Here is a 72,089-nt window from a genome sequence, read left to right on the forward strand (position 1 = left end):
TATAAACCTGTGACTATTTAATTCAGGTTTTCATTGTAGGTGAGTTAGGTATTATCTTTCTAGGAATTTGTTCTCTTCATTTTTTTTTTGATGGATTTATTGGCAAATGTCCTTTTCATATCTCTACAAACTATGGTGATATCATCTTTTCTTTCTTGATATTACTTATATGTATATTTTCTCTTTTTTTCCCGCAGTAGTCCAACTGGAGGTTTCCACTTTTTTTCTGTCTTCTCAAAGAACCTGTTTTTTTTAATGTTTTTGTTTTTGTTTTTGTGCTTGGGATCAAGCCAGGGCCTTACACATGGTAAGCACACACTGTACTACTGAGTTATACCCCAGTCCAAGAACCAAAATTTAATTAGTTTATTTTTCTCTATTTTCTCTGTTGTTTATTTATTGATCTTTCTGCTCTTTCTTCATTACTTCTTTTTCTCATTTACTCTCTGCATGTGATTAAATTATTTATTTTGCCTTATTTTAAAATTTTTGTACATAAAATTTGCTTCTTTGAAGATTGTGATTTAAATTGTTTCCTCCCTGAGATATAACGTTATTGAGGCACAGAAAAGTGTACTGTAGCTGAGTGGTAGATTGATTTTCTCACACAAATGAGGCACTAGGTTCGATCCTTAGCACCACATAAAAATAAATAAATAACCATTAAAAAAAAGAGGAACTAGGGGAAACTAATGTCTGGGGTACATTACTTTGTTGAAATCTGTGGAAAAATTCCTGAGAGCAAATCCTAAGTGTTACTTTTTTTGTCACTTTCTTTTGCTTTTTTCCAGTGGCAGGGATTGAGCTCAGGGATGCTTTGCCACTGAACTACATCCCCTGCCCTTTTTATTTTGGGGCAGTGTCTCAGTTGCTGAAGTTGGCCTTGAACTTATCATTCTACTGCCTCTGTCTCATGGGCAGCTGGGATTATAGGCTTGGACCTGTGTGCCCAGTTTTCCAGTGTTAGTTTTTTTTAGATGGACACAATACCTTTAATGTATTTATTGATTTTTATCTGATGCTGAGGATCTACATGAGAAGAACATGATCCTCTGAGGACTGGAAGGTAAATAAAATTTTTTATTTCAAAGGAGTTTCCTGCAATTAGTGAAAGTAGTAAATAAACCACATCTAATAAAAAGGTGGCATAGCACATTTGAAAGGAACCTCTTCTATGATTTTTAGTTCCAGAATGTGATGGCAATTAGATACTGCCTTTGCCTATTTGAGAGATTTGCATCCCCATGCAACCTTATTTCTGGCAAGGGTGACACTGATGTAGCTCAGTGGTAGACTAGCTTTGTTTTCAACATGTAGTAATATAAATAAATAGGCCAAACATGTTGATCCCATGCTTTATTTTACAAGAAAATTCTGGCTTAACTGCACAGGATATGTTACATTCCTTAACAAACTGTTATCTACAGAAGAAATGCAGTTTTAAAATAATGTTTATTAGAGCAACTTAGGTTACCCTGAAGTGAAGACTTTTGTGACCCTGCTATAGACCAGATTCTGGAACTCAGAGAAATAAACATAATTCTTACTAACCATGAAATCTTCGAGAGTTTATGCTTAAGAATTCAATTAGAAATTGTGAACATGAGCCTAATTAACCTAAAGTTGTCATGGCAGAGGATACTTGAGAGTTTGATGTTATCCTGCTGTCAGTCCAAAGTCAAGAAGTGTACCTGGGCAGGACTCTTTGGGATCTTTTTTTAGATCTTCAAAAAAATGCATTTCAAGAGAGCCATACTATTATCTTTTCAGAGAGAACTCACTTTCTTTTGTCAGAATATCACCCTGTTTCTTCTTCACATCACTTCTAATAAACTCATTGCCTCTCACTCTTATTGATAAGTTTGGAAACTTATGTCTTGATTGAAAAAAAGTCTGCATTTGAAGGGGGTGGTCTTCATTCTATTTCAGTTTTTCAGAGTGTCCCAGCCCTGTATCACTAAAATATCCTAGCCAGCTGAAGGGCTATCAGAGACTCCCTGGAGTGCCTTCACTTCATAGTTTATACTGCTCTCTAGAGGGAAAAGACTCAGGGAATGATATTCACTAGACACTCCAAAAGAATTCAGACATGGTGGCTGTTCAAACATTTTGTTAAGCAATTATGAAACCCACAAGAAGGACAATATAGGAGGTTAGAATGAGGATACATCACACCAGAAATTCTTAAAGAAGAAATTTTAAATCAGATATTGTGATAAGGTGTCTGTACCTGGGAAGACAGAGAGCAGAGACAAATTGTTCTTATTTTTCAAACTGTCAAGTTACACTTGTCTGCTTTTCTCCCATGTGAAATGCTCACAAAGAGAAACCAAAATCTTTATTCAGACATCCAGTTCTTGGAGAAAAATTAGAAATACTGCATTCATTTGAAATGTACAATAGATAAAAGAAAACATTTGACAAGGCAAAGAGGGAATGCTGGCACTAAATAAGTGAACAGAGCCCAGTGCAATGGTGCACTTCTGTAATCCCAGTACCTTGGAAGGCTGAAACAGGAGGATCATGAGTTGAATTTTAGCTTCAGCAAAGATTAGGTGCTAAGCAACTCAGTAAGAATCTTTCTCAAAATAAAATACAAAATGGGACTTGGGATTTGGCTCAGGAGTCCAGTGAGTGAATACATTTTAGAATGACTTGTTATCCAATGACAGATAAATAATCCACTCACTATTTACTGGATGCCATGATTCAATCACAAGGTACCAGCTAGTTTGTATGTGGAAAATAGCTGGTATCTTATTGATAGTGTGGTAAGGTGTTCCTGCACCTGCTGTCTGACAGGGTCACAGTGTGGGGGATGCTGTGGCATGGCTGCACCACCTGGAAACCAGAAACATGGGGAATGTTAAGTGTTTTGTTTGTGATATTCATGAGATAGATAATAGGGCATACAACAATCAATAATAAAAGTACATGTTGGCTGAGATTTTAGGAAAATTTCCAGAATGAGATTAAGCATACAAATGAGATATATCCTGAGATGTATTTTAGTATCTCTGACAATACAAACAATAGTGTTATTTCTTAAGAAACTCACAGGAAAAAGATTGCAAATCAAGTTTCCTGATAAAAGCTTAACAATTTACACTTAGCTCCTCATTCTAAAGCCACAACTTGTTCAACATATACTCCCTTCACTGACAGAGCCTTCTTTGCCCTACACAGGAATTCATGATGAAAATAGGAAACACATAGTTAATACTAATTGCAAATGAGTTGAAGTGCAGAGCCTGCCCTTTAAGTAAAGATTCTGAAGACATGAGAATTTATAATTTGATGAAGGATCAAAGAAACTTTTTTAAAAAAGCAGTTAAATAGGTCATATAGAAAAAGAAAATTACTTTGGAAAAACAGAATACTGTAAAATTTTATATAGATATATTTTAGAGTCAGTTTAGAGTAGTAGTCTTTTAAGTAATAGGCTTTCACTGTTATAAGTGTGTATTGTTAGAACTTAAGTTTAGAAGCAAAAAAGCTTACCAATGATCATAGGTATGCTTTAAAGATAAAAGTTAATAATAGTTCATGATACAGGCAGTCAAGTTGCCTAGTTTAGTACTTAGTGATTGAAGTGAAAATGTAAAAGCTTACTCATGTTTGGCAAATGTTACAGGAACATATTTTAAACAATGTGTTCAACATCTTATGAAGTTAATATTTGTCAGAAAAGATTGCAACTCTTGAAAATTATGTAAATGAAAGAAGTTTTGGGCTTTGTTGCTATTTTAACTACATGAATATATACCTGTAAAAAAGTATAAAAATAATGTCCCCTCTATGGGTATCAGATCCTTGAAGATTGCTTGTAACTTGCAACCTGTCATCCTGTCTCTTCTTCTTTTGCTGAAGCCACTTATCCTTCAGTACCCAGTGCCACTCATACTTAGGACCCCTGGATTCCTGCTAGGGCTGGACCCTGGCAGTAATAATTAAATTTTTCTTCATTTACATTTAAAGTTGACTCTGTTGATTGGCTGTATTGAATTATAGAAAAAGTATACATAGAAATGAATGCCTGTGATTTATGCTAATTTTCTCATAGTACCCCAAACCAAAGAAAAAACAAACATTATAATTCTATTATTGTGCTCAAGGCAAAAATGCAAATAATTTATTTTTTAATTCCTTATACTCTAGGTTCTGGAATACTGAGATATCTAGAGACCTGGCACCATTCACCTCTTGTTTATTTTATTAAATTAGAAACATTAAAATTTTATTTTTGCCCCATTTTTTTTGTAGGGGATTAGGAACAATGATGCCTCAGGGAATTACTTATGAGCTAAAGTTTCAAACTCTTTTCTCATAAGGCCAGAGAACTGAAATATTAAATAAAATTTTAAAGTAATTTTGATACTTAATTTTTATATAAATGCACTTCTGTCTGGGCTAGATCTAAATATTGGGAGGAAACTCTGCCATGAAAAAACTTTATCCTGAGGAACTTAATGCAATTCACAGCAATAATAATAATAATAAAAATAATAATAATAAAGATTCCTAGGCTGTGGAGCATTCTTGTAATATTGTAATATCAGTTATTTGAAAAGGCATCACAGGAGAATTTGAGACCCTTCCCAAGGACACTATCTGTGTTTCTATCCATCCATCAATCCATTCATTTGTGGTCCTTGGGCTATTTAGTAAATAATACCCATGGAGCTGATCTCCAGTATTTTTTTTTTCTACTTACAATTGAACTCAGGGGCACATGACCACTCAGACCACATTCATAGCCCTATTTTTATTTTATTTAAACACCTCATCTCAGTGAGGATCCTAGTGCCTTGCCATTGCTGAGGCTGGCTTTGAACTCACTGTCTTCTTGCCTCAGCCTCTCCAGTTGCTGGGATTACAGGCATGCACCCCTGTATGTGGTAGATCCCCAGGGTTTGAACAACAAAAACAGAGCAGACAAAAATCTATCTTTGTGTCCTTATTTGATTCTGATCTGGATGCAATTTACTGTCACTCAAAGAGTAGGCCTAGTGAATTAGACAGGCAGTCTGTGTAGATAGGTGAATGAAGTCAGGTTGAATTTAGGAAGTCAATTTTGAATGAATCTGGGAAGTTGGAGAATGTCCCTTGAGTGATATTAAGAGGAATCTGTCCCTGTTGCAACCTGTTGCCAAGGTAACCTGTCCCAGGAATTTCCCCTCCCTACAGGGAGCTATAAGATTGTAAATGTGTCCTTGTCTACTCCATTCTGCCATTCCCTCTTCAGCCCACCTGTTTCCCAACTTTAGGCCATCCCACCAAGACTTTCTGGCCTAGGCAGTCCTCAGGAAGAAGAAAGATAAGGGGGGAAAGGCAGGAGAACAAAGGAAGCCTAGGACATATAAAAAGGTCAGAACACCTTGCTTCTTAGGATACCCTGACACCAGTATGGCCCCCTTCTCCCTTGTGGGAGAAGTCTATGTTAACCTTTTCCAAATAAACCCTGCTTCATATGCTTGCCTCAACATGCTTTTCTAATGTTCAAACTTCAACATGTGGAAAAGTAAGACTTGTCACCAGTAACCAGTGGTATCTCTACCAGGCTCATTTTGGAGGAAGTTCCTGAAGCCCTTTCCAATCTGTCTTTTGGGTGAGAACTATCCAATCAAGACCCAGCCAGCGATGAGGGGGCAGAACTTCCACAGTCTTCTATTCCTTTTGTTTTTGGAGCCTGCCATTCTTTGAATCCATTTCTATGCTTCCAGGTTTCTGTGCTACACTGGAGCTGAAAAATATATATACATGGGGATCACTAAGCATCCTGAAAGCCAGAAAATGCTGTGCTTTCTTATTTTGAGACTGGGTAGGGAGGCTGTTTGAAACCAGTGGGATTGGCAATGGTTGTTGGAAACTCCTCATAATTGTCACCAGAGTCTGGTGGCTAGAGGGTCTCTCCTTGGCAGTTCAGCCTTCAGTTTTCTCTGACTAGTTTAGTGGAGCTTGGATCAGTATTTGAGACCTCAAGTCTTTTGTTCCATAATTGTATGGTGTTTTCAGGGCCTTCCTGAATTCCTATGTGGGCATCTTTGTGCCATTAGCTCCACATGTCCCTAGATTTTGTGGTGAAGTCTGGGATAATCATCAGAAGAGGACCCCAGCTTTATTAGTTGTGTTCCTGTGTGAGAGAAGCTGTGGCGTTTTTAGGGACCCCTGTTCTTCTTCTTCCTAAGTGTTTATTGTTGTTGTTTATATGTTTGTTTATTTTAGACCAGGAATTATTCTCAGGGGTTTTTATGTACTGATCTAAATTCTCAACCTCTTTATATTTTTATGTAGTGATAGGGTCTCACTGAGTTTCTTAGAATCTCACTATCTCAAGTTGGTGTTGAACTTGCCATCCTCATGCCTCCTGAGCTTTCTAAATGTAGACTAAGAAGTATCTCAAATCCAGAATGGCTATCTGATAGTTTAGCTACTTATAGGTCTGAGATTAAATCCCAAATTTCCAGCTCTCTTCACATTCTCAAAGGCAGGGTTCCTTGCTCAAGTTGATTGAGAAAAAATAAAATAAAATAGATAGTAAAATAACCAGGCAACAGTATAATGGACATCTTATTTAACCACACCTGGAGGCTAATAGATAGATATGTTAATGAGCACCATTATGGCCTATTCAAATTAAAAATCACTTGAGACTCACTTGTGGGAATACCCCAACCAAATTTTTTGTCCTTGGGGTGAACCCAGTTGGAAGTCACTGGAAGAATGGGATACAGAAAGGACAATCAAGAACCCAGTTGGTAGTAAGAATGCCTTTTTCAATACTCATTTAAAATAGATTTTGCCCCATGCTCTGCCAAAAACCAGATACAAACTTTGAAGCTGACACCAAAAAAAGAAAAAAAAGGGTTCTTCTGCTTTCAGAAGGACATTGTGGGAGTTGTGGAAGTGTCAGGTCCTCAGAGTTTTGCTTAGTGCCTTATTGCTGAGGATAGCTTTGAAGTTGAAATCCTCCATCCTCAGTCTCCAGAGCTACTGGGATTATAGGCTTAAGCCACCTTACCCAGCTAGATCTTGCACATTTTAATTCGATGTCATTTTAATCTTGCAAATACAACTATATTGCACTTACAGAAATATATTTTCATTCATTATATAACTATTATTGTGGTGGCAATTTTGGGATGGAGTAATATTTCTCTATATTTTTTCTGTTGTACCTACTAAATTAAGTATATGATATATCATGTTAGTGTCATGTTATTGACAGTGTTTTACAACATTTAATATTTTTGTAGCTGTGTTGTAACTAAAAATGAATATGCTCCTATTTCTTCAATTTTATATGACCCCAATGTAGCTAGTTTCAGACAGACATTTTTGTGTTTGTACTCAAATTTGTCATTTTATGATGAGCAGGCCAATGAAAAAATGTGGATTCAATCAAAAAAGAAACATTTAATTGTATTTACTCAGGTTATCATCACATCTGATAAGGGTATAAAAAATATAGTAGTGTTACTACTTCATAGGTGATTATGAGTTTTTTCAGTAATCAATGTATTACCACAATGTGTCTGTTAGAAACAGCTCATAATTTACTCAGTGTACATTCATTAAAATATGTTTAAATATTACTTCTTTGTTAGTATTTTCCCTCTACTCTCTACCTATAAAAATTTCCTTTCTCAAAATATTGAGACCTATATATAGCTAATAAATTCTTAGTTTTATTTTTAATTCATAACTTAATAGTGTAATTACTTTTTAACCATAACTTAGACATATTTTTCAAAATGTGTCTAATTTACAAAAACATTAACAAATTAACAAATTTTTAAAAAAATTATAATTTTTTTTTGTCCTGGGAATAGAACCCAGAAACTTATGCATGTGAGGCAAGCAGTCTACCACATTTGAACTCAATTATCAATTAATTCATTCACTACCCCAAGTATTTTCTAATGCCCTTTTATTATTCTCTTCCCCACCACCTTTTGTGAAAATAATTTGATCTTATTTAATGATGAAAGTACTTGATCCGCACCAAAACTTTACAGATCAATGAATTATTAAAAGTGGAACATACTATGTAACTACTATTTCTATTAAGAAATAGAACATTAATGATGCTACAGAGAAGAGCTTCATGTCCTATTGCTTTCAATATACCCTCCAGTCATCCTAGTGGTAACTTCAACTTTTTCGTTTCAACTTGTTTTTTTAATATATTATTCTTTAAAATAAATAAATATACAGGAATGGGACCATTTATTTATTTAATTATATAAAAGATGAGTAAAATATGTAGTGCTTTGTGTAGAAAACAAAAATCTTACACCAAATATGCTTAAAGCTTTGTTGGTGGAACTAATTGGAGGGTGATTCAGGAGTCAGAAAAAAAGAGGGGTAGCTCAAAATTTCAGGGATGGAGCATTACGAGTTCAGGTATGAGACTTTACAAGAGTATAAGGATTTGGTGCGATGGGTTAAAGAGAAAAAAATTAGGTAAGAGTTACTGGAGACAGTAATCTGAGGGAGCTTAAATGGAATAGGTCCAGAAGTAGAGCAACAACAGATTTAAGTTGGATTAGCAGTGCCTGGAGAGGAAGAAATTAGTAGTCTTAAAAGAAAAAGAGTGTGACATCTCTGGTAGGGGCAGGAAGCCAGATGTGTTGCATACTTGTTTGATTACACCATTACACCAGTTCTTTTTTAGGAATTTTTAAATATTAGGCCACTGGGGTAAATATTATGCTGCCACAATATTTCTTGTTTTCTCCCACTTGGGATGAACATTTTTCTCATCTAATACACAGTTCATAGTTTCTTCTTCCTCCTCAGATCCATTCTTTTACTCCCTCACCACTTTTTCTTCTACTCTCTAATTTGCATTTTCTTCTATCATGTCTAGGTTCAGATCCTTGATTCTCAACTATACCACATTCCTTATGCTTTACTCTGACATTGTTGTGGTACTGGGCATAGGCTTATGGAATCTTGGTAACCAGGGCCTTGACTTAGGGAATCTGGAATGTAGAAGGTCATGGTAGATACAGTCTATTTTCATGATAAAAACTGCAGTGGCAATTACCTGTTTAAACATTCAGAATATTTTGTTGCCCAAGAATAGAACTGATGACTCATTAATGTATACCTATTTAGTCAGTATCAAATCAATTTTTCCACAAGGCTCTAAATTTTTGCATGGCAAAGAAAAGGATTTGACAATTCTAATAAATTAGAATGTTTGTAATTTCAATCCTTTTTTTCCCCTTCTTTTTCATGTTTTCCTTCCTGATTGGTATGCAATAATGAATTTGCTTTAGTGTTAACTTGTCTCAGTTGTAGTGATTTATACTCTTTTTTTGTAAATTTATATGATGGTTGAATATTTCTTCTTTCATTAAGTGGATTTAGAAATGTTTTTTTCTGTAACATACTCTTTTGGTATTTCTTTTTTTCACAAATATAACACCACTTTCATTCTGTCATATCATCTTTTTGCTACATATGTACTTTGCAAGTATTTTCTCCCAATTTATATTTTAGCTTTAATCACGGAGTGTTCCTCATTCTAAAATATTAAAAAAATGCCCTTTAAGTACATAAATCCATGGAAATACACAGGGAAAGTTTAAAATTAAGAAAAGAGCTCACTGATGTTGTTTCTCCTTTACCAGTTTTCAAATAAGTATCATGCATGTTTATTGTAAGAGGATGATCAAGGACAGGCAGAAAGTATGAATAGAGTATTTGTTGGAATATTCCAATGCCCCATAGGATTGAGAGAGTTTCCAGGGTTCCAAGAAAAAACAAATAAGACTGGCACAATGGACATGGCTCTGTCCTCTGCTCTGCATGTGGAGACAGTGTATTATGTCACATTTTCATCTGTTAAACTCACTTTTGTGCATACTTAACCTGTCTTTGCTACATTCTCCTGGCTCTGTGTTCCCTCTCTTTTTTTCATGCACTGTGCATAAAATGTCTTTTTGTGTGATTCTTTCAATTTTTCTCTGCAAAAATAAAAATAAGCTCAATGGAGCATTTGTATTTCTACAGTTCTCAGATTCTATGAAGTTTGAATGTCATAAGTTACTGTGACAGCACCATGTGTTCTCTCTCACACTCTATTCTCTATATTTACACACTCCATTCCCTATATCTATATCTATCCATATGTATATCTGTATCTTAAATCATTTTAGCTTCTAATCGCTACTGGTATCTTCTTGGTGGTTACAAATGTTTCTTTCACTTCTTTCTCTGAGTGGATGTATTTGTGTCTCTTTAGTGGTCTTTTTTGTTGTTGTTGTTGTTTGTTTCTGAATTGTAGGTTTGTGAGATGCTCACCAAAGTTTTTAATATGGTGAAAGTAAGACCTTTTTATCTCTTGCTATATTAATTTTGTTCTTTCCTCAAATGAGTAATGACAGAACTTAAAAAGTAAATATTTTCAAGGTCCTCATAAATGAAGTGTGTTAGATAAAATGGAAAAGTCAACAAAGCATATGCACTTGGGCTTCTGATTAATGTGTATAATGTGGTGAATTTCTGGCTGAATGTAATCTAAAGTGTGTTGTCATTGTGTAGATAAAATTGTGAGAGTGAAGACTTAAATTCACAATGGTCACATAGAACTGTTTTTAATCTCTAATGTGTTTTAGAGTTTTCACCAGGGGTATTAAAGAATCTCTATACTCCTTATTGTGTAGTGTTTAGTGACTTTGGAATTCTTGAATTCACTTTCCTAAAAACTTTAGAAAGCTGAGAGCAAAGTATCTCATAGAACATACAACAATCAGTACAAAGAATAATATCCTGTTAGTTTTACCACACAGCCTAAGTTTTATAATATATTAGAAATCATTATTTTGGTACCACTGATTGAACCTAGGTAAACTTAAGCACCAAGCAGCATCTTGAGCTCCCACACCTTTTTAATATTTTTATTAGAGACAGTGTTTTGCTGAATGACTTAGAAGCTTGCTAAGTAACAGAGGCAAAACTTGTCCTTGTGATCTTCCTGCCTCATCCTCTCAAGTCACTGAAATTATAGGTGTGTACCACCATGGATAGCATACATTATCAGTCTTATGATTGATACTTGTTTCTCTTTGTTTTATAATAATCTATGATTATTTTGTACAAAAATTATACAGTGTATTTTGGGATGTATAATGTATACATAAACACTTATAGTAATTGCACAAAGGGTTCAAGAAAATAAACAGTCTGTGGTAAGGTTTTTAGTTTGTATTGAGTAAACAGATATAATATTGACTCTAATTAAGTTGAAATGAAAAAATGGAAATTATGATTTTCATACCAACCAGTAAAAATAAAATACAGTGTCATTGAAATACTAGGAAATAATAAGCTGAGTGGAATAATTATTTATTTAAAATTATTGATGGCCCCACTAGTCCTAATGGTCTAATATAAGAGATAACTCAAATGTTCTTGAATGTTTAAATGAAAAATTTGAAGTACATCCATAAATAACACCTTGCTATGTTACCAAGCTTGTCATTGAACTTGCAATCCAGCAGTACCAGACACCTTCACTGTAGGATTATTGGCATGCAACACAACCCATTGCTTAAGAAATTTTCTTTAAAAATTGTCTCCTATTAAATTCTTTGATAAAATGATGTGTTTCATGATCAAGACACTTATAACTGTGTCCTGTGACTGGTGTATTACCAGTAATTTTTAACTGAGTTGAATTTGCAAAAAAATATTATCAAAGATCAGTGTATGCAAAGGACATCAATAATACAATACAGGTTTTGTGGTTTAAATAATTGCCTCATAATGGTCCATGTATTAGTGGTCTGTTCCTAAGGTTGTTTTTTTTTTTTTTTTTAGTGAAAACATTACAAGGATAACACCTATTGGGAATTGTTTAGTTCTTTGTAGAGTGTGTATTTGAAACAAATTGTTGACACCTGGTGCAATTTTATGCCATGTGTTCCTGCCATAATGTGCTTACTCACTTCAAACATAAAGGTGCAATACCAATTGCCGCAGTCTGGCTGGCACAAAATCATGAGCCACTCACAGCTTTGTAGATTCAAACAGCAATTCTTTATTCCCGAACTCACAGCGGCCTTCTCCAAACACGTTCTGGAGAAATCCACGTTCTTCGCAAATCCACCTCCTCTGCTTCCCAAATACTCTCTGAATCCCAGGAGAGACTCAAGGGGAACTCAGGCAGCAGGATACGCCCTATTCCCAGCAGGAATAACCTTAAACCTGGAACTGCCCTAAACCCGGATGGTCCTAAACCAGGAATGCCCTAAATCCAAGGAGTGCCTAAAACCCTGATCTGCCCAAAACCCGGATTTGCCCTGGTCCTTGAGCAAGGTCACCTTACATACAATGTCACTGCAAAATGTCTAAGGCAAGTCCTATTTCCACGAGTCCTTCCACTAAGCAACATGGGGTACGCTGGTAAGAAAATTGTCATACCTACTTGGCTAATGGCTCTCAGCATCTCTCCCCTTCTGATTAATAAAACAGCAAGCAATGTGGCTTAATGACCGTGCCTGGTAGGTTGTCCAATTCAACATATTATTCTTACCCGTCATCGGAAAACTGACCTTTAGGTGTCAGCCTCCTGTCTTAGGTTGATACCACTGCAATTGGATCATACCCGTCACTGACTACCGGTCCATCATACAGCCATACTTGTGGATAGGTCTATGCACCAGTGGGGGGGGTGAGGTTCTTTGCCTCACCTCTGTTGGCCCCCAAATTTGTCCTTGGTGCCAGTGGGGGAATGAGGTTAATGTGGCTTAAGGACCATGCCTGGTAGGTTGTCCAATTCAACATATGGTTCTTACCCGTCATCAGAAAACTGACCTTTAGGCCTCAGCCTCCTGTATTAGGTTGATACCACTGCAATTGGATCATACCTGTCACTGACTACTGGTCCAGCATATAGCCATTGGCCCCCAAATTTTAGACCATCACTAGTAAACAGGAGGAGGATACAGAAATGCCACAACACCAAGCCAACTGACAGCTCCTTGGGAAAAATTGCATCACTGGTGACACCATCAGCAAAGATATGCCAGCACTACCACAATTCGCTGCACCAAGCTATACTTACATAGTCCAGACAAGTTCTGCAAGCAGTTCAAAGCGGAGGAATCTATCAATATGTCCATTTTCTCCCAAAGTCTGTTTCCTCCCAAAGTAAGTTGACTCCTTGATTGAGCATTACTTCTTGAGTTATATTCATTGATGCATCAGTTTATCCAGTTTACTGTGATAGCTATCATAGAAGCTGTAGTTTGGTTTTATCTTTGTCTTCACCGGCACTAGGATGAAGATAGGAATTTTGGCAATGATGCTAAAGAGACATTATCCTGAAAAGAATTATTAAATATAATGAAAAGGAAAGGTGAAAGAAAACAAATAGATCTGTTAACCTCCTTTAAAAACAATCCTTAACAGCTGTTTACCTAATTTAAATTAAGCCATTTAAATCACGTGAATAGAAAAAAAATAATTTGGATCCATTTGTTCATGAGCGCTCCTTATATATGATATATGGACATATGCACACACAGACATACAACACAAAACACAAGAGTACAACACATAAGACAATAATAAAGGCCTTGAAGCTTTACCTAGGTGAAATCTCCATTGCAATGTTTAAAAACTCCAGTCAAAAAATAAAACTGATCACAAAAACATTAACCTAGGTTTGTATGAGCTCAAAAATAAAAATAGAACCTTATGATGTGGAAAAATGCAATAATAAAATAGATATTGAAAAAAGCACCCTGGTTAATCACTGTCGCAGATGTAAGAATAGCCAAGTTGGAGCTCTGGATATCAGCTTTCCGGATTTGCGTCAAATCATCTTTTTTTTGATCTGTAGAAATTGTTTTAGTTAATCTCTCTGGAATCCAAATCGGCTGCTGTTCTCCCTGTGGAAAAACACAAACAGAACCCCGACTCTAGACAATCACTCGGTCAGGACTTTTCCATTGTCCTGTTAGAATATATTTCCAAAGTAATTTAGGCTTATCTACATTTTTTGGATACATATGCCTTTCTGCAGCACTAAGTCCTGATGAATCCAAATTTAAAAAGTTTAGAGTAAAAAGTGTTATTTTAAGTTTATCTTTGGGGGATATATACCCCTTTTCAATTCCCTCTTTTTGGTTTAATAAGTACGTCTGTATCTCATAGTTGTCTTAGCTTTTTGCATTTTCTATCTGAAATATCTTACTTGACATTTTCAACCATTTTTTTCTCTTATTTCTGTCTTCTAGTTTTTATTTTTTTTCCCTAAGGTTTATACATTCACCCTTAGTTGCTTTTTTTTCTTCTAGTTTTCTTTTGTTTTCTATTTTGTGGGTTTAAAATTCTTTTCTTCCTAAATCTTCTCTATCTTCCTACATCTTTTCTATCTTTTTTTCTTTACCTTTCTGTACTTCTGTCTTAAAGTTTTCCACTTTAAATTTTTAATCTTCTTAATCTAAATGTCTTTTATAATATTATCTTCCCTTTTTCATAGATTTTTAAGTAATGTTTTTAAGATTAGGCTTCGAAAGATGCAATCTTTCCTCCACCATGAAGGCATCTTAACCACCTTCAATTTAATCTTTTAAAGCCTTTTAATTATCATCTATACTGTACTTTTAAATGTACTTTTTCACCACCTACAGCTTCACTCTTTTAAACGAGGCTAGATTCTTTTTAAATTGCTTTAATGTTAGTTTACATGGCTGCCTTTCAACCAAAGGCCTTTTTTACTCCATTTAGAAGCTTTGTCTCAATCTGCCATGTAAAAATACCTTTTTCTTCTTTCTTCCTTTCTTAAGCTTTTAAAGTATGTCTAGTTTCCTCAAAATCTTTTTAAATGACATTTTACAACTGTTTTACTTTACCACAAAGAGATTTTCTCATCTAGAAACATTTCTTTTTCTTTTAACCTTCCATATTAAATATATTTTCACATCTTCAATCTTTTAATATCTCTTTTCTAGCCATTAACCCTTTTTATAAATTCACATTCTGAAATAACCCTTATAAAATTTCTGATTCACACAAATTACTCCACTTTAATAAGATGAAATACTTTCATGTTTTTTATTGTACTATAATAGTATAATTGAAACCCAACTGAAACTTCTTATACTCTTTGTATATAAATTAGCCATGATAGAATCTTAACACTTAGTAATCTTGTTTCAGCAAAGACAGACCAAAGCAATATTAAACCTTTTTCCATTCACCAATTTATGAAAACACACATAATGTTTAAATATATTACCTTATGAAACTTAATAAGTAAAGAGTACTTGATTTTATATTTAGTGCTTGATATTGCAACACTTTAGCTTTGGAAATTACTTAGAACTTTGTAGAAACCAAGATCTTAGACAACTGTAGTAAACAGAACTAGCCTTCTCTTTCTTGTTGAAGAAAAATCCTTCTACAGGATACCATAATGGTCCCATTGATATACTTAATAACTCATATTTAAAAACCAATGGACTACATTTTTGTATTGTATCAACATATGTCCTAGCTGTTCTTGGTCCTACTGGGGTGCCTTTTTTCTCTAGCAATTTCTCTTCCTCGGAGGCAAACAACTTGAAACCTTGAGTCAACGATTTTCCCCAGTTTGCCTGAGAAAGTTCTAGGAACAGGCAACTTGAGATAAAAACAAAATAAATCAGAACAAGAAAACATTGTTTTTTGAAATGGTCACCCATTCTTTCGCTCTCCTTCAGGGGCAAGTAATTTCACTTAATTCCAAGTTTTAGACGTTCCCCATATGGGCCACCAAATGCGACAGTCTGGCTGGGCACAAAATCATGAGCCACTCACAGCTTTGTAGATTCAAACATCAATTCTTTATTCTCGAACTCACACCAGCCTTCTCCAAGCACGTTCTGGTGAAATCCACGTTCTTCACAAATCCACCTCCTCTGCTTCCCAGATACTCTCTGAATCCTGGGAGAGACTCAAGGGGAACTTAGGCAGCAGGATATGCTCTATTACCAGCAGGAATAACCTTAAACCTGGAACCGCCCAAAACCCAGATTGTCCTAAACCAGGGAATGCCCTAAATCCAAGGAGAGCCTATAACCCTGATCTGCCCTAAACCCGGATCCGCCCTGCTCCTTGAGCAAGGTCACCTTACATGCAATGTCACTGGAAAATGTCTAAGGCAAGTCCTATTTCCACGAGTCCTTCCACTAAGCAACATGGGGTGCGCTGGCAAGGAAATTGTCATACCTACTTGGCTAATGGCTCTCAGCAACCAATAACATATCAACAAGAATCTCCGGAATTTTTAATTAGAATATGATTTTTTTCTATTTGTTAGTTGATTATCAGAAGTACTTTTCATAGCTATAAAAAAAGAAACTGAAAAATTGTGTAGCTAAATTCATGAGCATATATCTTATTTGTCTTTGCAACTCATTTTTTAAAAGATGTTAATTTAAAGTAGCGATTTTTAGTTTTACTATACATGGTAATTTTTTTCCAATCTTTCAAGAACAATGATGGGTGGGTTTTTCTCCAGGGATATGAATTCCAGGGTTATGGATTACATTATTTTAATGCATTTTTTTCTTTTTAAATTTAAGGAGCCCTTCAAATGCCTATACACTTAAGTCAGAATTGGAAACCACTGGTTTCCAGTTGAAAATGCATTAAGTCTCTGTATTTTACTTGTGTGCTGTGTGGATTTATCCACTTCAGCCTTTCATGTGGGGGTTTATAGTAAACAGATTTGCCATGTTGAAAAAAATAAAAGGATGATTTTCTTAAATTTTCAGGTATTTACTCAAAGTGTTTGTGGAGGAAGCATTTTTTCAGTAGATCTATCTTGTTTTCTTGCTTTCAAATAAAGAAACTATTTTATAAAAAGTATGTCAAGGTTTAGACTAGGTTGAAAATTATAATAGACTAGGAACAGCAAAAAAAAAAAAAAGAATAAACTACGTTCAAGATATACTGTGTGTTATGCACATTTTTACTATTATCTCATGGTGAGGAAAAAAAATGAATCATTTTGCTTAATTTTCAAAACATAGTCCAAATTGATTTATCCAAGTTATTCCCTATTAAAAAAATACTGGAGTGTTCTTGAAAGTATTTGCATAGTAAAAAGTAGTTAAAGATATGAAGCTAAAAAATGTGCTTCTATAGCAGAGGTGTAAAACTTTAGTTCATAGAATCCCAGAAAAGTTTTATTTTTTTGTTGTTTTTGTTTTTTTCATCCTGGGAATTTATCCCAGGGTCTTTTGCATTCAATGCAAGCATTATCAATTGAACTATATTAAGAACCATAGAAATGTAGCATGATTATATAATCTAGAAAAATCTTTTGAGTTTTTGAGACAGATAGTTGTGATTCTGAGTTCAAAATCTGAATAGCCTCTTACTACCTGTGGTATTATAAAATTGTAGTAATTTACAATAGACATACAAATATTCTCTAAAAGAAAAGAAAAAAATATAAAATGCAAAAATATCTCCAGTTCCATATACTTCCTTGTATCCCAGCAAATTGGCAATTATCTGTTATAGATCTCCTTATCAAGTGGTAGTATATCTTTGCCAATATGTGAATAAAAAGTATGGCTACTATGTTACATCCAGTAGAAGAGAGTAAATATGGAAACGTACTGGTATTGTGGTTAGACCTAAAGTGTGTTGAATTCTTCCAGTTTTTATCTTTGTAAACTTCATCATCTTAAGAAGAAGAAGCAGCTCATGTTAGGCTTATAAAGGAGAAAAGACTATATGGATGAGAATGAAAAGACCAAAACGGACAGTCATCTCTCTTCCAGGAACAGGGTAATCATGTCAAATAGCAGAGCATACACATGTACAATTTCTGCTGAAATCAGAATAGCACAGATAAGTCAATATAATTTTGGCTTACTCAAAAACTGTTCATTTGAATCATGAATTAGTAAGTTTTCTGGTAGTTTGTAATACTTGATAGCTTAAAATACAGTTAATAGAAACAGGAAGCCAGAATTCAAAACATAATAGAGGATTCATGTAAACATCAAATATTGGAATATTAATATTATATTCCCCAAATGTTAGGTTCAACTCCACAGAAATACATTGCTGCTCAGATCCATTGATTTTATAACTTAGAAGAAAGGCAAATATGATTTTTGACTTCCATTTACTTACTCATCTAGGGAAGATTTTTTATAAGGTGCCAGAATTTGAAAGTAGAATAAACTGAAGCAAAGATTTCAAAAATAAAAAATCCTACTGTTTTTGTGCAGATGTCTTCAAGGAAAAACTCACTATATGCTAATTGGAAGACGTAATGTAGTGCCTCATGTTTGGGTTGGTAACTAAATATTTAAGTAAATACTATATGGGATTCTATGAACTAAAGTATTACACCTCTGCTATAGAAGCACATTTTTTAGCTTCATATCTTTAACTACTTTTTACTATGCAAATACTTTCAAGAACACTCCAGTATTTTTTTAATAGGGTATAATTTGGATAAATCAATTTGGACTTTGTTTTGAAAATTAAGCTAAATGATTCATTTTTATTTCTCACCATGAGATAATAGTAAAAATGTGCATAACGCACAGTATATCTTCAACGTAGTTTATTCTTCTTTTTTTTTTTTTTTTTTTGGTGTTCCTAGTCCCATACTATATGGATTGAGCATCTCTCACTTATTCTGATATTTTTATTACATATAAAATGTAATTTATCACTAATATTTGAAAGGTTTAAAAAAATGTTTCCAAAGAGAAAAGATAGAGTAAAATTTCAAATCAAATTTTATTCAAACTAAGGTAATTTTTTGAGCCTCTAAAAGAACATCATTGAAGGTTAAGTAAGATCTTAGTTGTATCTATGGCTATAATTTTCCTTGCTGTGGAGCTATTTCTAGAATGTCAGGTTAGAAAAATTCAGAGATTGGTAATAAGCAGTTTTTGTTTTTCTAAATTTACATTGCAATACTTCAAATTCATCAAACATAGATATGGAGATATGGATGCATCCGAAATCTTAGGCAGTCAAGTTTTTTTTTTTTTAAGAAGAAATAGCAAATAAATAAGGTGAAAGTAAATTGGACCAAAGGAGGTTAGAAAATTCATTAAATTCTGTGCATATTAGGCCATGCCAGTAATCACAACAACCTGGAGGTTGAGAAAGAAAGATCAAACCTGAAGCTTAGTGTAGCAACTTAGTGAGACACTGTCTCGAAAAAGAAAAAAAAAAAAGAGAAAGAAAAAAATTAAAAGGGCTAGAATATATCTTAGTTGTAGAATGCCCCCTTAACAAAAAATAAATCAAAATTCCAGATGATGTATCCTTTACCCTGAAGTCAACAAATACTTAAGAGTTTTAAGAAAATAGTGTGTGTGTTGTTTTGGGCTGACATGAGATGGCTTAATATTCTAATGGTTTCACATAAAGGAGAGACTTAAGATTCACTTTTTTTGTTTTAACAAATATTTTGTTCTTACCCCTGAATATAAAAGTGTTCAATTAAATTTTTTTTAGGGAAAATAATGGGAATATTCTGATTGAGTTTTTGAAACTGCATATTTAAAATAGTGAGGATCTTCTAAATCATATTGGGAAGGGAGCTCTTCCCTAGCAGAACAGAAAAATTGGAGGTAATATCTTCAACCAGTTATTTCCTAAAATGGCCAATATAGTGTCCCATTTTCCTCTGACATTTTTTATATTGTATGCGAGGTTTCAATTTTCAATTTCCCTATTTATATAATTTATAAGAAGCTGGTATACATAAGTATGTTCTTTTTTATCAGAATAAGTAACTTGTGTGTGTAGATGTATGGACCCTAATTTTTAGGAAATGAATCATAAACATAAATATTATTCTATTCTGGGACATGAAACTCACACTTCAGTTAGGAAAATCTTATAGGCATAACACCAACCTTGTGGAATATGTACTAGATGGTATCAGAATTGAATTATTAGGCTGCTAATTGTTGAAATATTGGTGTTGTTTGCACATTTGCTGTCAAAAGTGGTTGCAGAATCAGGAGTTGTGGCACACACCTGTAATCACAGTGATGTGGAAAAATGAGGAAGAAAGTAAATTTGAGTCCAATCTCAGTAATCTAGAGACTCTAAGCAACTTTGTAAGCCCATTTATCACAATTAAAAAAAATAAAAACTTCTTGAAATGCATTTCAGGGGTAGAGAGCTCCTGGGTTAAATCTCTAATTAAAAAAATAATAATACTGTTTCGGAAGAAAGGTATCACACAGAATGTTAAACTAACTTAATGTATGTGTTGGTTCACTAGTGATAAGTGAGACCCTGGAAAAACATGTATTTCCATGTGGTAAGGGAGGCATTTATGGTGCCTGAACCTTTCAGAATTTTTTTTCTTTACTGCGTAGTATTCTCTCACTTTCTACTTTGAAATGAGCCAGGTGAGGATACAGTTTCACAGTTTGAGTGGTTTTACAAATCTGGGAATGTAAAACCTAATGTGTCCGTTTCCTTATGAACTGAAAGATTAACAGTCTGTTCACTTAATTTTCTTTTTTATTTTTATTTTGTGTTATAACTTTGTTCCATGTAGTTCAAGTTGACGCAAGTACCTAAGTGTTTTGTAATAGTTTGATAGTTAAAAATTTTATTCTATTGTTTTAGAAGTGAGTTGTGATATTGTGGTCTACAGAAGTAAAAGTATTTTTTTTAAATATAGTATAGATTTATGGTATGTTTAAATAATGAGAAGATTGACAACGTTGGAAATAACCATTCAAATAAATATGTGGACTGTTGAAAGTTTTGGTGTGTCTTTAGTGATCTCTTATGTCTTCAACACGCTAAGGTGACCACTGTTTTATAAGTATAGTTATTACTTATAATTTTTCTATGTATGTCTCAAGTATCATTGCTTTGTTTGGTTGTGCTTCTTTTGAATATTCAATAACTATTATTTATACTTTGGAATTATGTTGGATTTTTTTCACTTTTTTGCTTCAGTGTTTTGCTTCTCAGACGCTGCTCCCTGGGTTTCATTATACCAAATTTATCCACCAATTTTACTGCTTAAAACAAATTATTTGTGCTGGGATTATACCTCAGATGGTAGAGTGTTTACCTTTCATGCACAATGCCCTGTGTTCAATCCCCAGCACCATAAAAAAATAAAAATCTTATTGAATGGTTGACATCACTACCATATGTGAAAACCACCTCTTTTAACTCTCATTAAAATTTTTCTGAAGTTAAATACTATGTCATTAATCATATGGTTTATGTGATGTATATTTATTCATTTTTACTCCAGGAACCATTGACCTTAAGGGATGTGCTCATTGATTTTTCAGAAGAGGAATGGAAATGCCTGGACCCTTCTCAGCAGACTTTATATGGAGATGTGATGTTAGAGATCTGTAGAAACCTACTCTTTATTGGTGAGCCTAAATTTTATTCAGAACTTCTAATTCAAAACCAATATTTATTTTTTTTCTTGTATAGAGTATCTTATGCCAACTTCTAGTTTGCATGAAAAAGTTTTAGTTTCTTGTTTTTTAGGACAAAGATTGGGCATTTGTTTATTTAGAAAAGAAAGTTTAGATTTTCCCTTATGTTTAACTTTTCATTTCTAAGTAGTGCTCACAATGTAGAGAATAAAAATGTTTTCAAAGTATTTTAGTGTTTTCATCTGAAAAAAATGATTTGGAAAATAATTGTGTAGAATCTTATAGATTGTTTTCTCTTTATTTTTTCTTATGGAGGAAAATATTTAAAAGACTTCTGTAGTTATCAAGAAAATACCAAAATGTGACATACTTCATTTTCCATCAAAAACATCTTGCTGTCTGTAAGTTATCCTTGGTCACCTTTCTTTCCCCCAAAGAAATAACCTTGGGATTTGAAGAGAGAATTGACAGCAGACATATATCAAAGTGAGTAGAAATCTATGAAGCAAAGAATACAGATAAGAGGTTCAAATGTCAAAGAGGAATTCACCTTTAAAAACGTTAATTGATAAGCTAAAATCACACAAAAATTAATTTTTTTCAAGCTTAGGTTTATTTTTGTTGCAAGAATTAAAGAGCATTCCATTCTCAATGTTTATCATGCATATCAATTATTTAAGCTCCTTCTTTTTCTCCAGTGATCTCCATATATTCAAATTAACAAAGTATTGTTTAAAAAAAAAAGACAGAGTCAAGAGGCAGGAAAGGTGGCATAATGGCAAGGAAGCCAAGCTGCCTCATATCAATAGGTTAATTTAGGTCATTGACATCACTACTACATATTGTTCATTTTATTACTAGGCAGGTTAGCAACTTAGCAACTTTATGCACCTTATTCCTCAGTTATATACTATGTTGTAATGTGCAATGTTTGGAGTTTTGTGTAGCTTTCAAGAAAGTCCATTGTATAAACTTACAGTTATGTGGACAGTTTTAGGCTCAGTAAAACATTGTGCTTATCTATGAAGAAAGTTCTTTTATTCCCAGGAGCTGTGTGCCAGAGATCATATTGGAGGCTGATAACACTCTAGTGCAGAGCATTTTCAAGCAGAGAATTGCCATAGCAGCTTGACATTGCACATGTATTTATTTCATTATTTTACTAGTTCCTGGGGAAATTGCAGCACATTCTAAGGGTGGGAAACAGAGTGCCTGTTACCCTGGGAGTTTCCTCTCCAGAGGAATGCTTCACTGTATATTTCCACAATCAGAATCCCTACAGAGTATTTCACAATGCCTGTGAGGATATTTACAACCTCATATTTATTGGAATTTGGGGGATCCCTAGAAAACTTGCTCATTTCCAAATATATCTAGGTAAAACCATTGTAATATATTAGTATTATAGGAGAGTTTCTTTAATATAATTTAAATATTTACTCATTCAAAATTTTCTCATCAGAACTTTATATGAATGCTTATACTGGATATTCTGTGAATTTTTTTCTGCCATGTAATAAATAGCAGTATTTCATAATACCTGCTCCTAATGATTATGTAAGTATAGCTGATCAATGTGGTTTAAAGAAGAATTTTCAGGGCTGGGGCTGTAGTTTAGTGGCAGAGGGCTTTCCTCACTTGTGTGCTGTACTGTGTTTGATCCTTAGCACTACATAAAAATAAACAGATATAATAAATGCATTCTGTATACCTATCACTACAAAAAAAGTAAAAAGAAACATTTCTATTGTAATACAATTATCCAGAATTTTGTGGGTTACATTTTTCTAATTGTGGGTTTTTTTTTTTTTTTTTGTTTTTTTTTTTGAGTTTTACTCTATAGAGATCTTCAGTGTTGTTCATTAGGTTTTCTCACATCCATGATATTGCTTTTATTTCTATATCTATATGTTATAATTGAATAGAAATTATCCTGATTTGTCACTTTAGGAAAACATTAGTTGAAGTTAAACTGTACGTGAACCATGTTCCAATTTTCAATCAACTTGTTTATGATTTTTCTTACATATATAAATATTAACCCTTTTTATATATGATTTTATATAGTACCTTGATTGTTTATACTCAGTTCTTGTGCTTAATCATATAATGTATTTAAGTTTATATATTTATACATACACACACATACACACACAATGTGGATTGAACTCTTGTAATACTGAGCTACATCATCAACCCCTTTTGACTTTTAGTTTACAATAGACTCTTGCTAATTGACTGAAGCTAAAATTCTATTTCCATGCCTCAGTCTTTCTTCCAAGTTGCCAAAATTAATGGCATATTCATTATCTCTCTATATATGAATCTGTTCTTTTGTCTAAAAGTAAGACTTTAGTATTTTAAAGGTACCATAAAGATGTTTCCAATTCTGTTTATCTTTTATGTATTTGTCAAATTTTTAATTTTGATAAAAACTGTATACTGTATAACTTTCCTGAACTTACTGTATCATATATTTGAATTTACTGCTCAGTAGTATTTATATAAATAGTTTTGTAAGATTTTTTTTTTCTAGAAAGTATGTATCACACAAAAAGTAAGTTTATTTTTTCTCCAAACAAGTGATCCTTTTTCTCACCTTTTCATCCCTGATGCCATTCTTTTTGGTGTCTATATTTGGCTACAGTAGATATCTCTCATACATAGAATTACCTGGTATTTTTTTTTTGATTGGTATTACTATTTCACTTAATATACTATCTTACAAATTGATCATTGTAAATATTATATAATGTCTGATCTTTGTAAAGTTTTAAAACTTTTCACATTTCATTCCAAATCACCTACATATAGTCATATGAAATGTAATTTGATTGGCTTGCCACATTGGTCTCTATTGAATGTTGTTTTAACGAGAATAGCTCTGTAAATATATTTTGAATTTGACCATTAAGTTGAGGGCTAATTGATGTGCTTTCAGTTTTACTACTCATGTCTTCCTCATTTAACCTCAAGTTAAAATAATCTTTTGAATATTATAACTTTTATTTAATTTATATTGGGAAGCATTTTCTTTTAATTTTAATATTTGTAGTTATGTATGCACCCAGGATATTCCATAGAATTGTGCAAATAACTTACTTTGTACATGCAAAAATAATATTGATTTTTTTGATTGGTATTACATGGACTTCATAGATTACTTAGGGTGCTATAGGCTTTTTTTCTATAGCAGAGGTGTTTACCCTTTGAGCCACATCCACACCCCTTTTTGGGGAAAGGTACTGGGGGTTGATCTTAGGGGCATTTGCCCACTGAGCTACATCCCAAGCCCCAGTTTGTATTTTATTTAGAAACATGGTCTCCTTTAGTTGCTTAACACCTTGTTTTGATGAGGTTGGATTTGAGCTAACAATCCTGCTGTCTCAGACTCCCAAGCTTCTTGAATTAAAACTGTGTGTTATCACGCCTGGCTGGCAGCTGTTTTTTTAAAACATTTTGTTACAATGTCTAGATAAGTTGCATAGGACCTTGCTTAATTGCTGAATTTAGCTTTAAATTCATATTCATAAATTTTAAACATCACTTTTGCTTTTGATTTTGTCTTATTATGTTATGTTAGAATGCAACTTCTGTATTGTAATATTTGTAAACATTTGTTTTGTGCGTTTAACCTGATTTTTTTGTAATTATATTCCAGAGACTACAGACAACATTTTCTCTGTAAACCAAAATGGTTTTTAATGTTTTTTGAGAGTTTTTTTTTTAATTCCTTGGGTAATAATGCAATTTTATTTTATATTCTTTGCATTAATTGGGGATTGATGTCTCCTATTATTATGTTGTTGCTTTCTATGATGTTGAATTTTGTCTCTTCTTTCTGTATATGAAAAACATTATTAAAGTTACAAATATATTCCCTATGATTGTATTCTAAGAATTTGGCATATTTATTTTTATAAAATATTCTATTTGTCTCTTATTTATATAAATATTATCAACAATTTTCAATGTAATATTTGTTTTATTCTTTTGTTTTTAATCTTTTTGTGACCTTATATCTAAGGAGAATTTTTGTAGATTTACATCTGACATAGTTAACATATTTTTAAGTTTAATCTTGTTGATCATATTGTGTTTTGATTAGTTTTTTTTAAATTGTTTATTGGTATTTAAATTACTGATGAGAAAAAAACTTCTATAGTTTTCAAGTTTTGTTGATTTGCTATATATTTTTTTCTACTATTAAATTATGCCTTAATTTGTAGTTCATACATTTTTATGGTGATAATTTATTTTTTTCTACTTTTTTATTCTTGATGTTTATTTTGTCATTACTTTGGAATTATTTAAGTGCTTAAAAACAGTAGAATAAATTGGAAATAACATTCTTATATGCTTAAATGATTATACAACCAGTGTAACTCCACATAATTTACCACCAAAAGAATAGATTGTTGTAATTTATGAATGTATGATATATGAAGATACATTCTAGTATTATGTATAACTAAAGGAAAATTAATGAAAAAAAAGTACTGTTTGCACTACATTTTAATCTGAATTAATTTTGGTTTTCTAAAACAATCTGTGTCTTTATATGTGTTGCCATGATTTGTTATTGATGTCACACCTGCTTTTCTAATTTATTCTAATTAGCAAATATTTATGATAATTTTTATGCTTTAGTTTTCCACATTCTATTGTAGAATGAAATGTTTTACATACAACAATGAATGTATAATAAAATATATAATTGTATATATTTTTCTTTTCCATAAAAGCTTTCAAATTTTATATGATTTCTGTTGTGCAGAATATTTTATTGGAAATATTCCACTTATTTTTTCGCTTACAGCAGGTCAAGAAGTAAACCAATTTTTAAATATTTTCATATCTTTAAAGATGTATTTTTCATAGAGTTCAAAAAAAAATGATATTGATAGATAAAGTATTCTAGGTTCATATTTTCTTTTTCTTTCAACATATATACCAATTCCTATATATCTCAATTCCTTTATGGAAATCTTCTGCAAAGAAATCAACTGTTAATCATAAAAGAATATCTTTGTAAATAAAATTTCTCTTTTTATATCTTTTGATATCAATTATTTTCTTGAAGAGTTTTAAAAGTTTGATTATAAATTTATTAACTTTATTTATTTATTTATTTATTTATTTATTTATTTATTTGGAATTCAACTTAGAGGCACTCAACCATTGAGTTACAACACCATCAGTATTGTGTATTTCACTCAGAGACAGGTTTTCACTGAGGTGCTTAGTGTGTCACCATTGCTGAGTCTGTCTTTGAACTCCTGATCCTCCTATCTCAGCCTCCCAAGATGCTTGGATTAAAGTCATTCATGACTGTGTCCAGCACTACCTTAATTCTAGCCTTTGATATATTTTCTTCCTCCAATTTTTAATTTATGAGACTGTGTGTGTGTTTGGGGGGGGGGGGGATGCTGGGGATCAAGCCCAGCCTTTTGCATGTGAGGCAAGCAATCTACCATCTAAAATGTGTCCCCAGCCTGAGACATTTTTAAAAAATATTTCTAATATATAATTTCTACTTTTTCTGTTGCTATTTTTCTAAATTTATTTTCAATTTTGTACATTTTTATTTAGTTTAATAAATATCTTTCAAGCGGTTATTGGACATTGCTTAGATAATTAACAACATCAATTTTACAACTCTCAACTTTTTGTTTGCTTGAGTAGATTATACCCTTTATTGTGTGGGCTATTATTTTCATTGGGATTTTTCTATTTAAAATCTGTTAAACTAGATCATCATAGTCATTTTGGAAAATATTTGGAAGTTAAAATGTAAACAAAAAGAGGTCATGTGCAATGATATATAAATGTAATTCCATATAATTGGGAATCTAGGGCAGTGGAATGCCAGGTCGAAATAAATTTTAGAATTGTTGTAATAAACTGTCTCAAAAAATGTATAAACATAGAAAGGTCTATGGATGTAGTTTAGTGATAGAATAGCACTGTGTTTAGTCCTAAGAAATACTCCCCAAAAAGATTGAAAAAGAAAAACTAAATAAGAAATTTATTTCCTGGAACATTTGAGTCACAGGTAGAGTTCAAGTATGTTGAAATGAAGTGCTGTGATTGTGATATCAGTCAGTTTGAATGTTGTCCTCATTTGTGGTGCTACAAATTCTTAAGATCATTTTCAGTGTTCTCACAGCTTTTGTCAGCATATTGTTGTAAATTCTATATATTTCTTGAGTAATAATGGCTTTAAATTATTCTGTTCCATGGCTATTCCTCTCCCCTACCTTGATAAGGTTTTCTATATTTGCAGAGTCTATTCACCATAGTGTCATAAGTGGAATAACTTGCTATTTTAATTTATTTCAGGTATGACTTCTAATCCAAACCAAGAATTTTCAGAAGAACACGAAATAAAATATTTTATGCAAAATTTGATAAAGAGCAGGTATGGATACCCAGACAGTTAATACTTAATTTTAAACAAGAAATAGAAATTAAAAGAGAGGAAAGTTTAGAAAATTTTGAATAAAGAGAAAAAAATAATGAAAAATTTTTATACACAAAATTACAAATTTATCAAGTTAAATTATTACAAACATCTCAGAAGACTGACTCCTCAACTTGTGTCAGCCACTTTTTGTTTGGTTAAAATTTTTAAGTACATTGTTGTAATTTTAAAATATTTACTACTCAGTATTTTGTATAAAACCACTACAATGCAAAATATTTTCAAATGTAACAACATATATTAAACTACATATATATTCAATGTTTAGAGGCCAATATAAAGCTGAATCTTTAAAATACCTTCAGGAAAATAAATATTCAACCAGTTTAGTAAGATTTAAAAATAAAACTAGAATAGAAATGGGCATTTTATTGAAAAAAATCTAAACAGTAATAAAATGCTTATTAATCAGTTATGTTTTAACTTTTAATAATCTCTATGTGATTGCACATTAGATAGAAGATAAAAGAGTACAGGTCACTAGTACAAAATTATAATATTATAATCTGTTTGTTTTATGAAGATATAACAAGGTGATTTTCTACACAATATAGACAAATTGTCTCATCATTTAAACACATATATACTATTTTTACTTAGAGACAAGAAAAATATTCAGATTAAACAGAAATGGAAATGCTGCAATAAGCCTCACTAGGACTTTTTGTTGAAAAGAACTATTGAGTAATTAAATATGTTTAAGGTAAAAATTTGGTAGGCATTGCTTTTAAAATGCATTAATAATTAATAGAAGAGAAGCAGTGAGGTCCTTCTAAAACACATCAAATAAGCATGCAGCTCATTTGTCATGTACAGCAATTGAAACAAAGGAAAGAATCAAGAACTTCTAGCACAGTCTCCCTGAAAACCCAAATCCCAAATGGCTTGCAGGAATGCATCACACCCCAATAGCAGACATGAGGGTCTTATGAGAACAATGTAAGTCTTCTGACACTCTTCTTGACTCATGCTGAGGAGTAGAAAATATGCCTGGTGCATAAGCAGTAGGGAAGCTGTGGGGCTAATGAAGAACAATGAAGGACTAAAGCTTGTAATTGTAAAACTTTTAATAACATTAAAATAGCCACATTGGTGAGGTAAGACCACCTTTGAATGGGGCCTGTCTTACCATGAAATTTCTCCTCCTTAGGGAACAAAGACCTATAATGTCTTTGTCATTCCATGAATCTGTCTACTGTTTCAGCATACCATTTTTGTACACCCTTCTCCCTGAAATTTGATGGCTTGAGTCAAGGGTGCTTGTAAATATTTATAATTTTAATTCAACTTGAAGCAATCTTTGTGTAGTTGCCTATCTATTTATGACTCACAAGTTAGCATAATCACTTCATATCATGGGACCTCAAGCATTCCACCTGAGTCATTTCCTTTTTGGAAAGTGATGAGCCACCTGAAAAAAAAATTAATATCTGAAAAAAAATAGTAAAGGAATATGAGACAAGGACATTACTTATGTTAAAAGAGGTAGAGCACCTTATAGATTCTCTAGACCACATAGGATCTAAAAAAAGATGACTAGATAATTTTTCCATTCTTTATTTAAGGGAGTGTACATCAAAGGTAGGAATAAAATTTCAATAGTAAGATTCTTTCTTTAGACAGGTAGATTGGCATTCTGGCAAGTCTCACCCATCTCTGTGATGTTATGAAGCTATGTGGCTCCAATGGATGATACCATCTCCAGTGCCATGCTGAATTTAGACAAAACTAGGTAGTACATAACATGTAGTGGATAGTCTTAAACTAACTGGATTTCAACTGTGAGTTCCCAGTTATCAGACTTTTTCTCTGAATGGATTCCATGAGAAAAAATATATGCACAGTTCATAGATATCTTTCAGCAGATCAATCTGACATGCACTGCTTCATCTTTCATATCAACAGGGATTTTGACCAGACTCTTAGTGAACACCCAAAATATCTATGCATTCTGTGATTGTGGGTGGAATGAGAAAAACTTTCCAAGTGTGAGATCCAGAGACTTCCTGGATCCTATACATGTCCCGAGTGAACTAAATCTGAGGCCATAGCACTACTCATCTGTGCATCTCCAGGAATATGTTTTCAACAAATGCAAAGTATTTTCTACCTGATTTCAGTGAGCTAGTTACATAGAAAGAATTTTAACAACACCCTCAGTGATATATATATTTTGCTGGAAAATTGAGCAGTCCAGTTCAGATGCAGTTTGGTCTTTGGCTTAATGAAAAATGTTCTGGCAAATAAGCACCATGTTTATGTCCCAGTGCCTGCAGGATTCCCCATAAATTATAACAAAACAACAGTGTGTTTGAGGCAAGTTGGAACTGTAGGGGTATAGGATATTGTCTAAGCTGGAAAGAGACAACAACATATATGGCAGTCATATTTGAGGACTCATGTGTGCTTTTAAATATATTTGCACAGCATTTTGTAATTATACCCTTCCTCTAAAAGATACAAAATTTTCTATGTAGTTAATTTCTTTAGTTAGTCATTGGGATAATTTGAAATGTACCATTTTGTAAATGTCCACAAATATTTCTGTTCAGGACCTGAAGACAATCTCTACCCCAGGTAATTAGCGGTATATTAGATTTGGTGTAAAACAGTGTAAATAGTGTAAATTCTAAGAAAGTCATTAAAATTTGCCTTTTTTTAAATCCTAGAAAACACCCATGTGATCATTTAAAACAGCTTTACAATGATAAAAGTGAAAAAGGTTTTAATCCATGCCTAAAATTTCGTTATCCAAGCTTTAATAATCAAGAAAAAAATTATAGATATAAGGTATGTGAAAGCACTTTTAATAAAACTACAAGAATTCCTGAACTCCAGAGAATTAATTTTGGTGGAAATCCCTACAAGTTAAAAAACTATGTAAAAGCATTTAATGATTCCTCAATTGTTTATCACAGCAGTTCTAAATCCTCTATAAGTAAAGAATGTGAAAAATATTTTACTCAAATTCCATCCATTACTAAAAACCATAGGCTTTACATTGGAAATATACCCTACAAATTGAGGAAATGTGAAAATGTCTTCAAGTGTTGCACAGACCTTTTTAAACACTACAGTAATCAAACTGGAGAGAAAATCTGGAAATGTAAAGAAAGTGTCAAATCTTTTAATAAAAAATCACACCTTACTGAACACCAGAAAATTTATACTGGAGAAAAGCCATACAAATGTACAGAATGTGGCAAAGTTTTTAATCAAGAATCATGCCTTACTCAACACCAGAGAATTCATACTGGAGAAAAGCCATACAAATGTAAAGAATGTGACAAAGCTTTTAATTACAAATCACATTTTAATCGACACCATAGACTTCATACTGGAGAAATGCCATACAAATGTACAGAATGTGACAAAGCTTTTAATCAAAAATCACAACTTACTCAACATCAGAGAAATCATACTGGAGAAAAGCCATACAAATGTAAAGAATGTGACAAAGCTTTTAATTGCAAATCAAATTTTATTCGACACCAGAGACTTCATACTGGAGAAATGCCATACAAATGTACAGAATGTGACAAAGCTTTTAATCAAAAATCACAACTTACTCAACATCAGAGAAATCATACTGGAGAAAAGCCATACAAATGTAATGAATGTGGCAAAGCTTTTAATCGAAAATTATACCTTATTGAACACCAGAGAATTCATACAGGAGAAAAGCCATACAAATGTAGAGAATGTGACAAAGCTTTTAATAATAAATCAAACCTTAGTATACACCAGAGAATTCATACTGGAGAAAAGCCATGCAAATGTAAAGAATGTGGCAAAGCTTTTAATACCAAATTACATTTTAATCAACACCAGAAACTTCATACTGGAGAAAAGCCATACAAATGTAGAGAATGTGGCAAAGATTTTAATAAAAAATCATACCTTACTCAACACCAGAGAATTCATACTGGAGAAAAGCCATACAAATGTAAAGAATGTGACAAAGCTTTTAATTGCAAATCACATTTTATTCGACACCATAGACTTCATACTGGAGAAATGCCATACAAATGTACAGAATGTGGCAAAGCTTTTAATCAAAAATCACAACTTACTCAACATCAGAGAAATCATACTGGAGAAAAGCCATACAAATGTAATGAATGTGGCAAAGCTTTCAATCGAAAATCACACCTTATTCAACACCAGAGAATTCATACTGGAGAAATGCCATACAAATGTACAGAATGTGGCAAAGCTTTTAATCAAAAATCACAACTTACTCAACACCAGAGAATTTATACTGGAGAAATTCCATACAAATGTAAAGAATGTGGCAAGGCTTTTAATCGAAAATCATGCCTTATTCAACACCAGAGAATTCATACAGGAGAAAAGCCATATAAATGTAGAGAATGTGGCAAAACTTTTAATCAAATATCACACCTTACTACACACCATAGAATTCATACTGGAGAAAAGCCATACAAATGTAAAGAATGTGGCAAAGGTTTTAATTCAAAACATCACCTTTGTAAACACCAGAGAATCCATACTGGAGAAAAGACATACAAATGTAAAAAAGGTGACAAAGCTTTTATTCAAAAATCACATCTTACTGAACACCAGAGAATTCATACTGGAGAAAAGCCATAAAAATGTAAAGAATGTGGCAAAGCTTTTAATAAGATATTATACCTTACTCAACACCAGAGAATTCATACTGGGGAGAAACCATAGAAATATCAATAATGTTGCAAAGCTTCTCATTGAAAGTCATTCCTTAGTCAACACCAGAGACTTCATATAGGAGAAATGCCATACAAATGAAAAGAGTGTGGCAAAGCTTTTAACCAACTGTCAGACATTATTTGACACCAGAGAATAAATACTGGGGAAAAGCCATACTATTGTAAATAATATGGCAAAGCTCTTTATCAAAGATCACACATTTTTCAACTCTGGAGAATTCATACTGTGGAGAAACCATACAAATGCAAGGAATGTGGCAAAGCTATTTTATTAAGAAAAGTATTGTTGTTCACCAAATATTCATACTGGATAAGAGCCATGTCAATGTTAAGAATGTGGCAAAGTTTTAAGTGTGCTTCAAGTGTTAACAAGAAACAGGTCATTCATACTTGAGACAATTCTCACAAATCTATTGACTGTAAAAGTCATTTGTTGTAAGATCACACCTCATTGGTCACCAGAAACGTCATACTGGAAAGAAAAATTACAATTGCAGAGATAGCTCTGCAGTGCTAACTCCGTGAAATCCCAACCCTTGCCCAATTGGCCATTACACAGGAGCCCATGGAGGTGGGCAGGAAGCATTGTTGGATACTTGGCCCTCTTTCCTTCAGTGGATCACTTCAGGTTCACTTGTCCTTTCATCAGTTTCTCTGTTTGAATTGATTAAGCTATCTCTGTACTTAAAGACCTCTTTTGTATCAAACTGACACATTAATAAAACTATCTTATACCTGAAATCTATGATCACATCAATGTTTTTCCCATAACCTCAGATGGACAGCATGTTCCTTTGTCAATGTCTTATTTATTTATGTTATTTTGGCGGTATACCGAGGATTGAATTCAGGAGCACTCAAACACTAAGGCACATCCCAGCCCTATTTTTTTTTATTTTTTATAGGCACAATTTCACTGAGTTGCTTAGGGCCTCAATTTTAGTACTCAGGCTGGGTTTGAACTTGTGGTTCTATTGCCTCAGCCTTCTCTGCTGCTTGGATGACAAGCATGGATGTCAATGTCTTTTGCTCAATAGTTAGTTAAATTTTACTCAGGATTTTATGTGTATAAAAAGCATTAAAAATATTTTTGTCACAATTCTGGCATCAGATTTGGCTTTTAAAATAATACATTTTAGCTTTCTACATCAAATGCACAGTTCACAAGTTTGAAAGCAGGTGGCTGAAAAAAGATTTTGAACAGCAAAATGCAATATATGTTGTGGTTAAATCAACACATGTAGTGGGTGTGAATGCTCACACTGAATAGGCAGTAGGAGGCCTGTCTATGACCCTGAGAGCCCTGAGCCTCTAGAGGGTCTGCACAAATGAGAAAGAAGCCTACTACCTTTTCCCACCCCTAAACATTCTATAGCGTTTACTAGCAGGGGTAGCACTGTGTGTCTTTGTACCAATGTGTGGCTCTGCTTGCACATATGTGACATCTGTTTTCGAGAACAGTGAGCCAGTTCCTGATGAAACATAGTTGCCATTTTTTTCTCTTAAAGGAAAACCACAGCCCTGCACACTTTTTAAATTAATAGTTGTATAACATTGTTAAAAATGGTGTCAATGAAAAGAATTTGGACTGATAAGTCCATCCTGCCAGTAACACAGGGATACAGTTGTGTCACTCAGGTCTGTCTCAAGCCACATTGTGAAAGCTCAGATAGTTACATCTTTCCCATAATCCGTCCTCAGCTCCTCAAGGTGCTTCTTCCGAGGGAATGATGTTTTTAACAGTCAATAATGTATGAGGAAATCTCTTCCATTGCAGTACTTTAGGTTCTCTAAGGATTCTGGAAGACTCAGTCTTCATCTGTGCACAGTGATACACACTTTTCATCCATCAACAGGGGAGGCTGAGGAAGGAGGATCAGATTTTCAAGACCAGTCTCAGCAATTTCACAAGAATCTAAGCTACTTAGAAAGGTCTTAACTCTAAATAAAAAGATTTGGGAATGTGGCTCAGTGGTAGAGAGCACTTTGGTTTGATCCCAAGTACCAAAAAAAAAAAAAAAGAAAGAAAAGAAAAAGAAAAGCAAAAAGACAAAGAGACTCAGGTTTTGTGGTTGTCAGACACAGTTTTTTGCTGTGCCTACATTTGAAAAGCTTTTTTTTTTTTTTTTAAATGATAACAGCTATAGTTATTTCGTGATCACAATTCAGACTCAAAAATCATGACTTAATCAACACTAGAGAATTCACACTGGAGAAAACCCATATAAACATAAAGAAGGTGACAAAGCTTTTAATAAAAGACCAACACCAGAGAATTCTTACTGGGCAGCAACCATACAAATCTCAATAATGTGGCAAAGCTTAGGAAGTTAGGAAGATCATAATTCTAAATAAAACAGACCCCAAGAAGATACAGAGACATCCTTGCAAACTCCACTACAGGTGTGAACTTAGCTTTATACCTCACTGCTCAGAAGTTCTCAGCCATGGTAGTGGTTACACCCAGTGGACATTGAGCCTTTTAGAGGCATTTTTTATTTTCAATATAGGGAATATGATTACTAAACATCATCATGGTTGGAAAGCCCCTTCCCAAAAACAAGTCTTTGGTATCTAAGATTAACCATGCTGGGGCTCAGGAACCCTGGGGTAGATCATACATGCTTAAAAAAAAATTTCTAATTTATTATTTTCACCCCAGTGCTTTAAGCACAATGATTGTCTCCAAGTAGTCCAAGTAGTGAGGAAGGGAGGAAAAAAACAAAAGAAGGAGAAAAAGGAGAAACACAGCATATTATCAGAAGAATCTTAAAGCCTGAATGCAGGAGAATTGTTAATTTGGCGCTGATTGTGGTGCTATTAACTCTCTGTCAAAGAGTTCTACCATCCTTCCCAAACCTTACCAGTTTCAGGTAGGTTGTCAATATTGAGCCAGATGCCTATACTTGAACAACAGACAAGATTCTTCCTTAGCAGAAACCCCATTGAGGAAGTAGTCTTTCCAGCTCTTCTATTCCAGGAATGAATAGTGAGTCATTGAAGACTTCACACACACACACACACACACATCAATATTCAGGCGATCAGAATCTGCAACCCCATGCTGGAGCTGGTGGCCTGGGTGACATCTACAAGAAAAACATTTGACTTCTGATCCTGCACATTCCAGAATTTTCTGTGCAGTGTTTCACTTTCCCCTTCCAAGGTGCCATACCAGAGAGAAAAAGGTCCAGTGAGATTCAAAGCCAGGCCCCAGCCCTCATCTGTCTGAGTAGTTTGCCTTGTCCCAAACATCCTGAGCTTGCCCCAGACAGGTATCACCTGGTGATAAATTGAGGATCAAAGGACAGAGGAAAGACTGTTTACAGGCATCAGAATTCTCTGTTCTGCTGGCCAAGGTTTATTTCTTACCAGAAGATACTCAAACAAAAAGTCCTGCTGCTCTGCAATCACCCACAAGACTCTATAGGGTCAATGAAGCAAAAAAAAAAAAAAAAAAATGATCACAAACACAGATCCTTGCCTGAGGGAGTAGAGAGCAAACCTCTAGAAGGACCTACAGAGCCATTTAATTTTTTTCTGGAAATAAAGTACTTGTGTTACCACAGCCTTTTACAGCCTGGACTCTTTTTCTTTGACAATGGAGCTTTGCTCACCATGAAAAGGATAAATTCTTAGACTGTGTGTATGTGTGGGTGGGTGTGTGTAAGTATGTTGGGGGCAGAGGAAGGTACTGAGGATTTAACTCAAGAGCATTCTACAGCTGTTCTACTATACCGGAAAAAGATACATAGATTTTTTTTTTGTAAATTTTACTGTGAGCCAGGGTCTCGCTAAATTGTTCAGGCTGACCTTGAACTAAAAATCCACCACCTTCAGTCCCCTGAATTCCTTGATTTCTAGGCATGGACCACTTCACCCAGTCATGACTTTTTTGAGAGAGTTAATTCTTAGAGATAGTTAGCCATCTTCCCAAGTTGTTCATGTGAAAATTAACTAATATAATTTCCATACTACGAATATCCTTCCTATTATGCTCCCAGCATCCAAAGTCAGTCTTTGTCTGATCTAATCATGGCATGTCCAGGTACCAGAATACCAGAGATGGCTCATGCCCCCTAAATCTCACTGAAATTATAATAATATACTAACCCTAAATCCACTTATGCTGTCTCATCTTTTCTTCCTGCACAAATACAAGAAAGTCTCTTTCCCATTTTCTCCATCATCTGCTGCACCTTCATCTCCTGACCAACCTTGGAGCTTCTCAAATGGCACTTCAGTATTGCTTATATAATACTGTTCTCTGTGACTGTGCATGTGTTTATGTGCATCTTCTATATATGTTTGAAACGAACCCAAGGCACTCTTACGACAATGGCAAATCTATAAATCTCCTCAAAAGGGACTGAGCAACTACATCTGTAACATGTACCACTTGGTCTTTGTCATGGGGAATCAGCGAAACCCCTGCTTTCTGTTAGGCCTTCCCCCTCTTAGAGCTGGGGAGCACAAAGAGCTGCAAGAGGTGAGTGGAAAGGAGGGGCACTGCACGTGGAATGTGGGAATTGTGCAGGTGCTGTTCCTGTTGCATACAGTCTCTTCCACCATTGTTGTAAACATAGGTTGCAGAAGAGGTACATTAGCAGATAAAGTCCACAATAGCCTGGAGTAGAGCTAGGCTTGTACCCCAAGATTCAAATTCAAGATATCTTCCCACATTCTCAGTTACCTTCCTTATAAACATGTTAAAGCATTAAAAAAGGCAGTCCATATGTTCTGGGTGCTCATAAAACCAGAGTATACTTTTCAGGAGAAGAAAATATCATCTCTACTTTTCTCCTCCAGATTGGTATTATTAGCACCTGTGACCATATCTCTGCCACCACCAAGACTTCAGTCTGTGGGGAAATAGTCTGCCTGTTCCGTATGGGGAGGAAGACCTGTACCATTCTAAACAAATTTTCTGCTACAGTACTATAGTAGTACTGTAGTCAAAGATCCTAGCTTCATATCACTTCCTAGAATCTGCAGTAAAACCTTCGTCAGCACAGGACACTTCAGGGACTCTGATGAAAGCAACCAACAGAAGCCCCCAGCCACTTGCAGAGCACCCTCCTCTGGCAAAAACAAAACAAAAGAAAACACACTCGCCATCTAGTGGTCTTATCAGGCATCTGTGGGAATCTGTACATCATTATCCAGAATCTTTATTTAAGAAAACCATGGTCCATCCAATCTTAGTTATAGTACAGTAACATGGCCGTTAGAGATTCTTTTTTTATTTTTTAAAATGTTTTGTTTTTAGTTTGAAGTGGATGCAATTTTTTTTTAAAATTTTATTTCTATGTGGTGCTGAGGATCAAACCCAGTGCCTCATGGATGCTATGAGAACACTCTTCCACTGAGTCACAAATCCAGCCCCCTTTAGAGATTTTAAACAAGAGATTGGGTATTGCTTTAATCTCTGGAAGAGAAGTAACGGTTAAAATGTTTACAGGGATTTGACTCTTAGCTGTGGGTGTTTGTGGTGGAAGGTCTTAATGGGGTCATTGCAACAGGATTCCCTGAACATCTCAGCAGTAGAGATCCATGAACCCAGCCCCTTGTATCTCAGGGTCTGTCCACCCGGGCTGAAACTAGACAATTTTGGATGCAAGTCATTAAGCTGTAAGTTAGTGAGGTCATAATAACATTTTTTTTTTTGTAAAGTGGTGAAAAAAGATTGTTCTTTGAGGAGAGACTAAATTAGGGAACACATTGTAAGCCCCAACCATGCAGCTTAATGGATAATTAAAATTAAGTATTTTGAGCCACTCTGAGTCTCATATAATAAGGCTGAACTGCAATTTGAGAATTCACATTTTTATCCAGTTCTCTGGTAAAACTGATGTTTGTCTAGGGCCCAGTCTTTGGGATGCAGGATCAACCATAGCATGACTTAGGCTAAACTACTTCTTGCTAAATAAGAAGGGATAGATTTTAATGGTGAGAGCATGAGATTCAGGGAATAATTCAATAAAAGTGGTTGTCACTGTGCTGACCCCACATGCTTTTCTATCATGAAGAAATTAACCTGCAATCTGGCCTGCCTTAAGTGGTCAGGGTATATCACATTTCTCAGTAAACTGTTATCTGCAGGAGAAAATCAGGTATAAAATAATGTCCATAAGAGGAAGCTATGTTACCCTTACGAAGGGAACTTTTGTGACTCTTTCCATGTACCACATTCTTAAACCCAGAGAGATAAAAATATTTTTTCCTGGCTCTAAAATCTGCAAGAATTTATGGTTAAGAATCTAATGAGAATCAGTTGCATTGGCCAAGGTGACCTAAAGTTATCATAGCAGTGGGGACTTGACAATTGGATGTCATCCAGCTGTCAGTTCAAAGTCATGTAGTAGGCTTGGGTGGGACTCTTTGGAAACATCTCTGGGATACCCACAAAAGTGGATTGCATGAAAGGCACACTGTCTCTCTCCCCTCTCAGAGGACCCATTATCTACTATGAGAGTGTCCCCTTTTCCTGTTTATCCCTTCAATAAACTAATGCCTGTTTTTCTGAGTGAAATGTCTGAAATCTTTGTGACTTAGTTACAAGAATTAGAATTTGAAGGGGGGCCTTCTTACTGTCTCAGTTTATATGAAGTCACCAACATTGTATCATTAAGCATTTAAAAAGTTCCCATGATCTACATTAAGCTTGCTCCAGCTACACTTTCAAGATTTACAGAGTTGTAGTCTCCAGCTCTTTCAGGAAAAACCAAAAGATAGAGCTAAGATCAGCTAAGATAAAGCTAAATGGTGTGACTGTCTCTTTCCTCACACTCTAGTGGTTAGGACAACCAGGAGATAAGGTTGAGCCCAGTTCCTCTGCAGCAATGATCTTTGGTTCCCACTTCTGTGTCCAAATAACCAATGAGGTTAGGATGGTCATCCGCCACAGTATGTGAGGCCAGCAATGAGATGTCTCCACAGGATACATGTGCATTTTCATCACTTTCAAATACAGATTTGCATGTGAGGTGTTTTATGCTAGAAAATCACCAAAACAAATGGTAAGGCTGTGCACTGGATAACCAGAAAAATTTCATCAGAGAATCAGTTACATCCTGTATCTCCAGCATAAGGGGCTCTGGTAAATGCTTGGCTCAATAAATGACTCTTAGTTTAGAAATAAGCAATTATCTGATCTCCACCCACAAATTCTGTTCAGCCTATTCAAACCACTAGTGCATATAGCCAATCAGAAGTTATCCCTGCTCAAGGGACACTCAAGAAACTTGAAACCATTACCTTGCTCTACCTGTTCTACTCACTCAAGAAAAGTATCTCAGTTGATGTGGTTTTAATATGCATTGCAGAACTAGTAAAAAAAAGAATTTGCCTGAAACTAGAAACAAATTATTGGTTATAAATGTATGCCCACTTCCAAATGTGTATATATAATACAGTAAAACAAACAAACACTTCCAGAGTCAATTTCTCCACTGAGCAAAATCCCCAGCACTATTTTGTATTTCATTTAGAGAGAGAGTTGCTTAATACTGTGGTATTGCTGAGGCTGGCTTTGAACTCAGGATGCTCCTTCCACAGACTCCAGGGCCACTCAGATTACAGGCATGTGCTACTGCACCTGGCCCCAAATTTGTTTTCTTTTACAAGTAAAATATCTGTAGGTAGTTCTGACTGAGGCACAGCTGATTTCAGGAATCAGTGTCCTTACATCTCTCACTTCCCATTTCATTTTCCCATTTCATTCAGGGCCTTCCGTATAGCCAGAGTTGGCAATAAGGTTTCCATGGTCACTTTCTACAGTTATTTTTGGCCTCTGGAACAGTATGTCCAGACAAGCTCAAACCAACTTGGCAGGTTAAGAACTGATTGTTCAGGGGGCTTCATGCTAAGACTTCCTGGTCTGGGTAACCTGTCTGACTCACCCCACATGGAGTGGAATGCAGAAACTGATTCCCATGATAAAACACAAGCAATTTCTGGAAGAAGAGAAAACAGACACTGGAGACAAAAAACACATTCGACTCCCTTCTGATCTTCAGGGAAGCCATTGTCTATATTGTGGAGCTGAGAATTTTATGTTAGTTCATGACACTGTTCAAGCACTCAGGGCTCAGGACATTCCCACTTCATAGATGAGGGAACCAGACCTCAGAGGGGGTTAAAATTCCTGTCGAAGGCCACTGGCCTTGAAAGTCATAGGCCTGTATTTTCATTTATATCTAAAAATTTTTTGATTTCCTCCTTTATGTCTTCTGTAACCCCTTGATCATTCAGTAACATATTGTTCATTTTCCATGTGATATAGGATTTTTCCATCCTTCTTTTATCATTGATTTCAAGTTTCATTCCATTATAATCAGATAAAATGCATGGTATTATCTCCACCCCTTTATATTTACTGAGGGTTGCCCTATGGCATAATATATGGTCTATTTTTGAGAAGGATCCATGTGCTGCTGGGAAAAAAAGTATATCCACTTGATGATGGTTGATATATTCTATATATGTCAGTTAAGTCTAGGTAATTGATTGTGGTATTGAGATCTATATTTTCTTTATTCAACTTTTGTTTGGAGGATCTGTCCAATGGTGAGAGAGGTGTGTTGAAGTCACCCATATTTATTGTGTTGTGGTCTATTTGATTCTTGAACTTTAGGAGAATTTGTTTTATGAATGTCGCAGCACCATTATTTGGTGCATAAATATTGATAATTGTTATATCTTCTTGGTGAATGGTTCCTTTTAACAGTATATAATGTCCTTCCTTATCCCTTTGGATTAACTTAGTCTTGAAGTCGATTTTATTCGATATGAGTATGGCCACTCCTGCTTGTTTGCGAGGACCATGTGCGTGGTATATTTTTTCCCAACCTTTCACCTTCAGCCTGTGTATGTCTTTTCCAGTCAGATGTGTCTCCTGGAGGCAGCATATTGTTGGATTTGTTTTTTTAATCCATGTTACCAGTCTATGTCGCTTTATTGGAGAGTTTAAACCATTAATGTTTAGAGTTACTGTTGCTATATGGTTTTTACTTCCAGCCATGTTTGATTATTTGTCTCTCTCTTTTTTTTAATTTAGTTTGTTTCTCCATGATTAGCATTCCCCCCTCCGTCTGTCTTTACTGAGGAACTTCCCACTGTTGGCTTTGGTTATTGTTTTTCATTTCTTCCTCATGTAGTGTTTTGCTCAAGATGCTTTGCAATGCTGGTTTTCTGGCTGCAAATTATTTTAGCTTTTGTTTATCATGACACAATGAAAGCAGTTTTAAGAGGGAAATTCATCACCTGGAGGTCATTCCTCAAAAAAAAGAAAAACCAACAAATAAATGAGCTCACACTTCATCTCAAAGCCATAGAAAATGAAGAACAAAACAACAGCAAATACAGCAGAAGGCAAGAAATAATTAAAATCAGAGCAGAAATCAACGAAATTGAAACAAAAGATACTATTGAAAAAATTAACAAAACTAAAAGTTGGTTCTTCGAAAAAATAAGCAAGATTGACAGACCCTTAGCCATGCTAACGAAGAGAAGAAGAGAGAGAACTCAAATTGCTAACATACGAGATGAAAAAGGCAATATCACAACAGATGCTACAGAAATACAGAAGACAATTAGAAATTATTTTGAAAACCTATATTCCAATTAAATAGAAGATAGTGAAGACATCGATAAATTTCTTAAGACATATGATTTGCCCAGACTGAGTCAGGAGGATACACACAATTTGAACAGACCAATATCAGTGGATGAAATTGAAGGAGCAATCAAAAGACTACCAACCAAAAAAAGCCCAGGACCGGATGGGTATACAGCGAAGTTTTACAAAACCTTTAAAGAAGAATTAATACCAATACTTTTCAAGTTATTTCAGGAAATAGAAAAAGAGGGAGCTCTTCCAAATTCATTCTATGAGGCCAACATCACGTTGATTCTGAAACCGGACAAAGACACCTCAAAGAAAGAAAACTACAGACCAATATCCCTGATGAACCTAGATGCAAAAATCCTCAATAAAATTCTGGTGAATCGGATACAAAGGCATATCAAAAAAATTGTGCACCATGATCAAGTAGGATTCATCCCTGGGATGCAAGGATGGTTCAATATACGGAAATCAATAAATGTTATTCACCACATCAATAGACTTAAAGATAAGAACCATATGATCATCTCGTTAGATGCAGAAAAAGCATTCGACAAAGTACAGCATCCCTTTATGTTCCAAACATTAGAAAAACTAGGGATAACAGGAAATTACCTTGACATTGTAAAAGCTATCTATGCTAAGCCTCAGGCTAGCACCATTTTGAATGGAGAAAAATTGAAGGCATTCCCTCTAAAATCTGAAACAAGACAGGGATGCCCTCTATCACCATTCTATTCAATATAGTTCTCGAAACACTGGCCAGAGCAATTAGACAGACAAAAGAAATTAAAGGCATAAAAATTGGAAAAGAAGAACTTAAATTATCACTATTTGCGGATGACATGATTTTATACCTAGAAGACCAAAATGGTCTACAAAAATACTACTAGAACTAATAAATGAATTCAGCAAAGTGACAGGATATAAAATCAACACGCACAAATCAAAGGCATTTCTGTATATCAGCGACAAAACTTCTGAAACAGAAATGAGGAAAAACACTCCATTCACAATATTCTCAAAAAAAATAAAATAAAATAAAATACTTGGGAATCAACCTAACAAAAGAGTTAAAAGATTTATACAATGAAGACTACAGACCCTAAAGAGAGAAGTAGAAGGAGATCTTAGAAGATGGAAAAATACACCCTGTTCATGGATAGGCAGAACTAACCTCATCAAAATGGCGATATTACCAAAAGTTCTATATAGGTTTAATTCAATGCCAATCAAAATCCCAAAGGCATTGCTTGTAGAAATAGATAAAGCAATCATAAAATTCATATGGAAAAATAAAAGACCCAGAATAGCAAAAGCAATTCTAAGCAGGAAGAGCGAATCAGGCGGTATAGCGATACCGGATTTCAAACTATATTACAGAGCAATAGTAACAAAGATAACATGGTACTGGTTCCAAAACATGCGTGTCGACCAATGGTACAGAATACAGGACACAGAGACCAATCCACAAAATTACAACTATCTTATATTTGATTAAGGGGCTAAAAGCATGCACTGGAGGAAAGATAGCATCTTCAACAAATGGTGTTGGGAAAACTGGAAATCCATATGCAACAAAATGAAACTGAACCCTCTTCTCTCACCATGCACAAAAGTTAACTCAAAATGGATCAAGGACCTTGATATCAAATCAGAGACTCTGCGTCTGATAGAAGAAAAATTTGGCTACGATCTACATATAGTGGGGTCGGGCTCCAAATTCCTTAGTAGGACACCCATAGAACAAGAGTTAATAGCAAGAATCAACAAATGGGACTTTCTTAAACTAAAAAGTTTTTTCACAGCAAGAGAAACAATAAGAAAAGTAAATAGGGCGCCTACATTATGGGAACAAATATTTACTCCTCACACTTCAGATAGAGCCCTAATATTCAGAATATACAAAGAACTCAAAAAATTAGACAATAAGATAACAAATAACACAATCAACAAATGGGCCAAGGACCTGAACAGAAACTTCTCAGAGGAGGACATACAATCAATCAACAAGTACATGAAAAAATGCTCATCATCTCTTGCAGCCAGCGAAATGCAAATCAAAACCACCCTAAGATACCATCTCACTCCAGAAAGATTGGCAGCCATTATGAAGTCAAACAACAACAAGTGCTGGCGAGGATGTGGGGAAAAGGGTTCTCTTGTACATTGCTGGTGGGACTGCAAATTAGTGCTGCCAATTTGGAAAGCAGTATTGCTCTTCTCGGACTATTCCCTGAAGACCTGAAAAGAGCGTATTACAGGGATACTGCCACATCGATGTTCATAGCAGCACAATTCACAATAGCTAGACTGTGGAACCCAACCAGATGCCCTTCAATGGATGAATGGATTAAAAAAATGTGGCATCTATACACCATGGAGTATTACGCAGCACTAAAAAATGACAAAATCATGGAATTTGCAGGGAAATGGATGGCACTAGAGCAGATTATGCTTAGTGAAGCTACCCAATCCCTAAAAAACAAATACCAAATATCTTCTTTGATATAATGAGAGCAACTAAGAATAGAGCAGGGAGGAAGAGCAGGAAGAAAAGATTAACATTAAACAGAGACATGAGGTGGGAGGGAAAGGGAGAGAAAAGGGGAATTGCATGGAAACGGAGGGAGACTCTCATTGTTATACTAAATTACATATAAGAGGTTGTGAGTGGAATCGGAAAATAAACAAGGTGATTAATGAATTACAGTAGAAGGGGCAGAGAGAGAAGATGGGACAGGAGGGGAGGGGGGATAGTAGATGATAGGAAAGGTAGCAGAATACAACAGTTACTAGTATGGCATTATGTAAAAATGTGGATGTGCAACCCATGTGATTCTGCAATCTGTACTTGGGATAAAAAAGGGAGTTCATAACTCATTGAAGCTAATGTATGATAATGTATGAAATATGATATGTCAAGAGCTTTGTAGGGGTTTGAACAACCAATTAAAAAAAAAAGTCGTAGGCCTGAATGTAAAGACAAATTCAGACTGTTTTGAATCAATCTTGTCCTCCCAGTTCAAGGCTAGTCTCTATCAAGTACAGGAATGGTGGAGGCGATCCCCCACTCACTGTCTTGACAGGGTCACAGTGAGAAAAAGTGTTGGCAATGCCGCTCTCCCACTGTCTTGACAGGGTCACAGTGAGGATGAATGCTGGCAAAGCCACGCTGGTTGGTGGGTAACGGAAACCATGAGACCCTTTTTTATGTAATTGGGACTTCGCATTTTCATGCTTATGTTTCTCACAGGAGGCATGAGTATGTTAAATGCCAAACAAATTAAATTTCAGATGGCTAGAACAGAACAGGTAGTTTATGCCTTGGAGGCCGTTCTACCCACCCCTCAGCATATCAAGGACAAAGTAAAAGGCTATTCTTCTATCTTAGTACATTGTGGACAAACCTAATAATGGACAACAATCATCCTCTGAAAAACAAATTCTTTGAGAACTAGTGCACCTTGACTGAGAAACAAACTCTTTGAGAACCAGTGTACCTTGACTGAGAAACAAAGAAACTCTTCGAGAAAGCAGCTCAACCAGTTTTATGAGAATAAATTTAGGAATCAATTAAAATAGGTTTATAAGACACAATTTTAAAATAATGTTAGAAATATTATTTTATTTAGATTCTTAAGTTTAGAAATTCTTAAGTCTTTAGTTGTATAGGTTTCTGATATGTTTTAAGGATGATTCATAAACTTTAGGATATTTTAAATATAAGATTTAAAGGGACTTTTTTAGATGGAAATTTTAAATTAAAAATAAAATACAAGTGTACTTTAGGTTAATGATTGGCTAGGAGACTTAGAGTCTGGTTACGTAGTTTGGCATTAGTTAATAAGGAAATAACATATCTTGGGAAAAATAGTAAATCTTGGGAAAATCTGAAGGATGTAAATTGGTGACATGTTTTATTGATGATTCTGTACTTTGATGATTGTATGGCTGGGGGTCATATCCTGGAAGAATGTAGATCGGTGTGCTCTCAATCATGGTTAAGGAAATGTCATGTCTTGGCAAAGTTTTAAATTATATAATCAATGACGTATTGTGAATCTATAATGATGAGAAAAATTGTAATAAAAAGGGGACCCAGAGAAAGCAGCTTTAGCTCTCTCTCTGGAGATTGCTCAAACGGAACGACTCCTGTCTCATCATTTCGCCGACGCCACTCCTCCTTCAGGACTCCCTGGACCCTGCTGGGGCTGGACCCCAGCACAGGAAGCTTCTCATTGACATAGAGGAGGAAGAGGGGTAGCAGGAAAGATAAAGATTCCTTGATAGAACTTCACATAGGCCCTGTACTGGTCAGTTTGCTCCTGAGTTTGGGAGGCTTCCTACCTACTAATATCTTCTAGCGGTAGATACAAATATATATTCCCCCACCACCTTTGCAGTTTTGGCATTAGTATTGTTTTTTGTTCATTTATTTTTCTTATTTCAACTTGCCTGTTATACTTATAGAAATGTCCTGAAAACCCTAAGTGTTTGTGGAAGTTTTAAATCAAAATGAGTAATGCTTGCCTCAAATAAAAAATAGTTTTAAAATTCAATAAAATATTAAATGAATGACTAGCCATCTGTTCACCATTCAATATCATCCCACAACTGAGGTGGGGTCTTCAGAATCAACTTGGAAAATTAGAGCTACCAGATCACACTAGAACACAAATGACCCCTATGCTCCTCCTCCACATGCAGTTTTCCATTCCTGCAATTTCCTCTGTACTCTAAGAGCAAGTCTAAGGAAGTATCAGCTCCTCTAAACCAGGATGCCAGGTTATTCTACCCAAAATATGGCCAAGTCTCCACACCTGATCCTCAGGCTCTAGGTCCTGACCACTGCAACCCTAGTTTCTGAACACATAGTTTTATAGGTGTATAAATTTATTCAGGGGCCTTGGTTTCTTCTAGCACTATCTTGCCTGAACATTCTATCATGTTATAATTCCCATTTTACCTTTAGTGTGATTATTGCTTTAAGTGTCCTGGGATGAGTCATCAGGTTTGCACAGTGTATCCAGGAAGCCAGGCAGGGCTAGGCCATACACATCTTTGCCCACTTTTCTTCTGCGTACCTACTGCACAAATGTCTGTCTTAGACCAAATATCAGGGGAAGACATAGAGGCCACCAACCCCAAAATCAAGGAGGGCCTTTGAGAGTAAGAACAAATAACAGTCACTGTGAAGAGAAAAAAGTCAGTCCTCAGGGACCTGGTATAACTAATTTGCACAAACAGCTGTGATAGAGCTGTATTTGATCAATATCCACAAGGTTTTCTTTTATTCAACTGAGACTATTTCTTTCAAAAATGACATTGATCTCCTTTTTCTAAGGACAAAATGTGAAAATTTCTCATTCTAAAATTGTTTAGTCTCTGTGGAACAGCCATGTAGTCATAATGACTTTCCCTCACCTAGCAGATGAACCACATGACATCCTAGTAGCTAATGATCTTATAGAAATAGAAATTTTTTTTAAAAATTGGAAAAACAAAAGGATATAGAGAACCACACCACACCTTGCCCTCATCCTGAAGACTCTAAGACTTTTTATCCTGTGGGTGGAGAAGGCTTCATGTGACTGCTTAAACCAGAAGGCTGCACATAAAGGGCATTTCCTCTGTCTCAGAAATCAATATGAAGTCATTGTGTCTTCAAGAAGGCAGGTTGTGGCTTTTGTTTCACAAGAAAGGAGCCACTCAGCTCCCTTCTGCTCAGCCCTGTTTCACAACTGGGTTTAAGTCTGGCTCCTCTCTCAGTTTGGTAAGGGTCATCCTTAGGGAGTCAATGCATCCCACCTATTCAAACTCAGTAAAACTACACCAGAAAGACAGCTGAGTATGGGTGAGAGACACAAAGAGTCTAAGGAACAGAAGTCCAAACAATTTAAGGACAGATATTGTCTCAAAAACCTAGAATTTCAAGAAAGTGTGATCTTGTTGAAAAGGGATGGGAGAGAACATAAATTATTCCCCAGCAAAGAATACTTCCTCTACAGTCACTTCTTGTTTTATTATTTGGAGTAAAATGTTTATATTTTACAGATTATTTTTTGAATAGCTAAACATTATAAGGAACCCAATCATCCAAGATAGCAATATGGCTGGGTATCTATGGTGAAACTCTTCTACAAGATCTTATGCAGACCTAAGAATGATGGTTTAAAAATAGGATGGTTTAATTCAGATAATGTTCACATGTAAAATTAAAAATAGTTAATTGCATGTGTGATGAGAATACTACTGTGCTAGTTGATGCTACATTTTTTGAGCAAATGTTTCAACCCATATACAACTATAGTGGTCCTAGTGAACTTCTGGACTAGTGCATTCAAATAGAGAAAGATATGACCGAAGTATAATCCCTGTTTCTACTCAGTGCCTCAGAATGGCCTGGGATAACCAACTCTGGCCTGCATGCCCTAAACAGCTGTCCCTAAGATTTTATGCTAGGAAGCTCATCCAGGTGCCAAACCTGTCCTGCTTCATAGGAAGTGCCACACCAAGAAGAATGACACTGTATTTTGCAGAGTGCCTGTGGTCTTGAGGATGTTTTTTTTTTTTAATTTTAAGGCTTAGAATGGACATTCCTATGAGAATGAATGTGTTTGTGTTGCTTGGGGGTTGGCTCTGACCCTGACCTCAGGTGGTACACAATTCAGGATGACTATTCACAGGTTAACCCCTTTACATCTTGCTCCTTCTTCAGTATTGTAAGAGAACTCAATGTCACTAGTACCTGCCATGTGCCACAGCCACAGTTCTCTGTGTCTGTGTCTCTGTCTCTCTTCTTGCTGCTCACTTTGCCAGCAGAATCACACAGGGAGTTCCTTCATCAGCTCTGTGTAAGGCCATAGTTTGACATGCTGCTTGTTAACACTGGGATAAAACTAGAGCTGTGGTCCCCTTTCTTGTTGGGGCTGCTACCTCTACTGGCCAGAAAACACAAGGGTAGTGTGGGTCATGTCTTCCATGACCAAGAGTCTGTGAAGCATTAAGCTCAGCTCCTGGACCAATGTATCCCAAAAGGGTTCCTGCATTAATTTAACCTTGAAAATTCAAGAAGATACTTACCTCAAGTTTTTACTTACAGAGATACATGGCACACCATAGCTGGGAGCATCTTGGGCACATTGCTACCAGTCTAAGCTTGGCTTAGCTAAGGAACTGGTCTTTGGGGAAATGGCCCATCTCTCTCCCCAAGGTCTGAGGACCAGGTCTGGTTTCCATTCACCTACACTTCATTGGGAAAGGTGTGGTTTTTGGCCCCAATATGTTTCATTCCTTTCTTGCTTCATTCTCCCTTTTCTCTTCTCTCCCGATATGAATTTTTTTCTCATAATAATGGGGAAAACAACTGTGTAAAACTCATTTCTGGACTCATGGTCATGTGCCTTAAACTTCCCCTTCAATATTTCAAGTGAAATCTTGTCCCCACTTCATAAATAAAGCAAAACTGGTCCCCAGAATACAATGGATGTTGTTACTGAGAAGCAAAAGTGAAAAACACTGAGAAGGCAGCATCTCTAGCAATTAGAAAAATGCAAATTAAAACTAAATACTGTCTATTTCTAACTATGATGCCAATTATCAAGAATATAAGAAAAAACAAATTTTGGTGAGGGTGTGGGGGAAAGAAAACACTAAAAAATTGTGGTGATACTGCAAATTTGTGTAACCTCTCTGGAATGCAGTATGCAGATTAAAAAAAAAAACACCAGGATTTTAGAACCAATTATCACATTCCTTGGCATATATACAAAGGAATTAATATCAGCATACTACAGTGACACAGCCACACCAATGTATATAGCAACCCAATTCACAATAGCTAAGCTATGGGACCAAGCTAGATGCCCATCAACAGATAATGAATAGAGAAATTGTTGTATATATACACACAATAAAATATTACTCAGCCATAAAGAAGAATTACTCTATGACATTGCCAGTAAATAAATGGATATGGAAACTGATATGCAAAGTGAAAAAAAGGAATTCCAAAAAACCATAGGTGAAATGTTTTTGCTGGCATGTCCAGGCTAAACCACAATAAATGAGGGAGGGAAAGAGGAGAAGTTCAATAGATTATCCAAAGAAGCATTCAAGACAGATAGAGTTGCTAGGAATAGAAATGACAGAAGAATGAATATAACATACCTCAGATTGTATGCATATAAAAATATATAAATAAATTCCACCATCATATCCACCCACAAAATGAGATTCAGAATTAGAATAATTATAAATGAACGCAATACCTTTATTTATTTAATTTATTTTCTGTGGTGCTGATAATAGAACAAAGTTCTTCACATGTGTGTGGCAATTATGAATCATAAATAGGAATTTCTATGCTTGTTTAATTTTACCAAAATAAATTCTATGTCATATTTAATTAAGAAGAACAACTAAAATAATGTAAATTTAAAAATAACGAATAGGAACATAGAAATAAATTGATAGCATCATAGTCTGATGATGAATTGTCTTTAGGTTTATTCCAGAATTTTCTGAATCTCTCTCCAAGTGGAGTATGCAAAGGTGTTCAGACCTGAAAATAAGGAAGAAGTTCAGAATGCTTCAAACAGGAGCAGAAGGGACTGCACCCCTGCTGCATTGATTTGCAGGTGAAGGAATAGAAGGAAGCAGGTAATCTCAAGGCAGCCCATGGTTTAACTAGGGCAGAGAGGAGCAGGGTTCCATGACCAAGGGTCTGTGCTAGCATTAAGCTCAGCTATTTATTCATTGGCACATATATGTAGTTATTCATAGAATTAGAAAAATCTGGAATTAGTTTTCCTGAATTCACAATGAATGACAAATATTTTTTTTTCTCCTTGAAGAGAGAGACCCTTGACCCTCTCTTAACAATTAGTCTTGTCTGTAATATGTGATTTCTTTGCAACCCTGATATTTGGAGAGTAAGATACAGAACTCTGCTTTGAATCAGATCTGCTCTGTTTGCATCAAAACAAGCAGGCAGAGGTGAGCAGTTATAATGCTATTTTTTTTTCTTTGTAAAGTGCGTCTAGCTTTAATTATTGATGCACCCCTGGGCAGATTTTTTTTTTTTTACTTTTGAGGAAAGGCAGGTGAGCACCCAGGGCCCAAGAACCAGGTGAGGTGGTTAGGGGCCAGACAGAAAGCCCAGGTTTGCCTTGGTCTGTGCAATGCTGCCATCATGTGGCAACCACAGGTATTTCTTTTAAAAATGCCTCACAAGAGAGCAAGGGAGCCCAGAGACAGCTGGTCTGTAAACATGTACTAAGGGTCATTAAGCTCAGCTATTTATTTATTGGCACATATATGGAGTTATTCATAGAATTAGAAAAATCTGGAATTATTTTTCCTGAATTCACAATGAAAGACAAATATATATATATATTTTTTCTCCTTGAAGAGAGAGACTCTTGACCCTCTCTTAACAATTAGGCTTGTGGGTAATATGTGATTTTTTTGCAACCCTGATACTTGGGGAGTAAGATACAGAACTCTGCTTTGAATCAGACCTGCTCTATTTGCATCAAAAGAAGCAGGCAGAGGTGAGCAGTTAATAATGCTCTTTTTTTCTTGTAAAGTGCAGAGTGTCCAGCTCTAATTATGGATGCACCCCTGGGCATATTCTTTTTGACTTTTGAGGAAAGGCAGGTGAGCGCCCAGGGCCCAAGATCGGGGCGGGGGTGGGGGGGCGGTGAGCCAGACATAATGCCCAGGTTTGCCTTGGTCTGTGCAATGCTGCCATCATGTGGCAACCACAGGTATTTTTCTTAAAGAATGCCTCACAAGAGAGCAAGGGAGCCCAGAGACAGCTGGGTTTTACACATGTCTGTGCTCTCTGATATTTCTTCTGTTCTGATCCTCTTATTTTGCCTCCAGATTTAACTCAGAAAAAAATCAAGTCCTGGGCGCTCACCTGCCTTTCCTCAAAAAAATCAAGCTCTCATCCAGGTCCACCTGCCAAGACTGCTGGAAGCCTTCACCAATGGGTGCACTCATCATTGTCAGGGTTTATTGAGGACTTAATATTTCTTTTCTGTTGCCACTGTTTTTGTTTTAGCTCCCACCCCCAGGTAGCCCATGTACCAGTCAACTCCACTGGCCTTATAGTTCTTTTACAAGATCTATTGACAACTTGCCAAGAGACTAAAAGTCTATATTTATTTGTGTATTTTTACACAGATAAAAAAGACAAAAATTCAGCACTCTAAAGAATGTTTTGACGTGATCTTAGTATAGGAATTGGCCAAGGTGATGAAACTTTGAAGAATCAAACTCAATTATTCAGCTTTAGAACAAAATAGAACTTAGAACACTGGTAACCAGCCACACACATTCCAGAGATGGTGCATTATTCCTCTCTTTTAAATAGAGATGCACAAGATAAAAATATGTTTTTATGATGTATGCAAACCTTCCAGTGTTCTAGAAACAAAAATGTCCTGAGCATATTTACATGTTGTCTCAGCCTTCACACCAGGATATCAGGAGGTATTTACAGGTGAAAGAGAGCAATCCAGAGAAGAGCAATCCAGGCAAGTCCTCATCTTGCATCACAGCTGGAAAGTCTTTTGACCTTCCCCTTCTCTCTGTGTGTAGAAGTGGGCAGTAATTGCAGGCACCTGCAATGACAGAATTAGGTTATATTGAGACATATGTGGTAGGGTGAATATTTAAATATTGGATTCTAGTTTTTCTACTGAAATAATTATCCAAAGACCTTATTCTGTAATCCAGTGTATGCAGGCCTATGCATATATTCATCTATTTCTAATCTGTGTACAAAAATTTTCAGTGGGAGTTTCACCTCTGGAAACAGCCACGATGGTTAAGGATAACTGTTCTCCTACATGTAAGACAAACTCTTTGCAGAGCTTCTTGTAGACCTTCAAAAAGCTACATTTTAATTCTGTCTCCTGTGGAAAGAGCAAGTGCACCACGAAACCCACAATGATATCTGTGGTCTGAGCTTAGTTGAGCCTTCTGAAGAATTGTCTCCACAGGAAAAACCTATAGTTGGCCAGAATATGCCAGAACAAACCCATGATTGAGAATCCTATAAACTTTTAGAACTTTACCACTTGAATGACCTACACACCCTTTCCAAAATAATCTGGACTGCATTATTTCTCCTGACAACATAATAGGTATGATATTCAGATTACATACACGTAGAAATAACAGAAAAATCACTTTCACATCAATGTCAGTATTTTTTGTGCACTGAATATTTCTTTTGTAATGTTACTGTTTTCGTTTTAGCCATCTGTCCCAGGTAGCCCATGTACCAGGAAATTCCATTGGCCTCCTATTTCTTTTATGAAAATTATATATAAACATCCTCACCAGGAACATTTTGACACAAAGAGAAGTGAGAGTTACATTAATTAAGGAGGTAAAATAGTATATATTTTGTATTACTGTGCCATACCACAAATCTCTATATCCCCATCAGGTAAGGAGCTGTTTTTTTTTTTTTTGCATACATTAAGAATATTCTAGTAAGAAATGTCTTTTCTTGCAGCAAGTCAGCCCTTCAATATTGTTGAAAGGTGATGTGATCCAATTGTGCATTCATTCAGCCAGGGGGAGGGACAGTGTATGTGTGTCCAAATGGGCTGCATTAGTTTCACAGGGCTGATGTAAGACAATGCACTGATGGGGTTACATAGAAATTTATTTGTCCTAATTCTAGAATTTGTATATCAAGGTAATTGCTGGAATGATTTCCTTTGAGGTTCACTCTTTGACATGTAGATTGCCATCTTCTGTCTCCATGTTTGCATGACATTTTCCTGGGTTTCTCTGTGTCCTTAGAATTTAATTTGCACTAAACATTAAAGTTTGAGACACATTTGATTATACTTTCTGGGATTAAGTGACCAAATTAACACTACCAATGATTTGAAAAGAATATCCTCACTTAATAGTCCTAATTCAGTCTTTAATAAAGAGCTGTTTTGAGAATAGCTTAGTTATTTTTCACCCAGTGGCCATGTAATATTATTCTTCAGTATGTTGCATACCCTGAACCTAAAAAAAAACACTTGACTTCTCTTTGCAGCCCATTGTTCTATTCTTTGATAGATGTTTAGGTGTCACTCTTATCCCTGAATTGTGTCTAACTTTTAGTAGTGATTTGATCAGGCCTGTTCTTTATTGAGAAGCTGTGGACTTTCCCTCCAATTTTTATTGAGCTATGATGGATATTCCTTTCTCTAATGACCAAACAGTCATTAGAGAAAGGAGTTATTTTTCTTTATTATTTTATCTTATCATGACAGTTTTATTACTTTTGTCTAATAGTAGCAATCTATTACAGAATCGTCACTGTGATTAAGTGTTCTTGCCTATCTTACATTCAATGTATTTGTATAATGGAAGACAGGTTTTCTTTGTTTTTAAATTTAAGTGGCTAACAAGAATATTTGGTATTTTTAAAAACTAGTTATATTTAATCTAAAGACAATATTCTTAATGCAAAGGTGTCAAGGATGATAATTTCAAAAAAATCATGAAGTGATGTAAGCTTGGGGTAAAATATATTTTTGCTGCCAAGTGGCTGTACTTATGTAAAGATTAATGAAGATTTTTTTGTAAGTATAAGAAGAAGTGTATTTTGTTTTGATGTTCAAAAGAGATATTTCTATGACAATTTGCTAAATAGATTTTAATTGAAATTATGTAAGTAATTGTGTCATAAACTTTTTTTCCTCCCCTAACTTAAAATCGATGGAATCTCCTCTTTAAGTCCAGTTTTTTATTTGTCCAACTAGGTCTAGAAAAACACTTTTTTAATGCAGATTGTTTTTAAGCTTATTTAGCAAGTATTCTACTTTTGTTATTGAAACAGTAAGACAAACCTGAAATATATGTAAAAGTCATGTTTTAAAATTCTAAAATTACTAATGACCTTTGAAAATGTGACAGCTGCTATCACTTTTTATTTGTTTTATGAAAAGTAATTTATATATTCACTTTATATTGATTTTAATCATAACAGATGCTTTTCAAGTTTCGGTGAAACAAAAAAAAATGAATAATCAGTATATCAATATTTCATTGTCTTAAGAAATTGTTAGGCTGAGCAAATGGTAGTGCAGAGTTTCATGGAATCATTTTGGAAGATACCACTAAGAAAATGTTCCAAACTTCTGGAGCATTTTGCATCAATGTTCCAGAAGTTTGTAGTATTGAACACAGTATGATAGATAAAGGTGTAAGAAGTGCTAGAGATAAATTTGTGCTAGGCATGGGGAGGTAGATTAGATTAAGCTTCTTCTTAATTGTTATCAATTATAGGATAATTCATGGAGAAATAATCATTCTAACTTGATAGCAAATAAATATGTATAAATTTATTAATTTGTGATCTAGCTTCAATTTTAGTATAATGTTTATTCAAAAACTGTGAAAGGATATAAAATGAAAAAAATAGTTTTATGAGTTTTTTTTTTAATTTGCAATTAACTCCAAAGAGTGTTTAATTTCTAATGATCTAATGAAGTAAAAATACTGTTAAGGCTTTAGCTTAGTGTACCATCAAACAAATGGTAGAACATTGTGGTGGTAGATTTTTTTGTTGTTGTTATATAAAGACATGAAATGAGACTGATTATGAATGTTTACACATCTGCAAAGCCATTTAGGTTTCTAATGTCCACCAGAGTGTCTGCCTACTTATTGGCTGGCTTGGTTATGAAACATTTAGAAAGCCCTTTACTACTTGTTTTACAAGCAGCTTTTTATTTTATTTTTTTCATACAAATCTTCATTAATTGCATGTATGAAATTAATCATCCAGCTAAGGAAGGGAATATTACACTTACTACCCAGTGTATATATGTATGGTTTTTTGTGTGTATGTGTGTGTGTGTCTGTGTATTTGTGCATGTGTATTTTTTTTCAAAATTTTATTCAGAAGTGGGGTAATGGTTTCAATTCAGCCATGGCCTCTTCCTACACCTATTGTGCCTGGGATGTTTCAGGAGTACTTACTAATATTGCAGGTATTTCTCTTTTCGATGCTGTGATTTTTATAAGCCAATAAATAGAATAAATATATCTCAGAGATGCCAAGTTTTATCTCACTTTTTGGGCATCTGTAGGCCTAAGTGAATAATCGTGTTTTTTGGCAAAGGCAGCTTTTAAGTTCCTTGATATTAGAATTTGTGGCCATTTAGCAGAACTTGTCCCCATGGCTATGAACCAATAAAATATGTATGATATAATATGATGGCATGACTTGGTAATAAGAATAAAAGTAGTTTAACCTGATTTATTTATTTATAATTATATATTTTATAGATATTTAATATAATTGTATTAAATATAATACAATTATATTAAATATAATTTATTATATATAATAATATAATATATTTAATATAATTGTATACTTATATATTTATAATTTTGAATATATGAATCTCTCTGTCTCTTTCACACACATATATGTTTATAATACTGTCTTTAAGATAAGCAGGGTTTGGGGATGGATTGGGGTGAGTGTAATGGTGAAAAGGCCAAGGACAATTGCTGAAGTTTTGACTTGAACACTCTAGGGTAGTTGCTGATACCCAATCCTGTATGGGGCAGAAAGACCTCATGAGGCAGGAAAAAGAGTGCTAGTCTTGAAGAAGGCTTTTGTGTTGATGTTGTGATTTCTCCTAGATATTCAATTGAACATGTCTGAATGTGACAGAAGAAAACTAGGAAGAAAATGAATATTTTGGAGGCAGAGGAATTTGGAAAATACTGCCATGAGACTGAGCATGACCCTGTGTGTGGGTGAATATATAGAAGTACAGGGAGTATTTCTCTGAGCTAGGGCTCAGAGAAACCTATATTTAGCAATGGAGAGGAAAAGTCTATGAAGAAGGCAGAGAGTGAGGGCATCCAGTTAAGGAGATAGAAAACTAGGGAAATGTAATGACATGGATTTCTGGAAGAGATGAATTTAAAAAGAAAGGCAGAACCTCGTGTTCTGGAAACCACTAAAAGTGAACTACAGGGTGGCAAAAGAGAGACCTTGAGATTTGGCACCATAGTGGTTTCTGATGATCTCAGTGAAATCCCTGTTCTTAGGTTGTGGGAACTGAGGCCAATTGGATGATTTATGGAAAAATTAAGGTCAGCATACTGAAGGCAATAGCTGGAGATTGTTTTTCTAATTGTGCACAATGAGATAAAGGGAGATTAGTCAGATGTTAACATTTATGATCTCTGAGATGTGGAAAGAGATAATTCCTGCAATTTCTTGTTTGTGGCTGAAGAAATCTTTTTTTCTATTACCATGTCTGCTACCTACACCCTAGAGTTGATTTTTGAAAAGTAATATGGAAGCCCAGTAGTAATTTCTGGATAGTAGGAAGGGTGCTGGGCCAGGGCAAGGAATGAAAGTAGAAGATAGATAATTAGATATGATCACTGTGTACCATTCATTTGGAATTATTATGCTCAATTCCATTAACATATGCAATAATTATTTGTTAATTAAAAACAAATTAAAACTAATTATTCTATTTGATTACTGAAAGGTAGGCACTCAACACTGAGGGAGAGACTATCCTTATGGTTTGTTTCCTGCTTGTGAAAATGGTCACTGTCAATCACCTGTAAAGAGAACTAATTAAATAATTGGAGATTCCTTGGAAAGCTGGGAATGGAACCACCATTTGACCCAGCTATTCCCCTTCTCTGACTATACCCAAAAGACCTAATGATGTAGCTGTGTCCCTGTGGTATTCAGTATGTCCCTGCATACTACAGGGACACAGCTACATCAATGTTCATAGCAGCACAATTCACAATAGCTAGATTGTGGAACCAACCTAGATGCCCTTCAACAGATGAATGGATTAAAAATGTGGCATTAATACACAATGGAATATTACTCAGCACTAAAAAATAACAAAATCATTGCATTTGCAGGGAAATGGATGGCATTCGAGCAGATTATGCTAATCGAAGTTAGTCAATCCCTAAAAAACAAATGCTGAATGTCTTCTCTGATATAAGGGAGGTGACTCAAAACAGAGTACGGAGGAAGAGCATGAGAGGAAGATTACCACGAAAAAAGGAAAAGAGGTGGGAGGGAATAGAAGGGAGAAGGGCAATTGCATGGAAGATGAAGGGAGATCCGAATGGTTTCACAAAATACATATACGGACATATAGGATGGTTTGAGGGGGAAGGGAAAAAAAGAGAGAGAGAGAGCTAAGTGTCCCTGTAGAATGGCTAGAGAGAGGTGATGGGAGGGGAGGAAAGGGGTGGGGGATAGGGAGGGCAGAAGAATACAACTGACACTAGGATTGCTGTATGTATACACATGGATGTATAACCAATGTGATCCTGCAATCTGTACACGTGGAAAAATGAGAAGTAATACCCTATTTGAATAAAATTTGTGATATGTCAAGATCATTGTGTTGTCTTGAGCAACTAATAAAAAAATAAAATAAAATTTAATCTTAAGTAAAGCTATACATATCAGTTTGTATTCCAGGTCAAATCTTTATTTCCTTGAACTGGGTGAGTTAATTCTCGCCAGTGGGAGAAAAATAGCTCATGTTTAAACCACTTTCAATGTTTTCAAGGCAACAGTGGCACAAATAATCAAGGTCTTATATTAATCATGTCAACTTACTGTCAACAGAATTGCAGGAAGCACAAAATCAAGTCAAACGCAGGTCAAACACTGGAAACTATACAAATATATGAAAAATAAACCAAAGAATTTCTTGTTATCAATTTCTAATTTTATTAAATTTTACTGAAAAATTACGTGATATTAATTTGATTTTTTAACATGTGTTGAGACTTATTTTGGGGCCTATCCTATGATGTATCTTGGAGAATGTTCCATGCACTGATGAGAAGAATGTGTATTCAAGTTTTCACCAGACAGCTGGACCTGCTAGCATCGTGATCTTGTGCATCCCAGTCTCCAGAACTATGGGTAAATAAAATTATATTATTTGTTAAAAAATAATAATAATTTTGGAAGGAATAGTATGGATTTGTAATGCCTTGTTTTCTCAGCATGATGAGGTTACCTGATGGTCACTGAAATATTTAAAGTGCTAGAGTAATCCACTGTCAAAATAATTTGTGCCGGGTTCATTCTTTGGGAATCTAATACTTTTTCCTTACTCCTTCATTATTTGTTGAAATCAAGTCACTGAATCTGCCCATCCATAAAATGACAAGGATATTAAGATCCACATGCAGGAGGGGATGCTATGATCCTGCATTGTTTCGAACTCTTCTATAAAAAAGATTTGTCTGTTACCATCACTTTTTATCAATGAAGTCAATTATGTTTTATCAGTAAATATATATTCATTTGTTGCTTTCACTTATAATTTACTCTAAAAGGTTTTTGTTTTATTGCTCATATTTTTTCAACTTTCACTATTTCAGGATCTTTTACCTTTGTTCTTACATCACTTTTCTGAAATCCACATATGGTACACATTGGGAGACTCTCCTCCTACTCTTCCTTCTCTTCCTCCTTCATATGTTAAGACTCATTTTTAAATTTATCTTACTAGATCCTAGAATCAGCACTTTCTCCAGGGAAATATACACCTTTTTACTGCTACTTTTAGGGAAACGTGTAATTTTTCAGGTCCAATGCAAAATGAAAACTTAGAGTCCCTGTCTAAAAGCAGGTGACCTGTGCCATTGACATCATGCCACAGAAATCTATTTCTTTCTTCTGTGATCTCTTCACATATCATGGTACAGTTTGTCTGTTTTTTAATTGTCATTTTTATTGTAACATTTTTAATTATTAGCAAGACTTCTAACATTTATCTTTAAGTATACCATATCAATTCTAAATGCAAACTTACTAACAAGTCACATTGTAGAGCTTGCACATACATGTTGTCTTCATTAATACCAAAGAAGTGAATATGTTACACAGAACCATTGCAATGGTTTTTACTACACCTTGATAACTGTGAAAGTTTTTTCACCTGGTTTGTTAATGAGTTTGAAATAACTGGAAGAAAAGTGAGTGTGGATCACCCTACTTTCCCTATCCCTTCACATCATCAGCTGGAGAGATGGGGTGATACAGTGAAGTATCTTGAGTGACAAAGCTGTCTTCTTTCTGTATTTAAGTCTAATTCTGGTTGGACATTAATGTGTGGTCTCCCTGGGTTTTATCACCCTCCCTTTATTTACTTATGTATGGATAGGACATGGTCACATTGTACCCAACTCTCACTTAGCTCCCATATTTTCTTGGCCCACTGGACTTCTATGATAATGGGAATGAAATCTCAGTGTGCATGAGGTGGCCAAATGCGATATACCTGCAGGTTACATTTGTGTGCTGTGTTCATACCCGTGGTCCCTTGCCTTCTTGGAATTTACTTATGAAAACTAAGTAGTAAGATATAATCAATAAAAATCATGATATCAATAGCACAATATTCAATAAAGGACAGGTCCACTTTGAGCAGGAATCCTGACGGTGTAGAAGAGCATCATGGGGCTAGGCCTCCTTTCTCTGCCTTCTGCCTCCTCCTCTATCTCCATCATTCTTCCCTCCCTCCATCACTTGTTTCCTTCATTCCTCTCTTGCACTATAGTAAGAACACTAAGTAGGATATATGTACTTTGAAAACATATATAAGTGAACATTATAGTATTGTAAAGTGTAAGTACAGAAGTATTCTGCAAATATCTAGAAGTTGTTTATCTTATAAAATTAAGCTTTTATATCCATTGAAGATTAGCACCCGTTTTACCTGAACCACATTTCTTTGGAAACAACATGCTGCTCTGTTTCCTTTTGTTTTTGCCACTAGGGATGGAACCCACAGCACTTAACCACTGAGCCACATCCCCAGAGTTTTAATTTATTTATTTATTTTTAATTTAGAGACACAGTTTCACTCAGTTGCTTGCTTAGTGCCTGGCTAAATTGGTGAGGCTGTTTTTTAACTAGTTATCTTGCCACCTCAGCTTCTCAAACCACCGGTATTCAAGGTATGTCCCAATGTGCCCAGCTTGTGTACTGGTTTTTCATAGGGATTTTTTTTGTGTGTGTGTGTTTTAGACTTTATACTCTTCTCAGGTGATGTGTAAGTAATTTCTCTCATTCTAACAGTTAAATCTTTTTTCTGGTCATGCATTATTGTGCTGTGAATCTTTTGCTTTAATAAAATTATACTTGTCTGTTTATGGTTCTGTCCTCTGTCGTTTCACTGTCATAGCCATAGGACCATTTCCTAAAACAATGTTGTAAAGTGTTTCTTCTGAGTTTTCTTTAATATTTTGCTCACAAACTTATACTCTTCTTCTTTTTTTTAAATTTAGATTGAAAAATAGCAACTTCATTTGCTTGTGTGGTATAACATGATATTTTGATACATGCAACACTGTGTAGTGATTAAATCAGAGTAAATATCATATTTGTCACCTTAGTAGGATGGGAAGACATTAGTAAATGGAACCCAAGTATTTTCTTCCAGGAATTTTACAGATTCTCATCTCACTGTTATTTTTTTTTTTTCTTTCTGACTTGATGTTTTGATATGGTGTAAGAAAAGTTTAGGTTTCCTTTATTCCCCATGTGGACATACAGTGTCCTCAGCACAATATGTTAAGGAGAGTATCCTTTATGCATTCTGTATTATTGACCTCCTTCTCAAAGATGATTGTGAAGTGAACGTCCGGGCTTATCCTTGTTCTCTTTTCTGTGCACTGTTCTATACGTTGCCTTCTATTTAAGTACAACAGTGTTTTAATTTCTATAGTATGCAATTTGTTTGATTCTATATTTTTGGCATTTGTTACAATTATCTATACATAACAATGCATTGGCAAAGCATGCATAAATGGATAAAAATTCACGTTTTTCTTGTCGCACATGATGTAGAATTACACCAGTCATGTAATTGTATAAGCATGCAGGGTAATAATATCTGATCCATTTCATTATCCTTCAAAACCTCATACCTCTTTTCCTTCCTACTCTTTTCTCTTTCTAATCCAAAGTGCATTTAATCTTCCCTAGTTCCTTTGATTGTGAATTAGCATCTGCACATCAGATAAAATATTTAGCTCTTTGAACTTTTCTGTTGGTTTATTTAGCTTAGCATGGTATTCTCAAGTTTCATTCATTTGCTGGCAAGTGGCATAATTTCATTCTTTTTAGGATTGAGTAACATTCCATACACACACACGCATACACACACACACACACAAATGTGTGTGTGTGTATTTATGTGTGTGTCTGTGTATATATATATATATACATATATATATATATACACATGTGTGTGTGTGTATATATATATATATATACATGTATACATGTATATATATATCACATTTTATTTATCTGTTCTTCCCTAGTTTAGACATTGTGAAATGACCTACTCTAAATTGATGTGCCCACCAGCAATGTATGAGTGTACTTTTTCCTCCCATATCCTCATGAACACTATTATTGCTTGTATTCTTGATAATTGCCATTATGATTACATTCTAGTGAAATGAAGTATTGAAATAGTTTTTATTTGTATTTCTCTAATTGCTAAAGATGATGGTCTTTTTTATTTGTTTTTGATCAATTGTGTTTCTTCTTATATGAAGTGTCTGTTCAGTTTCTTAGTCCATTTATTAATGGGTTATGTCTCTTTTTTTGGCATTAAGATTGTTTAGGTGTTTATGTACCTTGAAGATTACTGCTCTATTTTATGTGTGTATGGTATAGATTTATTTTTCCACTCTGTAGGCTCTCTCTTCGTGTTATAGATTGTTTCCTTTGCAGAGAATAAGCTTCTTAGTTTAAATCCATCCCATTTATTGATTTCTAATTTTACTGGTTGTGTTTTAGGAGTCTTGTTCAATCTTAGATCCTAAGCTAACATGTTGAGGATGTGGACCTTCTTTTTTTCTGTTATGCACAGGGTCTGAGTTCTCCTGTCTAAGTCTTTGATCTACTTTGAGTTGATTTTTTGAGCAGAGTTTTAATTTCATCTTTCTACATATGGATTTCCAGTTTTCCAAGCACCAATTATTGAAGAGGCAATCTTTTCTCCAATTTATGTTTTTAGCACCTTTGTCTAGTATAGATTGGTCTACATGTCTTTTGATACCTTTTTTTTTTCAACTATTTCTCTGTAGAATAGTTTAAGGTCTAGTATTGTGATGCCTACTGATTCACTCATTTTGTTTAAAACTGCTTTGGCTATTGTGGCTCTCCTATTTTTTCAAATTAATTTCGTGTTTGCTTTTACTAGTTTTATGAAGAATGTCTTTGGGAGTTTAAAAGGAATTGCATTGAATCTGTATAACTATTTTGATAGAATGGGCATTTGACTGATCATTCTGCTTAATGACCCTTGGCAACTCAATGTACGGGCTGCCTGTTCCCCTGAGGCCCCTGATGGCGCGACCACAAGCAGCAGCGTCACCTATGGTCTCACTGCATGCAGATGGCGACCCCAGCGCGGTGCCCCCCATGGCCTGCTCTCCACGCTGAAGTGAAGCTACTCAAGCTCTCCTCTCCTGAGATGGAGCCTCATCATCCAGTCCAACGGGCTGGTCACCACCACGCTGATGAGCACGCAGTTCCTCTACTCCAAGGTGGTGGCAGCCAGGAGCAGGAGTTCATGAGGATATTGTCAAGGCTCTGGAGGATTTGCACAAGCAGAACCAGCTTGGCGCGGCCACTTGCAGGAGAACCCTGTCAAGGCATTGGAGGCACCCACACACTGCAGAGAGCTGGCCCTGGCCAGGGGCGCGCCAGAGGCACCGGTCTAAGCAAACCTGAGCAGCTTTGCAGGTGGTGCCACTGGTGCTGGGGGCGCTGCAAGGCCCGCCTTTGCTGCCTGGCCTGTTCACTTCCCACCATGCCGCCCCTGGCACACTGGGGCCTCTATGCCTGGCCAAGCTCAAGGACAAGCCTCAGATGATGCCAGTTGTGCCAAGCTTTGGTGAGAGCCCGGTGCTGTCACCCATCCACATGGACATGCAGGAACGCATCAAGGTGGAGCCCAAGCGGCTACTCAACAGCATCGCAGCCTCCAAGTACAGCAAGCATAATCTGGAGCTCATCTCGTGCCTGGAGGAGAATGTGAAGACGGTCAAGAGCCAGAACACAGAGCTGGCCTCCCATGTGAGCCTGTTGGGCGACCAGGTGGCCCAGCTCAAACAGAAAGTCCTCAGCCACGTCAACAGTGGCTGCCAGCTTCTGCCCCAGCACCAGGTGCCCGCATACTGAGCCTGAGCTTGGGGGCATGCGTGACCCCCTCCTTGAGGGGCGGGTTGGTGGGTGGGCTTGGGCTCCCAGTACTTGGAGAGGATGTGGCCCTGACGACCCCCTCCCTGAGGATGCCCGGGATATGGAGAGGGCATGGTCCCCAGGGATATCCCCAGGGATTCCCAAAACTTGGAGAGGGCACCCTGGACTTTGACAAACTGGACCCCCTGCTCCTTAGGGGTCGAGCACATGACGCCCCCTTCACGCTGCCTCTGTTCCCCGTCGAGCTGCCTCTGTTGCCCATGCTTCCCTGTGTTGCACAAACCTGAGCGCCCTGGCTGCTGATGTGTAAGCGGCCTACCTTTTCTTTTACTTTTTTTTTTTTTGGCCTTTGGAAGAGAGAACAGAGTGTTCGATTTTTCACTATTTATGTTTCTAATAGTGAACAAACAGTTGTGTGTGCATGTGTGTTTTCTTGTGTTTGTTTTTGAAAGAAATGGGAAGAAGAGGAAAAAAATACTATGCCTTTTCCTTGCTCTGGCTACCCCCTTCTGTCCTTCTGAGACCCCTCCCCTCTGCCCTTTTGTTCTTTTGTTTTGTTTTTGTTTTGATGTGGGTCCACATTCCTGTTTGTAATCCTTTGTTCTCCTAGTTTTCTGTTTTCAGTATAAGTTTCCCTTGGGTTTAGGATAGACAGCTTTTATAGTGTTGAGATATATCTCTACTATACATTGTTTTCTAGTGTTTTGACCATGTATTTAGTCAAATGCTTTTCCTGCAATTATTGAGATAATTTTCTGATTCTTGCCTTTACATATATTTACTTAAAAAAATGTTTATTTATTTCTTTGTGTTGAACCAACCCTGCGTCCCAGGGACAAACCCCACTGATCATGTTGTAATATCTTTTTAATATGATTTTGTATGGTGCATGCGATAATTTTAATGAGAATTATTACATCTCTGTTCCTCAGGAATACTAGTCTGAAATATTCTTTCCTTGATTTATCTTTATCTGGTTTTTGCATCAGGTTGATATTAGTTTCGTTGAAGGAGGTTAGAAGGTTTTGCTATGTTCTGTTTCATAAAATAATTTTAGAATAATTGGTGTTCATTCTTTTTTCAACTTCTTGTAGAACTGGGCTGAGAATTCCTCTGATACTGGGTTTATCTTAGTTGTTAGGCTTGTGTTAAAGCATGGCTTGGGAGAATTAATGTAGTATCCTCAAGACTTCATGCTTTAGAGGAGAAATGACTACCCTAACATTAGCTTGCTTTGACAAATGTTAGTCGTCAAAAAACAATATATTTTTAAACATTTTTTGTTTTCCCCAGGAGAGGACTGACACCTCCAAGACTCCTTTCTTTAAAAATGTGTGTGTGTGGGTGTGTGTGTGTCTCCAGAGTTTCGTGGTCCCTTACTAAAACTGCATTAAATAACAGAGCCATGACTCCAATTTGGGTATTTTACTCAAGGTTTTTAGCCCACATCTTAAATTTTTGATCCAAACAACACTGTAAGTATCTATAATTTCTATCAGAGTCTCCACATGGAAGTAGGAAATGATGAGATAAAATATTTTAACACTCTAACTCTCCAATATTATCAAATTTATTTCTAATGGAATTTAGTGTTATTCATACTCTTGACATAATGCTCCTGAAATAAAGGTAAAAACCTTTGAAATAAATAAAACACATGAGGATCAGTCAAGGGAAGTGACAGAGTCCCATGGGAGCAGGATGAAGAAAATAAAATTCATCTGAATTAAAAGCTAAGTTCCATGAGAAGTGAAATCAACATTTTTTTTTTTTTTTTGTGTGTGTGTGTGTGTGTGCGCACACACACGCGCACAGGCGCATGCACACATTGGGATAATTACTACACTAAAATATTTAGGTGTTTGTAAAGTAGGAGAATATAAGATAGGATCACAGTGTTAAGAAATAGGGAAATAAGGGAAGCACTATCATAAACATCATGCTGAATTTAGCTAGAAATCCAAATGTGAAGCCTAGAGATGTTTTGTAGAAAGCAATAAAGTTAAGCAAATAGAACATCAGTTCTCTTGCTGCTGAGGACAGAGTAGAAGGCAATAATTTACACACATATTTTTAATAAATTCAATAAAAATTCTTCATTTCCAGGGAAACTAATAAAGCATGCTGTGGTAGAAGAATCTGTCAAGTTCAACTTGTTAAACTGTCCTTCACACATCTATGACTGAGAAGGGAAAATGACTATTTCCCATCAATAAATTCAGTAATAACAGAAAGAAAGTCTTCTCAGATAAATGGCTACACTTTGAATAATGGTGCAGTATTCATTAACTCTGGTGCCTCATCTAGAATAGTCACTCAGTGCCTGAAAGACTCATGGGTAAAAAGTAGGTACCCAGGGCTTTGATTTTTCTTCAAGAAAAATTTTCTTTTTTTCCCAAGCTTTGGCCATCCTGATATCAATGTATGGATTGAGATATTTGGGGCAAAGTTGTACTCTGATCATCAAATTACCTTTCTCCTTTCAAATTCCAAAAAAAAAAAAAAAAAAAGAAATTCGATAGAAAATGCTTACTTTAAGAGTAGGGGAAGGATAATAGGGAGAATGAGAAGGGAGAGAAGAGGAGGAACTGGAGCCTGAAATGGAGTAAATTATGTCCCATGCATGTATGATTATGTAAAAACAAACCCAACTATTATATACAATAATACAAGCAAAAAGTATATATGAAGGGGCTGAAGTTGGAACTCAGTGGTAGAGCACTTGCCTAGCATGTGTGAGATACTGGGTTTTATTCTCAGCACCACATATAAATAAATGAATAAATAAATATCCATCAAAAGAAAAGAAAAGAAAAGAAAATGCTTACTTTACCTGAACACCCAAAGTCTCCTGTCATTCATTAAATGAATTTAAATTGTCTTTGGAAAATATTTTTTTTCTCTAAAGTTTTCAGTGAACAAAATCATCCTTTGGCATTGGGCAAAAATTCCTTTGAAAGTTTAAATATTTTTCAAGAAAAGACAAAATAACTTTAAATTATCATAAACTGCTTTTATTACACAAAAGTCAGTAATGTAATAGAAAATAATTTGGTTTTTATTGCTGTTGTCGTGTTTGGTTTTTTTTTCTTTTTCTTTTTCTTTTTTTTTTTTTTTTGTTGTTGTTCTGTTCCTAGCAAAACAATGTAAAGCCTCTCACTATACCCCAGATATGAATGGCTTGGTGTATAAGAATATAAATTTTTATAAACCCCAAACTAATGTTTCATGTGAGTGTGTATACTCTTACAATATATTTTTCAGGTTTTTCAATTGAAAACAATTTAGAGTAATGACACCCTATATAAATGGATATGACTCCCATAGAGCTTTATTTTCCAAATGACTAATTTCTGAGAAGTAAATATGAAGAGTGAACTGAGACATCTTCTCTTAGAAAGAAATCAAGGAAGGGATGGAAAATGAGAAATACGAAGAAAATAACCAATGAAATGAGGAAGGAAGAAAGTAGACGAGAGAGAAAGGAAGGAAGAAATTTGACTAATGGTTTTTCTCATTTGGGAATGGAGATAGGTTAAAGCACCTTCTTTCTGAGGGAGCCAGTTTTTCTTCCAGTTTCCCCTTTCCACTGTAGTCTATCTTCTCATTCTCTCACCCTCATCATATTTAATATTTAGCAGATATACATTGTTATTATGAACCGATCTGTGCTTGAAGATAATTTCTTCAGCTACTTACAGTCCAGCTTAGAAATGAGCAGGTAGTTTAAGAACTGTGAGAAAAAAAAGTTGATGCCAATCATGCAGGATTTTCTCTTTCCCATTCTAGAAACCAAAATGAGAACCTCTTTTCTGTTAACCTTGTCTGAGAAATGTAAGGGAAGGTCCTGACTGGCCCTGATCATGTCCAACTCTACTAAATATTGTTGTGAGCATAATGCAACTTGATGCAACTTGATCTGGAAAGATATGACTCACAGACCATGTAATCTGTTTCTGGTAGGTTAGTGATAGTAACTACCATAGCTCAGAATTGGTAAGTGTTAAGTTTTTTAAAAAAAAATGGGGAAAGATAATGGATCTCTCAATATCACCAAATGCCTATTATTTATCTGATCAATAGGACTGTGTTTCTCAGTAATATCACCCACAATTTATCTGCCCCTTAGTGTGTATCAGCAAACCCCTTTACTTGGACTATCTTCATTTATTTCAACCAGAAGTATGATGGGTAAGAAAAAGAAAGTAATCTCATTTTGTAGGTAGCATATTGGAAGTGAGGTGGACTTAAAAAATATATCAGATAATTTTCTCATGAATATGAATTTTAGCAAAATAAGTTTAGAACATCTTTTTCTTAGTATTTAATGATTTACTATCTATGGAGCAGATTGATTAATAATTATTTTATTGATGTATAAGCATCCTTTTAATGTAAGGTACTAGTTTATTCACTAAGGGCTTATGTTCACTGTTCTCTAAAAAGATAATAAAAATAAAAAAAAAATAAATTTTCTTGACTTTCTTGTTGGAAAAGTTCAGCAACACTTCACAGAAAAATATACAAAAAAAGATAAATAAAAGAAAAAGAAAGAAAGAAAAAAGAAAAAAGAAAAAAGAAAGAAAGAAAGAAAGAAAGAAAGAAAGAAAGAAAGAAAGAAAGAAAAGGTTATTGGAAATTATTAATTCTCAGTACAAATTTTATTGTTGATGGCCAGTTAAAGGGCCAGACATTTTTGAGGCTAGGAAAATCACCAACCCTTCTTTGATTGTTTTAATGAACAGACTTTATTTTAAGGAGAGTTGTAGATTTACAGAAAAATTAAAAATTAATCATATAGGACCATGTTCCCATATGCCTTCCACATTCAGAGTTTCTAGTATTTTTTTTTGTATATTACTGAGAAACATTTGATGTAAATACAAAATCAAAATATTTTGCCAATAGTAATGGTACTAAATAATTATTAATGGCAATAAATAGTTTAGTTCTTCACCTCTTTAACATCTACTCTGGATGATTTCTTGGCAATGTTTACTATTTTTAATTTTTTTTATTGGTTATTCAAAACATTACAAAGATTGCAGAATCACATAAGTTACACACCCACATTTTTACATAATGGGATAATAGTAACTGTTGTATTCTGCTATCTTTCCTATCCTCTACTATCCCCTCTCCCCTCCCCTCCCATATCTTCTCTCTACCCCATCTACTGTAATTCATTTCTCTCCTTATTTTTTCCCATTCCCCTCAAAACCTCTTATATGTAATTTGTATAACAATGAGGGTCTCCTTCCATTTCCATGCAATTTCCCTTTTCTCTCTCTTTCCCTCCCACCTCATGACTCTGTTTAATGTTAATCATTTCCTCCTGCTCTTCCTCCCTGCTCTGTTCTTAGTTAGTCTCATTATATCAAAGAAGACACTTGGCATTTGTTTTTTAGGGATTGCCTAGCATCACTTAGCATGGTCTGCTCTAATGCCATCCATTTCCCTGCAAATTCCATGATTTTGTCATTTATTAGTGCTGTGTAGTACTCCATTGTGTATAAATGCCACATTTTTTTATTCATTCATCTATTAAAGGGCATTGGGGTTGGTTCCACAATCTAGCTATTGTGAATTGTGCTGCTATGAACATCGATGTGGCAGTATCCCTGTAGTATGCTCTTTTAAGGCCTTCAGAGAATAGTCCAAGAAGGGCAATAGCTGGGTCAAATGGTGGTTTCATTCCCAGCTTTCCCAGGAATCTCCATATTGCTTTCCATATTGGCCACACCAATTTGCAGTCCCACCAGCAATGTACAAGAGTACCCTTTTCCCCACATCCTCGCCAGCACTTGTTGTTGTTTGACTTCATAATGGCTGCCAATCTTACTGGAGTGAGATGGTATTTTAGGGTGGTTTTGATTTGAATTTCACTGACTGCTAGAGATGGTGAGCATTTTTTTCATGCATTTGTTGATTGATTGTATGTCCTCCTCTGAGAAGTGTCTGTTTAGGTCCTTGGCCCATTGTTGATTGGGTTATTTGTTTTCTTATTGTTTATTTTTTTGAGTTCTTTTTATACTCTGGATATTAAGGCTCTATCTGAAGTGTGAGAAGTAAAAATTTGTTCCCATGATGTAGGCTCCCTGTTTACCTCTCTTATTGTTTCTCTCACTGAGAAAAAACTTTTAGTTTAAGTAAGTCCCATTTGTTGATTCTTGTTATTAACTCTTGTGCTATGGGTGTCCTATTAAGGAATTTGGAGCCCAACCCCACAATATGTCGATCAGAGCCAACCTTTTCTTCTATCAGTCGAATAGTCTCTGGTTTGATATCTAGCTCCTTGATCCATTTTGAGTTAACTTTTGTGCATGGCGAGAGGAGGGGGTTCAGTTTTATTTTGTTGCATTTGGTTTCCAGTTTTCCCAGCACCATTTGTTGAAGATGCTATCCTTCCTCCATTGCATGCTTTTAGCCCCTTTATCGAATATAAGATACTTTTAATTTTGTGGATTGGTTTCTGTGTCCTCTATTCTATACCATTGGTCCACCCACCTGTTTTGGTACCAGTACCATGCTGTTTTTGTTACTACTGCTTTGTAGTACAGTTTGAAATCTGGTATTGCTACACCTCCTAATTCACACATCCTGCTTAGAATCGCTTTTGCTATTCTGGGTCTTTTATTTTTCCATATGAATTTCATGATTGCTTTATCTATTTCTACAAGAAATGCCATTGGGATTTTGATTGGCATTGCATTGAACCTATAGAGAACTTTTGGTAATATCGCCATTTTGATGATGTTAGTTCTGCCTATCCATGAACAGGGTATATTTTTCCGTCTTCTAAGATCTTCTATTTCTCTCTTTAGGGTTCTGTAGTTTTCATTGTATAAATCTTTCACCTCTTTTGTTAGGTTGATTCCCAAGTATTTTATTTTATTTTTTTGAGGATATTGTGAATGGGGTGGTTATCTTCATTTCCAGTTCAGAAGATTTGTCACTGTGGGAGTCTTAGCATCAGCCATTGCCATCTTTTTAAATGCCTGCTTAGCCTTTTTTTTTCTTCTTCTTCTTCCTTGGCAGCCTAAGAGCTTGCTTTCATTGAGCCTTTTTAACTTCTGGTTTCTGATTCCTCTTGGCCATGGTATCTGCAAGGGATACACCTGTGATGGCCCTCTGAAATTTGGCTTCAAGTTGGATTCTCTTCTTTTGAATTTCTTCTGACTGGCCTTTTTTGTGATTTCTTTTGTAGAGGACAGTACAGTTTTTCTGCCAAGGATTCCTCTTGGATAGGAAAGCCGACTCACTTTGCATTAAGAAATTGGAAAACCTTTCCGTCAGTCCTTGCATAGCAACTCCTGTATATGGAGTATATCTTGTACCCACTAAAACTGCACAGCTTGACCTTCATGGCGGTGGCTGATCTGCAATTTTTTAATGACATATAATATGCAGCATCTTTTCCTATGCTTTCCAAATATATAGTTTTTTTTTCTGAGAAATATATTTATTTCATTCATTCAAATTTAAAACAATTGTATTAGGGTAATTCTGAAATACAATAAACTATACATATATAATTCATACATTTTCGTGTTTTCAGATACCTATTTACCAGTGT

General features: G+C 35.2%; 1 protein-coding gene and 1 pseudogene across 1 annotated transcript; both read left to right on the plus strand.

Moving 5' to 3' along the window:
- The first annotated feature begins 8,386 nt into the window (after window positions 1-8,386).
- Window positions 8,387-32,511, plus strand: LOC143380038 (uncharacterized). Its single transcript, XM_077105164.1, has 2 exons — window positions 8,387-8,466; window positions 30,567-32,511. Exons 1-2 carry the CDS (start codon window positions 8,387-8,389, stop codon window positions 32,509-32,511), a joined length of 2,025 nt encoding a protein of 674 aa, XP_076961279.1.
- A 31,111-nt stretch (window positions 32,512-63,622) lies between these two features.
- LOC143380040 (transcription factor JunD-like) lies at window positions 63,623-64,492 on the plus strand (annotated as a pseudogene).
- The last annotated feature ends 7,597 nt before the right edge of the window (window positions 64,493-72,089 follow it).

Source organism: Callospermophilus lateralis, chromosome 14 (assembly GCF_048772815.1).
Source record: "Callospermophilus lateralis isolate mCalLat2 chromosome 14, mCalLat2.hap1, whole genome shotgun sequence".
NCBI classification, from domain to species: Eukaryota; Metazoa; Chordata; class Mammalia; order Rodentia; family Sciuridae; genus Callospermophilus; species Callospermophilus lateralis.

Excerpts from the sequence above, each read along its gene's own strand:
- LOC143380038 (XM_077105164.1), top strand. The coding sequence starts at position 8,387 with ATGGAGCATTACGAGTTCAGGTATGAGACTTTACAAGAGTATAAGGAT. Across the intron at positions 8,467-30,566 it reads GTTAAAGAGAAAAAAATTAG|AAAACACCCATGTGATCATT; the intron begins GTAAGAGTTACT and ends TTTAAATCCTAG.